Source organism: Bufo bufo, chromosome 2 (assembly GCF_905171765.1).
Source record: "Bufo bufo chromosome 2, aBufBuf1.1, whole genome shotgun sequence".
Classification (NCBI taxonomy): domain Eukaryota; kingdom Metazoa; phylum Chordata; class Amphibia; order Anura; family Bufonidae; genus Bufo; species Bufo bufo.
The window spans coordinates 61,056,173-61,128,261 of NC_053390.1; the positions used below are offsets into that span (position 1 = coordinate 61,056,173).

The 72,089-nt window shown below is 42.6% G+C and overlaps 1 protein-coding gene across 1 annotated transcript; it reads left to right on the top strand.

Annotated features, from left to right (window-relative positions):
• Positions 1-9,326: 9,326 nt before the first annotated feature.
• SYT4 (synaptotagmin 4) lies at positions 9,327-46,003 on the top strand. The gene is given in 5 exon segments (XM_040419608.1): positions 9,327-9,363; positions 12,925-13,736; positions 18,206-18,326; positions 45,695-45,909; positions 45,911-46,003. Coding segments are annotated over 5 exon segments (1,278 nt in total).
• The last annotated feature ends 26,086 nt before the right edge of the window (positions 46,004-72,089 follow it).

Sequence of the window (72,089 nt, forward strand, 5' to 3'; positions counted from 1 at the left end):
GTAAATTTTTTTTTTGCTTTGTGACGAACTACTTCTTCATGAAGCACATTTCTTTGTAAGTAGTGGGTGCAATGACAGCGGCAATTGTGCCTCTCCATGTCATTGTACCCCTCAGAGGCGACATTTATACATGATCATGACATCTGATATAAATAAGAGTGTAAAATTTTTTAAAAAAATCATATTTATCGCGACGGGCCTTTCGCTGCCTTCTTTCGCTGGCTTAATATCTCACACGGCCTTGATGACCTTATCACGACGACCGGTGTGGTGACCTCATACAACACAGTGCATGGGATTTCGTGTGAGATATTCAAACAAGATGGCAGCGAAAGGCCTGTTTCGAGCAAATGGAGCATGTAAGTATGATTTTTTTTTCTTTTATTTATTACACTATTTCAGGTTAAATCGATTCGCTATTATCAATGTTATCAATGTCATGCTGAGTCTACCAGAGAAGGATCTGTACATTGCAGTGCATGAGATTCATCTGCTCAGTGTTACATTGGGGTATCTAGGGCCCACCAGTAAAATTTATTCTGTGGGCCCATTGTAAAACTAAATTCAAATACTACCTTCTCACACAGTGGCAGACATCAGCAAGTCACTACAAGATGATTGATTAAGAGGGTGCCTTCAGAGACTTGGAGAAGGTAAGTCCCTGGGGAAAAAGGATACTGAGTGGCCTGCCTCTGTGTCTAGAAGTCATCTCAGATGCATATATAATGATAAACTGGGTAGTTTGCTAAATAATCTCCCCAGTTTTTATATGCACATAGGCCGGTTGAGGTGCTGTGTGTTGCCTACCTATCTGTAGTGCAGTCATTCTACTGTATCATGTGCCACTAGTGGAGCCGGTGGAGAACTGTGGGCCCACACTGCTCAAGTTAATATTCCATAATTTTCATTACATTTTTACACTCAATCCACACCGAAAGATAAAAGTCTCTAACAAAGGCCGACATTCAATCATACCGTACGTGCCTACCGTGCCGAACTACAGCTCATAATGATCTGTTACCCGGCCTGTTCCTGCTGCCTCGAGATATTGATAGACCAAGTTCTTTGTTATTCCACTATGTAGCATGACAATGGTGTCCTACGCTCCTTCCCTCCACCCTCTGGTGTTTCAAACAACCCAATCTGCTCACTGAATCAGGTCAGATAACTGGAAGAAAAATCTGTCTACTAAGATTACTTTGAATTCTTCTGTAGACAACGGACAATTCTCAGGACTAATACTAGATAAACAGTATAGAAGCTTGAAAGTAGTTGGATATTATGTTTCCTGTTATACATTGCATCCTCCTGTAATAAGCTTAGGGTGCATTCACACATCCGAAAATGTTTTACAGTCCGCAAATTGCAGATCGGCAAAACGCGGATAAAGGTCCCAGAGGTGGGTAACTTAAAGGGAACCTGTTGCCATGAAAGTCATTTGAAGGCAGCAAGTTACAGAGGAGGAGGAGCTGAGCAAATTGATGTATAGATTTTTGGGGAAAGATTTGGTAAAAGGTTTATGTCATTCACTAAAATTCCTTCTCATTCTTGGCTTGGAAGTCCAGGAGGCAGTCCTATCAGTGATTGACAGCTATCTCTGTATACACAGTCATAGAGGGAAGGATGTCAATCACTGATCAGACCGCCTCCTGGACTTCTAAGCCAAGTATGAGCATAGATATAAATGTATAAAGTACGGGTTTTACTGAATCTTTTCCCATAAAATGATATATCAGTCTGCTCAGCTCCTCCTGCTCTATAACATGCTGCCTGCAGCTCAGACACCATGTCCTCCCCCTCTGTACCAGTCTGTTCATAGCTTCTTGTTTATTGTACTGTATTTTTACAATATGTACTGTATGTGCAGAGGCGTACATAGAAATCACTGGGCCCCATAGCAAAAATCTGAATTGGGCCCCTTAACCCCGCCCACTACCCACCATGGCCCCTCCCACTTCCTGACCTGGCTCCTCCCATGAGACACCCCCATTAAATAAATTTATACATGACCTACAGTTTCCTGGGGGTGACCTGTCACATGGGATATCTGCTGCAGCCTGCAGGTCTCCTTATTTGGGGTGCCCTGTTAATAGGGACATCTGCTAGATTTTTGGGACCTGTCACATGGGACATCAGCCATGATGGTTGGGGGCCGGGGCACTATTTCTGGGGTTCCATGAGTCAGTAGTGGTAAATATCTCTGTGTACATTGTGCTATAATATATTTGGAATTCGGACTAGTCGGCTGGGCCAGGCACTGCTGCAGGGAGTGCAGCCGGCAGTGGCACGGCAGGGACGAACGAACGGTACTTCACTTGACTGAGTCTGAGACGAGTGACTTACTTCAAGACTCAAGTTCAGGCCAGCCAGCCAGGGACACAACCGGTGCACTGCTCAGTGCTCACTCACAGTACTACTCACTGCTTCAGAGTTCAGAATCTTCCTCCTAGACATTATTCTTTGGTAGGTATCATTATTTTGGCTCATAGGTGCCGACCTTCTACCTCTAGTACTTGTACATACATTGACCAGATAACCCACTTTAAGTGATTTAAGCTTTATTTACTACAATTAGATAGATAGATAGATGATAGATGCTGTATTGTTTGTTACATTGTATATACTATGGGGCACATTTATTAAGTCCGAAGTTTTAGATAGATGGACGGCCTCTCCATAACTTTGGCGCATCCAGCGCCAGTCTAAATATAAGACAGCTTCCTAGGCGTATTTCAGTATAGTAAATTACCCCCTATGTGTTGTATAAGTATACATTATATCTAGTCTTCCCCTATAATGCTCTTCAGTGTTTTATACGTATACACTATGTGTTGTATACGTATACATTATTACTAGTCTTCCCATGTAATGTACTTCGGTGTTTTATACGTATATACTATGTGTTGTATAAGTATACATTATATCTAGTCTTCCCCTATAATGCACTTCAGTGTTTTATACGTATACACTATGTGTTGTATAAGTATACATTATTTCTAGTCTTCCCATGTAATGTACTTGGGTGTTTTATACGTATACACTATGTGTTGTATCAGTATACATTATATCTAGTCTTTCCCATGTAATGCACTTCAGTATTTTATACGTATACACTATGTGTTGTATAAGTATACATTATTTCTAGTCTTCCCATGTAATGTACTTCAGTGTTTTATACGTATATACTATGTGTTGTATAAGTATACATTATTACTAGTCTTCCCATGTAATGTACTTGGGTGTTTTATACGTATACACTATGTGTTGTATAAGTATACATTATTTCTAGTCTTCCCATGTAATGTACTTCAGTGTTTTATACGTATATACTATGTGTTGTATAAGTATACATTATTACTAGTCTTCCCATGTAATGTACTTGGGTGTTTTATACGTATATACTATGTGTTGTATAAGTATACATTATTACTAGTCTTTCCCATGTAATGCACTTCAGTATTTTATACGTATACACTATGTGTTGTATAAGTATACATTATTTCTAGTCTTCCCATGTAATGTACTTGGGTGTTTTATACGTATACACTATGTGTTGTATCAGTATACATTATTTCTAGTCTTCCCCTATAATGTACTTCAGTATTTTATACGTATACACTATGTGTTGTATAAGTATACATTATTTCTAGTCTTCCCATGTAATGTACTTGGGTGTTTTATACGTATACACTATGTGTTGTATAAGTATACATTATTACTAGTCTTCCCATGTAATGTACTTCGGTGTTTTATACGTATACACTATGTGTTGTATAAGTATACATTATTTCTAGTCTTCCCATGTAATGTACTTGGGTGTTTTATACGTATACACTATGTGCTGTATAAGTATACATTATTTCTAGTCTTCCCATGAAATGTACTTGGGTGTTTTATACGTATACACTATGTGCTGTATAAGTATACATTATTTCTAGTCTTCCCCTATAATGTACTTGGGTGTTTTATACGTATATACTATGTGTTGTATAAGTATACATTATTACTAGTCTTCCCATGTAATGTACTTCGGTGTTTTATACGTATATACTATGTGTTGTATAAGTATACATTATTACTAGTCTTCCCCTATAATGCACTGCAGTGTTTTATACGTATACACTATGTGTTGTATAAGTATACATTATTTCTAGTCTTCCCATGTAATGTACTTGGGTGTTTTATACGTATATACTATGTGTTGTATAAGTATACATTATTACTAGTCTTCCCCTGTAATGTACTTGGGTGTTTTATACGTATATACTATGTGTTGTATAAGTATACATTATTACTAGTCTTCCCATGTAATGTACTTCAGTGTTTTATACGTATACACTATGTGTTGTATAAGTATACATTATTACTAGTCTTCCCATGTAATGTACTTGGGTGTTTTATACGTATATACTATGTGTTGTATAAGTATACATTATTACTAGTCTTTCCCATGTAATGCACTTCAGTATTTTATACGTATACACTATGTGTTGTATAAGTATACATTATTTCTAGTCTTCCCATGTAATGTACTTGGGTGTTTTATACGTATACACTATGTGTTGTATCAGTATACATTATTTCTAGTCTTCCCCTATAATGTACTTCAGTATTTTATACGTATACACTATGTGTTGTATAAGTATACATTATTTCTAGTCTTCCCATGTAATGTACTTGGGTGTTTTATACGTATACACTATGTGTTGTATAAGTATACATTATATCTAGTCTTCCCATGTAATGTACTTGGGTGTTTTATACGTATACACTATGTGCTGTATAAGTATACATTATATCTAGTCTTCCCATGTAATGTACTTGGGTGTTTTATACGTATATACTATGTGTTGTATAAGTATACATTATTACTAGTCTTCCCATGTAATGTACTTGGGTGTTTTATACGTATACACTATGTGTTGTATAAGTATACATTATATCTAGTCTTCCCATGTAATGTACTTGGGTGTTTTATACGTATATACTATGTGTTGTATAAGTATACATTATATCTAGTCTTCCCCTGTAATGTACTTGGGTGTTTTATACGTATATACTATGTGTTGTATAAGTATACATTATTTCTAGTCTTCCCATGTAATGTACTTGGGTGTTTTATACGTATACACTATGTGTTGTATAAGTATACATTATATCTAGTCTTCCCATGTAATGTACTTGGGTGTTTTATACGTATATACTATGTGTTGTATAAGTATACATTATATCTAGTCTTCCCCTGTAATGTACTTGGGTGTTTTATACGTATATACTATGTGTTGTATAAGTATACATTATTTCTAGTCTTCCCATGTAATGTACTTGGGTGTTTTATACGTATACACTATGTGTTGTATCAGTATACATTATTTCTAGTCTTCCCATGTAATGTACTTCAGTATTTTATACGTATACACTATGTGTTATATAAGTATACATTATTTCTAGTCTTCCCATGTAATGTACTTGGGTGTTTTATACGTATACACTATGTGTTGTATAAGTATACATTATTACTAGTCTTCCCATGTAATGTACTTCGGTGTTTTATACGTATATACTATGTGTTGTATAAGTATACATTATATCTAGTCTTCCCATGTAATGTACTTGGGTGTTTTATACGTATACACTATGTGCTGTATAAGTATACATTATTTCTAGTCTTCCCATGAAATGTACTTGGGTGTTTTATACGTATACACTATGTGCTGTATAAGTATACATTATTTCTAGTCTTCCCCTATAATGTACTTGGGTGTTTTATACGTATATACTATGTGTTGTATAAGTATACATTATTACTAGTCTTCCCATGTAATGTACTTCGGTGTTTTATACGTATATACTATGTGTTGTATAAGTATACATTATTACTAGTCTTCCCCTATAATGCACTGCAGTGTTTTATACGTATACACTATGTGTTGTATAAGTATACATTATTTCTAGTCTTCCCATGTAATGTACTTTGGTGTTTTATACGTATATACTATGTGTTGTATAAGTATACATTATTACTAGTCTTCCCCTGTAATGTACTTGGGTGTTTTATACGTATACACTATGTGTTGTATAAGTATACATTATTACTAGTCTTCCCATGTAATGTACTTCAGTGTTTTATACGTATACACTATGTGTTGTATAAGTATACATTATATCTAGTCTTCCCATGTAATGCACTTCAGTGTTTTATATGTATATACTATGTGTTGTATAAGTATACATTATTTCTAGTCTTCCCATGTAATGTACTTCAGTGTTTTATACGTATATACTATGTGTTGTATAAGTATACATTATTACTAGTCTTCCCATGTAATGTACTTGGGTGTTTTATACGTATATACTATGTGTTGTATAAGTATACATTATTACTAGTCTTTCCCATGTAATGCACTTCAGTATTTTATACGTATACACTATGTGTTGTATAAGTATACATTATTTCTAGTCTTCCCATGTAATGTACTTGGGTGTTTTATACGTATACACTATGTGTTGTATCAGTATACATTATTTCTAGTCTTCCCCTATAATGTACTTCAGTATTTTATACGTATACACTATGTGTTGTATAAGTATACATTATTACTAGTCTTCCCATGTAATGTACTTCGGTGTTTTATACGTATATACTATGTGTTGTATAAGTATACATTATTTCTAGTCTTCCCATGTAATGTACTTGGGTGTTTTATACGTATACACTATGTGTTGTATCAGTATACATTATTTCTAGTCTTCCCCTATAATGTACTTCAGTATTTTATACGTATATACTATGTGTTGTATAAGTATACATTATTACTAGTCTTCCCATGTAATGTACTTCGGTGTTTTATACGTATATACTATGTGTTGTATAAGTATACATTATTTCTAGTCTTCCCATGTAATGTACTTGGGTGTTTTATACGTATATACTATGTGTTGTATAAGTATACATTATTACTAGTCTTCCCATGTAATGTACTTCGGTGTTTTATACGTATACACTATGTGTTGTATAAGTATACATTATTACTAGTCTTCCCATGTAATGCACTTCGGTGTTTTATACGTATATACTATGTGTTGTATCAGTATACATTATATCTAGTCTTCCCCTATAATGCACTTCGGTGTTTTATACGTATACACTATGTTTTATATAAGTATACATTATTTCTAGTCTTCCCATGTAATGTACTTGGGTGTTTTATAGGTATATACTATGTGTTGTATAAGTATACATTATTACTAGTCTTCCCATGTAATGTACTTCGGTGTTTTATACGTATATACTATGTGTTGTATAAGTATACATTATATCTAGTCTTCCCATGTAATGTACTTGGGTGTTTTATACGTATACACTATGTGCTGTATAAGTATACATTATTTCTAGTCTTCCCATGAAATGTACTTGGGTGTTTTATACGTATACACTATGTGCTGTATAAGTATACATTATTTCTAGTCTTCCCATGAAATGTACTTGGGTGTTTTATACGTATACACTATGTGCTGTATAAGTATACATTATTTCTAGTCTTCCCATGTAATGTACTTGGGTGTTTTATACGTATACACTATGTGTTGTATCAGTATACATTATTTCTAGTCTTCCCCTATAATGTACTTCAGTATTTTATACGTATATACTATGTGTTGTATAAGTATACATTATTACTAGTCTTCCCATGTAATGTACTTCGGTGTTTTATACGTATATACTATGTGTTGTATAAGTATACATTATTTCTAGTCTTCCCATGTAATGTACTTGGGTGTTTTATACGTATATACTATGTGTTGTATAAGTATACATTATTACTAGTCTTCCCATGTAATGTACTTCGGTGTTTTATACGTATACACTATGTGTTGTATAAGTATACATTATTACTAGTCTTCCCATGTAATGCACTTCGGTGTTTTATACGTATATACTATGTGTTGTATCAGTATACATTATATCTAGTCTTCCCCTATAATGCACTTCGGTGTTTTATACGTATACACTATGTTTTATATAAGTATACATTATTTCTAGTCTTCCCATGTAATGTACTTGGGTGTTTTATAGGTATATACTATGTGTTGTATAAGTATACATTATTACTAGTCTTCCCATGTAATGTACTTCGGTGTTTTATACGTATATACTATGTGTTGTATAAGTATACATTATATCTAGTCTTCCCATGTAATGTACTTGGGTGTTTTATACGTATACACTATGTGCTGTATAAGTATACATTATTTCTAGTCTTCCCATGAAATGTACTTGGGTGTTTTATACGTATACACTATGTGCTGTATAAGTATACATTATTTCTAGTCTTCCCATGAAATGTACTTGGGTGTTTTATACGTATACACTATGTGCTGTATAAGTATACATTATTTCTAGTCTTCCCCTATAATGTACTTGGGTGTTTTATACGTATATACTATGTGTTGTATAAGTATACATTATTACTAGTCTTCCCATGTAATGCACTTCGGTGTTTTATACGTATATACTATGTGTTGTATAAGTATACATTATTACTAGTCTTCCCATGTAATGCACTTCGGTGTTTTATACGTATATACTATGTGTTGTATAAGTATACATTATTACTAGTCTTCCCCTATAATGCACTGCAGTGTTTTATACGTATATACTATGTGTTGTATAAGTATACATTATTTCTAGTCTTCCCATGTAATGTACTTGGGTGTTTTATACGTATATACTATGTGTTGTATAAGTATACATTATTACTAGTCTTCCCCTGTAATGTACTTGGGTGTTTTATACGTATACACTATGTGTTGTATAAGTATACATTATATCTAGTCTTCCCATGTAATGCACTTCAGTATTTTATACGTATACACTATGTGTTGTATAAGTATACATTATTACTAGTCTTCCCATGTAATGTACTTGCCAATCCCTCTTTATGTCTGAACCAGACAAGCATGCCTTTTAACCATTCCTCTCCCTGGCCGCCTGTATCCAAGGAAGTGGAAGATAATCTCAGGCAGTTGAAATAATTGATAACAGCCTCCTCGATCTCCCCAGAGGGAGGGGGAGGAAGGCGCTGATCCCAGCCTTGTAGCGTCAGCATTGCGTCAATTTGGCCAGCAGCCTTGTCTGCAGCTGGAGCGGAGCAGGAGGTGAGCTGCAGTCAGCCCAGGAACGCCACTCAGCCCCTCCTCGCCTCCTCTGGATACAGACACATTCTCTCTCTCTCTCTCTGCCATTTTCTCAGGCTGCTGACTGTAAGAGGAGCAGAAAAGCCCACAGAAGAGATCTCAGCACCTCGGACAGCGGAGCCGCTAATATGGCTCCAGTCATTTCCAGCAGTGGGGAGGCTTATGGTAAGCAAGTTCTCTTTCTATAAAGTTGGGGGAAGGGGAGAGTCGCCTAATTAAAAACTATCATGTACTGTAAGTAGCAGTGTCATCATAAGTAACATATGGATTTGCCGGATTTACGTCCCTGTCGGGTGCAATGGTCGGAGATTTTTCCTTCATACATCCTTGCATATCTGTTCCTTTTCACTCCCTGGTACTTGCGGTGAAGTCTTACTATGGACCGGTCTTCATGTTAGGCTTTAATTGCTATATACGCCATCGCTTAAGCAGGGGTGTGGGCTAGCGGATGACAAGTTTGCAGAATGTGCTTCGAATATAGGTCGTTTTTGCAATGCATTGCTCCTCTAGAAGTTATGAGTGTTCAGTCATTGGCATTTTAAGCTATTTTTGTGGCTTTCATTCCATCCATCGGTAAGGGAAAGTCCGTCGTCTCCTTTGACTCCATTGCAGTAGGACAAGACTCATCCTGTCTCATATTCAGCCGTGACTCATGGCATGGAAACGCAAAGTGTTAACGACGTCACGCATTATCGACAACTAAAAATAGCTGTGCCGAACGTACTGTAAGTCTGTAGACGCCATGACAACTGCCGAAAGTTTCTTCCTTGCAGCGGAGGTCTCTGCGTGCACGGAGCTGCCGTGTATTGTGTAGGGCGATGGAGGCCGCCAGCTTAGGGTGTTGGAGATCTAGGTGGGGCAAGGAAGGGTAGGGTGCGACCATTGAGCGAGAGAGGAAAGGCTGATGATAAAAGTGGTCAAGTTTCTTGAGGGCGCTCAATAGCTAACAACTTCACCCTTATCAACATAAGCAAGGTGGAAGACGTCTTTGCTAGAGTATTTACTTAAGAGGGCAAGAATGGGGTCACCATAATGGTTAGATGCTCATGGAATCTTGCATTGACATCATTGAAAGAAGCATGTGCCCTAAATGCTGCTCCACCTGTAATGCCTCTCTATGTATCTCCCTTATGAGGACACTATTTGTAGTTTATACACTTTACACTATATTTTATGCAGCCGTGGTAATCAGAATGACATACTTTACTTCCAAAGATGACTTCCAGTCCACTATATATCTACATGCAGGTGAAGACGTCTTTGGTGCAACTTATACTTTGCTTTCTTCTTTCTCTTGACATATTATAGCAACCATGGCATCACTAAAGGCTACTCCACTTGTAATAAGTAAAGCCGTCGCTGTGCATTATTTATTGTCATCGCGGTAAAGAACATCGCCCACTTCCATGATGAACAAAGGAGGATATTGTCCCTCCTTGTAAAGAAGTGTGGGTGGCTTCTCTTCTGGTGAAGGGGCGCCCACACGTTAGAGTTGCCTTTGGCGCAGCGTTTACTTTTGCAGTTTCCCTCTAGTGACATTGATAGGTTAACAGTTTGACACTTTCCTCTATTAGAAGAAAGATGGCACTAAATGCCGCTCCACCTGCAGAGGCACAGTAAGCCGCCTGCCTATATAGACTTGTTTCCATAATAACCTGCCATGGAAAAGAAAAGTTTGTCCAATGGTGATTGTCTTGTCAGCGATGATTAACCGTTTATTAGGACTGTTACATTAATCAAATAAATTACGAAGAATCCCCAGAGCCATGGACAGAGCCCGCAAAGGGGTTAAAGGTTGATCCAGCACATAGGTTTTAATTGCACAGGCTATGGTTACATAAATGAAAGGGTTAAAGTTGGAGGCGGCACATGCAGTGTCTTATACATGCCCCCCCCCCCCCTCCCCCTTGACATGTTGCAGAGCTCAGTGCTGGGCTCCTGCTGTGTGATGATGGCTCAGCAGTCACTGTGCACCGTACCACAAGGTGCCATCCTTCATGGACCATGCAGAGCGGAGAACCCCCCCCCCCCCCCCACTGTGCCAGTTCTGTTCTGCTCTGCACGAGATAAGGATTACTGAGCTCTGTCCAAGGAGTGGGCACCAGGCTGGGGGATAGATGGACAGACAGACATATATAATGAGTGATAGATAGGTATGAGAGAGAGAGATAGATAGATAGATAGATAGATAATAGATGATAGATAGATAGATAGATAGATAGATAGATAGATAGATAGATATGAGATAGAGAGATAGATAGATAGATAGATAGATAGATAGATAGATAGATATGAGATAGATAGATAGATATGAGATAGAGAGATAGATAGATAGATAGATAGATAGATAGATAGATAGATAGATATGAGATAGATAGATAGATATGAGATAGATAGATAGATAGATAGATAGATAGATATGAGATAGATAGATAGATATGAGATAGATAGATAGATAGATAGATAGATAGATATGAGATAGATAGATAGATAGATAGATAGATAGATAGATAGATAATAGATAGATAGAGATAGATAGATAGATAGATAGATAGATAGATAGATAGATAGATAGATAGATAGATAGATAGATATTAGATAGATAGATATGAGATAGATAGATGATAGATAGATAGATAGATAGATAGATAGATAGATATTAGATAGATAGATAGATAGATAGATAGATAGATATGAGATAGATAGACAGATAGATAGATATGAGATAGATAGATAGATAGATAGATAGATAGATAGATAGATAGATAGATAGCTTGACAAAGGCTCCATAGAGAGAGCTGAAACGTTGCTGTCTCACATGGGGAAATAAACACCCTGTTTTTTTCACGGATTACTGTGTGCTGCCTTGGACTTTCTTTATACATAGATAGATAGATAATTAGATAGACAGATAGATATCCAGCAGTTTCAGCCTATTTTAATGAACTCATAAAACATCACATTTCTTAATATACATTAAAATAAATGCCCAAGACAACTCTATTATATTGACATTCTCAGCTCTGCTACATCTGTACGGATATTTTTCAATCAGTCGCAGTAAAGCTGGATTTTCCAATTCCTATTTATTTTGGGTCCTTTGAGAACCGTTGACCTGTGAAAAGCATACATCATTGTGCCACGTGACAAACACCGCCCTACTGCATTGTCGAATTTACTTCTGCTACATCCATACTGTACCTGTTTTTTTTTTTCTTTTTCTATCTACTTGTATGACTGCATACAACACGACCTGGTTAGCAGGCTTTTTTCCGTGCGTATAATACTTGTAATCTTCTACATGAGCAGGATGTGATAATTTACGCCTTTAGATCTCAAAGAAGGTGAAACATATTGTGTTAGGCTTTGATATTTTATTGCTGGCAATGTCTTGTTTTGATGTTAAATTTAATGCTTGGCTGCTTTATTTACCTTTATGTTATAACTAACTTACATTTTACAGATGTCAAAAATTCTTAAATGTATTAAAAAAAAAAAAGTCCCATAATCAATTCAGCTCTGCTACAACTGCCTATACATGCTGTGCAGCAAATTATTATTTGTTGTAGTACCACAAGTTACCAGCAGGTGGCGCATATTATCTTTTTTACTTCTATAGAAATTAAGTATATGTATCCTTCTATGGGGAAGATAAACGAACACTAGTTTGCACTTTTTTATTCCTTTCTATGTTAATTTGTGCTTTTCATATGTTTATTTTCACAGCCGAAATCCCCACGATGGTTGGACTCATAGGTGCGTTCGGTCTCGTGTTCACAGTTTCCCTTTTTTCCTGGATCTGTTGCCAACGCAAATCCACCAAATCCAACAAAACTCCTCCTTATAAGTTTGTCCACGTGTTGAAAGGTGTCAACATATACCCTGAAAATCTAAACAGCAAAAAGAAATTTGGTGCAGACGAAAAAACTGAATTATCACCAAAGTCGCACATATCAAAGACGTCCCTTCATCTTGACCTGGAGAAAAGAGACTTGAATGGCAATTTTCCAAAAGCAAACAAAGTGAGGAGCTCTCCAGATCTAGAGGATTTTTCACAGCCTCAAATAACAGAAAAAGACAAGAATTCAATCTCTCCTGAGAGCATCACCTCCACCTCATCTCTGTCATCTGCCGAGAAACAAGATAAGCTGGGAACGCTCTTCTTCTCCTTAGAGTACAACTTTGAGAAGAAGGCTTTTGTGGTGAACATCAAGGAAGCCAGATCTCTTCCAGCTATGGACGAACAGTCAATGACTTCTGATCCTTACATAAAAATGACCATCCTTCCAGAGAAAAAACACAAGGTAAAGACAAGAGTCCTCCGGAAGACGCTTGACCCAGCCTTTGATGAGACCTTCACCTTTTATGGAATCCCTTACAGCCAGGTTCAAGATCTTGTCCTCCACTTCATCATCTTAAGCTTTGACAGGTTCTCAAGAGATGACGTCATCGGAGAGGTCTACTTCCCTCTTTCTGGGATTGAGCTGTCTGATGGAAGAGTGTTGATGAACAGGGAGATCAATAAGAGGAACATCAGGGTAATATTCTGAATTATTGCGTTCATTAGTGTTGCCCAGTTTGTTTATTGATCTGTCATCTTGACATTTTGGTCTTCAGATGATCATAACTTGATTTTCGTTGATTCTAATTACATTGTTTGAGGCCCAAGCTGTAATGTAAAAAAAAAAAAACACCTCATGATGGCTGCTAATTAACCTACTGGTGGACCGTGTTTGAAGTTTAAGAAAGTTGAAAACAGTAGATATTGATTGTCATTGTCTATAAAGAGGACAACATGGCTACTCTCATTAATGAGGATCCTTTGAGGTTTACACAGCAGTTTGCTTGTCCCATCTATTACCTCAATGTATTATTGAACATTGCCTTACGTGACGGTACTCCATCTCTAGAGAAATCTGTTTCCCCAAGAGAGAGTAATATACAGTATAATATGTATATTAATCTCTCCTTGGCAGTATATACAATAAAAAACCTTCAGGGAGGTATCTGCCCACCCTCATTGTTTTCCAGAAACCTGCAAGGAAGCAGCTGCCTATCCTTAATTATTTCCAAAAACCTGCTGTAAAAGCTGCCCACCCTCAGTCATTTCAAGAAACCCGCAGCGAAGTGACTGCCAACCCTCAGTGATATCAAGAAGTCTGCAGGGAAGTGGCTTCCCATCCAAAATCATTTCTAGAAACATGCAGGGAAGTGGCTGCTCATCCTCAATTATTTAAAGATACCTGCAGGGAAGTGCATGGACGTGACTGTCCACCCTCAGTGCTTTCTAGAAATCTCCAGGAAAATGGCCTCCCACCCTCAATAATATTAAGAAACCTGCAGGGATGTGACTGCCCATCCTCACAGATTTTAAGTAGCCAGCAGGTTGCCCAAACTGAATCATTTCAAGATAGCAGCAGGGACATGTCTGCCCCCCATAAATTATTTTTAAAATCCTTCAAGGAAATAGCTGCTACCCCTCAATTATTTCCAAAAAACTGCAGCAAACTGACTGTCCACCCTCAGTGATTTCCAGAAACCTGCAGGGGAGTAGCTGCCTACCTTTACTCATTTCAATATATGGTCAGTGAAGTGGTTGCCCATCCTCAATGATTTCCAAAAACCTCCCAGGAGGCAGTCGGTCACCTTCCATTACTTACAGGTATTTCTTACCAGATCTTTGCAGGAGACATAGGTACCTGCAGAAGGCAAACCAGTAAGAGGGAACCTGTCATCAACTTTATGCTGACCTCACTGGGGATAGCATAAAATAGTGACAGAAATGCTGATCTCAGCGGTGTGTCACTGATGAGCTAAAAGTAAGTGGTTGCCGAGAACCAGCATCATAATCATTGCAGCTCAGGCCTTGAAAAGAGTCAAATCTACCTAAGAAGAGTCCTGGTTATTATAATCTCCTGAACTCTCACCCATCTGCTGATGATTGGCAGTTCTCTCCTAGAGAGAAAGGGAGAAAACTAGGTAGAAGACTGTCAGTCATCAGCAGGTGCAGTGGCGTAGCTATCAGGGATAAAACTTGTAAAAAAAAACGCAGCACTCGCTTGTCTTCAGTATCCAAAGGTTTATTCACCAATACAGTGAAAGACCACACAGGTCGAAACGTCGCACTGGATTGGTGAATAAACCTTTGGATACTGAAGACAAGAGAGTGCTGCGTTTTTTTTTACAAGTTTTATCTATGTCTGGGGGAGCTTCGGACTAGCTTCCAACACGGATGGCACCACCAGATAAAGGAACAGTATTTTTTTTGTCGTTGTGCTGCTACACTTTGTTTCTTTTTCTATGGTAGCTATCAGGTAAGCAAGGGAAGCAGCTGCTTCGGGGCCCGAGCTTGGCCTGGGAGCAATCACTGTACTTAGTCACCCCGGGCCCCTGTCAGAGCAGCGGACTTCTCCTGCACCGGGTCCAGAGTCCTGCATTTGCACCTCTGTCACTGACCTGACATCAGTGACATTGCTCCGCCCCTCCCCTCCTCAGTTCTCAGGATGGACAGTGACCAGCATCAGGACAGTCCAATGTGGGCGGAGATATCATATCCCCGCCCCCTTTCCTACATCTATTCCTCCAGCCTGAACCTTCCATGCCCAGCATGCTGAACATCATTTGGATTGCCACAACTGCTCCAGTGATGTGAGTGGCAGGGAAACTGCGGTTATATTCAGCTTTCCCAGACTGTGCACATGTGACCTGCAGTACAGTAGGAAAGCTGGGTGAATTATATCATGAGATGTCATCCAGCTTCCCTGCTATCCTGCATGGACAAGTGCAGAGGCATTAGAGTATGGGGGAGAGGCACAGCAGAAAAGCTGGGTGTCTATATATGTATATTGTATATGTGTGCGTCCATGTATGTGGTGACTGTGTACATGAATGCATCCATGTATGTGGAGAGTGTGCATGAATGCATCCATGTATGTGGAGAGTGCATCCATGTATGTGGAGTGTGCGTGTATGAGTGTGCCCATGTATGTGGAGAGTGCGTCCATGTATGTGGTGACTGTGTATATGAGTGCATCTATGTAGATGGTGAGCGCATGTATGAGTGTGTAAATGTATGTGGAGAGTGTGTGTATGAGTGCGTCCATGTATGTGGAGAGTGCGTGTATGAGTGCGTCCATGTATGTGGAGAGTGCGTGTATGACTGCGTCCATGTACAGTACAGACCAAAAGTTTGGACACACCTTCTCATTCAAAGAGTTTTCTTTATTTTTTTATGACTATGAAAATTGTAGATTCACACTGAAGGCATCAAAACTATGAATTAACACATGTGGAATTATATACATAACAAACAAATGTGAAACAACTGAAAATATGTCATATTCTAGGTTCTTCAAAGTAGCCACCTTTTGTTTTGATTACTGCTTTGCACACTCTTGGCATTCTCTTGATGAGCTTCAAGAGGTAGTCCCCTAAAATGGTTTTCACTTCACAGGTGTGCCCTGTCAGGTTTAATAAGTGTGATTTCTTGCCTTATAAATGGGGTTGGGACCATCAGTTGCGTTGAAGAGAAGTCAGGTGGATACACAGCTGATAGTCCTACTGAATAGACTGTTAGAATTTGTATTATGGCAAGAAAAAAGCAGCTAAGTAAAGAAAAACGAGTGGCCATCATTACTTTAAGAAACGAAGGTCAGTCATTCAGCCAAAAAATTGGGAAAACTTTGAAAGTAAGGGCTATTTGACCATGAAGGAGAGTGATGGGGTGCTGCGCCAGATGACCTGGCCTCCACAGTCACCGGACCTGAACCCAATCGAGATGGTTTCGGGTGAGCTGGACCGCAGAGTGAAGGCAAAAGGGCCAACAAGTGCTAAGCATCTCTGGGAACTCCTTCAAGACTGTTGGAAGACCATTTCAGGGGACTACCTCTTGAAGCTCATCAAGAGAATGCCAAGAGTGTGCAAAGCAGTAATCAAAGCAAAAGGTGGCTACTTTGAAGAACCTAGAATATGACATATTTTCAGTTGTTTCACACTTGTTTGTTATGTATATAATTCCACATGTGTTAATTCATAGTTTTGATGCCTTCATAGTCATGAAAATAAAGAAAACTCTTTGAATGAGAAGGTGTGTCCAAACTTTTGGTCTGTACTGTATGTGGAGAGTGCGTGTGTGAGTGCGTCCATGTTTGTGGAGAGTGCGTGTATGACTGCGTCCATGTATGTGGAGAGTGCGTGTATGACTGCGTCCATGGCTGGATATGTAGAGGTAAATCAGACATGTCTATTACAATTGCAGCACAGTTTTTAAAGGGGTTGAGTTGAATATAAACTCCGTCAACAACTGTAAATGTTAAAAACGATAAAGTTGTGCTAAAAATGACAGTAAATACAGTAAATAAAAAGTCACATAAAAGCCATATAAGAGGGGTTTGTGAAGAAGTGTGTAAGTGTGTGTGTGTGGGGGGGGGGGGGGGGGGCGTGCAAAAATTTGCTGTGGGGCCCAGTTAGTTCTAGCTACGCCTCGGAGCAGGTGGGCAGGGAGAGCAGGAATTCATGAATAACCAGGAATCTTCTCCAGGCCTGGTCTGCAATGATTGTGATGTTGGTTCTCGGCAACCATTTACTTTTAACTTATAACATGACAGAACCGCTGAAATCAACTCACCTGTCTGTACTTTATTCTGCCGTTAGTATGGGCAGCATAAGGTTGATGACAGGTTCCCTTTAATACAGTAGGTCCATTGTAGGAGAATTGGGAACCACAGGAATATTCTATAATCTCTTCTATAAAAAGTAAACCAAATAAACTCTAGGAATTTAGTAAGTTTGCCTGAAGAAGGTACGACTTTCCAGCATTATTTAATTTTTGTATCATTATTTCAATCTTTTTATGATAATTTAATGAAGATGAGTGACTTGGAGCTGGAGGTGTTAGTGGAGCACCTGTATGTTTGTTACTATGTCATTATGTTGTTCATTTGTGAAGCGTTTGCTCATTAATATGTGTCTCAGTCTGTATAAATGGATGTCTTGTATTGATTTGTAGAAGTCAGCAGGACGCGGGGAATTGCTGATCTCTCTGTGTTACCAGTCAACTACCAACACCTTAACAGTGGTGGTGCTGAAGGCGCGTCATCTGCCAAAGGCTGACACATCAGGACTATCAGGTACCATTATTATAACTATTATTATTGTTATTATTATATTATTAGTTTTCCTTTTCAATAGGATTTGAAATCATGATAGATAGATAGATAGATAGATAGATAGATAGATAGATAGATAGAGACCATACTATAAGGCGTATGGTGATAGGTGGTGATAGGAAACTGGCACTGAACCGCTTTGGCTTCCTCACCTCAGTCATAGCATTTTCCTACAGCTGCCACTAGGGGGAGCTCACTACATTATTTTTACATCTGCTACTGAGTTGACTACTAGCCTTATAAATACATATTTGAGCTCCCCCTAGTGGGGGGTTTAGGCAGTCAAAACATTTTCTTTGAACTCTCGGGGGGATATTTATCAACAGCTTTGTATCAATTATATTTGTTTGTTTAAAAGTATTAAAATTATGATTATAACTGATTTTTTTAAAAATAGTACATTAGGTGGCCATTCTTGGGGCCCATTCTGAGGTTTGCTATAAGATTTGGTGACTTCTGGTGGATATGTTTTCTCTGTAGACACTAAATGAACCAAAATTGTACCTTTTTAAAGGTTATGTACGCCTTTGCAGTCAATTTTGTGTTTATGATTGCATTTCAATAATTTTTGGCTAAAAATCATATTTTTAATTGGCATTTTAAAAAAATACTGAGCCGTTCTATCACAAAGAGTTAACTGCTCTTGTAACTGTGTGACTAGTACTTTTTGTTTAATTTTTTGCCGGTTATCTAATAAACCTTCTGTCTAAACTACAAAGAGGTCCTAAACACTTATTTCAGCCACATACCAGTAAGATAAGAACTGAGATATAATGAGTGTTTATAATGTCAGAGAGCAGTAATAAGGAGCCCGTCAGCTCCCCAACTGACAGAAAAGAGAGAGAATCCAGAGGCTGCTACTAGAGCATCTCCGCTATGGACAGAAAAAAGGGCTCCATATATTTTTTTTATAAAGACCAATTGAAAAAAATTTTTTTAGCTCAAAATGAGTACAATGCAATAATTTTAAAGAAAATGCCCCCAAATGTGTACATAGCCTTTAAAAGATAACTGCTTCTGTACAATTGCTTGGAAAAAGGCTGCAAGATTTAAGCGTGAAACCATTAAATTGTCAATTACATGGATAGAAAAGACAAGGCTTATCAAAGTCTGTTAGAGACAGTTGATGTATGTACCATATGATGCACCTAATTGTGTGTGGTTATTATTATCCATCTCTGATGTCACCACAGCTGACCACTATTGGCTGATACCTACCTATAGATACTGTGATTACTGCACAAAGGGGGCAATTTATTTACTTGTTTGTTTGTTTAAGAAAAAGAATGCGCTAACAGCAGCTGTACAGAGCGGTTGTGATAACGGTTTTCGGGCATTTACTATGTCATGGATTTGTTGTCACACTAACCAAGAGCAATTTAATCATGATCTAGACTCTCTGCATAAGGGAAAGTTCGCACTGAGTTTATAAAGGAGGATTTCAGCGAGATTCTCCTGCAGGTTCATCTGCCAAAGATAGAAGTGGATTAGAAAAAAATCTGAAATATAAAGGAGTAACTTATGGTGCGGCCAGGAGCATAGCTATAGGGGTTACAGAGGTAGCAGTCGCTACCGGGCCCAGGAGCTTGAGGGGTCCAAAGACCCTTGTGCCACATAAGATAACACCAATATTATGGAAAGTGCATGCTGGTCCAGTTACACCTCTGGCTGGAGGCCGGGGCGTAACTACCATAGCGGCAGACCATGTGACTCCTATGGGGCCCGGAGCAAGAGGGGGCCCAGTCTTAGTTGGGATTATCTCCTCTTCTACTGGAGGTAAAAACTTGGTCAGGACTCTACCTTCTAAAGGAACAACTTTTAGAAAACGAGGCTGTGGAAAAATGTCCCAAGGGTCATTGAAAAGGGTTTAGGCAGAAACCCTTCTGTCTTGTGTGGGGGGCCTGGTTTGATCCTTGCTATGGAGCCCTTACTTCTCTATGAAGGCCACTGGGTGGAGGGAAGGGGTTAGGTCAAGAATTTGGCATGGGTGGGTTGCCGTTTCAATTTTTGCCTCAGGCAGCAGGAAGGCTATGTGCTTCCCTGCCCCTGGCCACAAAGCACTGAGAGAAGGGGGCCCCAAATTTAACCCTTGCACCATGGCCCATGAGCCTTTAGCTACACCCCTGGGTACGGCCATACCGTCAGGTTTCTGCAAGCAGTTTTGGAAGTCAAAATCAGGAGTGGATCATAAAAGGAGAGACAGTAATATGCAGGGGCGTACTGGGGACTTAAAGCGGCCCTGGAAAAAAACAAAAAATGACCCTATTTTGTAGTGGGGCACAAACTGACAAAAAGCAGGGTCCACAGAACTAGGCAGGGCCAGCAATACCTTGCTGTGGTACATTATATCACCCCAGAAGAGCCAAATAACAGAGTGAATCACAAAATACGGCCCCAGCAGCACAAAGTACCTCCCCAACAAATGTCCGACTGTGGTGGCCCACTCCAGCTGCCACGTCCTGTCCTCCGACACCAGTGGCCTTAGGATAACAATACAGTTGAGCTCAAGAGTCAGGAGGGGAAGTTTCCCTGTGGGGTCTATGGCCAGACTGCTCCTGGTAATAACAACAGAAACGATTTCTTATTTTTGAATTTGCTCCTGGTTTTGGCTCCAAAAACTGCATAAGGAAACCTGAACATGTGGCCAGACCCTTATACTTCTTCCTGCTGGATCCAGTTCTGGTTTTGGCTGAAAAACCTGCAGGCAATTCTGCCTCAAATCTTCTTCCAAAACCCCCCCTGAAAGTTTACTCTAAGGCTCCCTGCACACGAACACGTGCTTCCTGTTGCCTTATTGCAGACCGCATTTGCGGATCCTCAATACATGGGTGCCTCCGCGGGGTTTCGTCCCATACTTCCGTTACGCAAAAAGATAGAACATGTGCTATCTTTTTGCAGAACGGCCAGATCGCGGACCCAATAAAGTGAATGACCACGGGGTGTTCGTGTGCAGGGGGCCTTAAGTGAAGGCAGATGAAGCAGTGTTTCTCACCCATCTAAGAAAAATTAGACGTAGCAGAGCTGAGTTGAGTTGTTGGTGATACTGCCATCTATAGTTAACCATAACATAGCAAGTAGATCCTATATAAATGGTTTGTCTGGGATTAGAAAAAAGCATTTCCATACCAGCACTGCATTTGGTAAATTCAGTGCATGTAAGCCCCACCCTTTGAATGCCCCAAATGCACCTAGGGATGCTTACTTATGGTTGCCAAAACTGTCTCTGAAAATTCGGGACTGCTGGCAACTGTCGGGGAGATTTCTCAAAAGTGGTGTAAAGTAGAACTGGCTTAGTTTCCCATAGCAACCAATCAGATTCCACCTTTCATTTATCAAAGGAGCTCCTAAAAATAAAAGGTGGAATTTGATTGGTTGCTATGGGCAACTAAGCCAGTTCTACATTACACCAGTTTATAAATCTCCCCCTATGTGTTTTTTTTCCCCATAAACTGCACCACTGTTCCCAGTATTTAAAGGGGTTGTCTCACTTCAGCAAATGTCAAAGAAAGTTAATACAAGGCACTTACTAATGTATTGTTATTATTAGAGATGAGCGAATCGAAGCTGATGAAGTGGAGTTCGATCCGAATTTCAGGAAAAATTAGATTTGCAACGAATGCGAATTTCCTTGCGCTTTGTGGTAACTAGTGTTAAACGAGCATGCTTTGCCGAACACCAGTCCGGCTCGAGCATCGCAGTGTTTGGCCGAATACCTTGTGTGCAATGCTCGAGTCAGTGTATATAAATACAAATTAGCCTCTATTTCTGAAACGTTTCTGCTGGGATTTGAACTCACAACCTTCTACATTAGAGGCAAGGACTTTAACCACTCAGCCATAAAACAGAATGATAAACTGTGTCAGGAAAACCTCATAGTAGTTTGTCATGTAGTAAGTATTCCTATACAGCAGAAGTATCATTTCATATTTCACTGCAGGTCAACATGTAGCTGCATAGCGTAGTAGTTAAGGTTCTTGGCTCTAATGTAGAAGGTTGTGAGTTCAAATCCTGACAGAAACTTTTCAGAAATAGAGGCTAAATTTATATATTTGGAATATATAATATATGTAAATATATTGTGATTAAAAACATCAGTAGTATATGCATTCATATATATCAGAAGTATGATTATATATATATATATATATATATATATATACAGTAAAGATCAAAAGTTTGGACACACCTTCTCATTCAAAGAGTTTTCTTTATTTTTATGACTATGAAAATTGTAGATTCACACTGAAGGCATCAAAACTATGAATTAACACATGTGGAATTATATACATAACAAACAAGTGTGAAACAACTGAAAATATGTCATATTCTAGGTTCTTCAAAGTAGCCACCTTTTGCTTTGATTACTGCTTTGCACACTCTTGGCATTCTCTTGATGAGCTTCAAGAGGTAGTCCCCTAAAATGTTTTTCACTTCACAGGTGTGCCCTGTCAGGTTTAATAAGTGGGATTTCTTGCCTTATAAATGGGGTTGGGACCATTAGTTGCGTTGAGGAGAAATCAGGTGGATACACAGCTGATAGTCCTACTGAATAGACTGTTAGAATTTGTATTATGGCAAGAAAAAAGCAGCTAAGTAAAGAAAAACGAGTGGCCATCATTACTTTAAGAAATGAAGGTCAGTCAGTCAGCCAAAAAATTGGGAAAACTTTGAAAGTAAGGGCTATTTGACCATGAAGGAGAGTGATGGGGTGCTGCGCCAGATGACTTGGCCTCCACAGTCACCGGACCTGAACCCAATCGAGATGGTTTGGGGTGAGCTGGACCGCAGAGTGAAGGCAAAAGGGCCAACAAGTGCTAAGCATCTCTGGGAACTCCTTCAAGACTGTTGGAAGACCATTTCAGAGGACTACCTCTTGAAGCTCATCAAGAGAATGCCAAGAGTGTGCAAAGCAGTAATCAAAGCAAAAGGTGGCTACTTTGAAGAACCTAGAATATGACATATTTTCAGTTGTTTCACACTTGTTTATTATGTATATAATTCCACATGTGTTAATTCATAGTTTTGATGCCTTCATAGTCATGAAAATAAAGAAAACTCTTTGAATGAGAAGGTGTGTCCAAACTTTTGGTCTGTACTGTATATATATATATATATATATATATATATATATATATATAAGAAAGAAGATCCGCAGCACTCCTTGAAAGATAAAATGTGCTCTTTATTCACACATATCAAATATTGACAACGTTTCGGTTCTCTCACAGAACCTTTCTCAAGTCCGCACCTGACTTGAGAAAGGTTCTGTGAGAGAACCGAAACGTTGTCAATATTTGATATGTGTGAATAAAGAGCACATTTTATCTTTCAAGGAGTGCTGCGGATCTTCTTTCTTATCTTCCGTCCTGAATCGAGGGACCACCGCTTGCACCCTGTGATACTGCTGAAGGGAGTGCTGCCAGATATATATTTATTTTTATTTTTGTAATTACACATTTATTTTGTGCCATATATTTTTTACAATTACTAAAAAAAATATTAAATATACTGTATACATTTTATTTAGACTCTATTTCTGAAACGTTTCTGCTGGCATATGAACTCCCAACCTACTACATTAGAGCCAAGAACTTTAACCACTCCACTATGCAGCTACATGTTAACCTGCACTGAAATATGAAATGATACTTCTTCTGTATAGGAATACTTACTACATGACAAACTACTATGATATTTTTATGTCATAGTTTATCATTAAGCTTTATAGCTGAGTGGTTAAAGTCCTTGCTAATGTAGAAGGTTGTGAGTTCAAATCCTGGCAGAATCTTTTCAAAAATAGAGGCTAAATTATATTTAAATAAACTGGATGTCTCCAAGTACTGACTCCATATATGGACATAGCTATATATAGAGTCAGAGCACCTGAGCACCTGTAGAGCACCCGAGCATCGCAAAGTGTTATACCACACCCCCCAAGCACTTTGGTGCTTGATCAACACTAGTGGTAAAGAATCAAAATTTTCCCAAAATGGCGGCTACACGTGTGAGGACTGAGGACATGGGGCAAGGAACTCTGGGAAGGCGGGATCCCCCAGATTGACATGCCTGCTTGCAGCAAATCAGCAGCCAGCCAGCCCTGTGATGTCACAACCCTATAAATACGGCAGCCATTTTAGATTCTGCCATTTTCCAGCGTTCAAAGTGCAGGGACAGACGTGTGAAGGAGCTAGGGACAACAATTGGAAAAACCTCATTGTGGGGAAAAAAAAGACAGAAAAAACGATTTATAAGTGCAGGGAAAGGATAAGGAGGAATCATTTCACAGCATCTTAGTGCAGGGAGAGACGTCAGAAGGCGCTAGGGACAGTGATAGAAAAGCGATTTACAAGTGCAGGGAAAGATTATTTGGGAATCCAAATAGCCATTAGACAGCTCTGTCATTTCAGCTATTTGTTATTGGGCTGCAAGTGCTATGTTGAAAAGCTTTTAGTGGCTTGAATCTCAGTATCTTTAGTATCTTATATCAGTACTACAAGAAAAATATATACACATTTCCCTTCTGCAGTTATTTCTGGTGAAAACGTATAGGGGCGTATTTCAGTAAAAATACTAAAAAATATACACACTGCACTGTTGCAGTTATTTCTGGTGAAAGCGTATAGTTGCCTATTTCAGTCCAACAAGAAAAATATAAGCTCAGTTCACTTCTGCAGTTATTTCTGTTGAAAACATTTAGTGGCGTATTTCAGTATAGAAAGAAAAATAGATACGCACTTCACTGGTGCATTTATTTCTGCTGAAAGCATTTACTGGCCTATTCCAGTACAAAAAGAAAAATATATTCTCAGTTCACGTTGGCGGTTATATGATTTGAAAGCATGGCTGGGAGTCAGCAGGGTGGCAGCAGTGGGAGGTCGGGAGCCAAACGTGCCCGGGGTAGACCATCTGCTTCGCAGCAGCCTACCTACCCGGGAAGTAGCAGGGGTTCACCGAAGTAGCGGCGGTAGCAGTCAGTCAGTGCGGCGGTTATATGTGGTAAAATCTCCATGATGTATCCATGATAAATTTGCAGCGTGGGGGCCCCGTGTGGCTTCTACACACTTTCAAAATAATCCTTCAGCGGATAGAATAGATGCCGGATGACCGAGACGCTCCATGACCTTCCCAGGATCTGCTGTCGGGAGCAGCGGTTCATTTCTGAGAAGTCCGTACAGTGCGTGGGAAAATCGAAGATCCTTTCCATCTCCGTGGTCCGTTATATTTGGTAAAATCTTTATTGAAGTATTTTGGTGGAAAAAGAAATTGTATTCAGCGTTCATTGCTGCACTTATATGCGGTAAAATCTTTTGTGAATTATTTCTGTGGAAAAAACAATTTCCACCTCCTCCATTAACTTCCTCCTCTCTTCATTGTCATCCTCAGCACATACACTGACTTGACCCCGCCCCCAGCTATATATATATAAGTGGTGCCAGCACCGCCTAGGGGCGAATAAAGGTAAATGACACTGCCTGTTAAAGGGAATTACAGCATGATACCACAATACATTTGATATGACATTTAGCAAGAGTTTAAAGTGCCCACATATAGCACATAGTGTGACACTGCTTCAAGAGGAATCATGGGCATGGATCAGCCAGGATTTCCACCCACCAATGCCTGATGCATCAGACTAGATCATCCATGGTGCCACACTAACAATTTGACAAAAGAGACCGGTTTCTTCTGGCTACCTGCCTCAGCTACTATTCTTATGCTGTTACCCGCCTGATGCCACACATCTGATGCCAAGTGCTCCTTCTTTCACCCACCATCTTCAGCGGGTACTGGTATTACCACCCACCTCTACAGTGTGTCACCTTGCCACTCTGTGGCCTCCTGATGCTGCCGCCACCTCTAGACTTTGTCATTGTGCCGCTAGTGTTGATCATGGGCGGTGTGAGGCTTTGCGCCAGGTCTTCAATCAAGATGGCAGCGGCTGCCCCGTCGCAAGGAAATGGATGAGTGGATGAGGTAAGTATGATGTTTTTTTTATTTTTTATATATTTTTTTATTTTACCCTGTAATATTGCTATCAGATGCCGCAATCAGCAATCGCCGCTCCCTGTCATTGCACCCGCTACTTACAAAGAAATGCACTTCGTGGCGAAGTAATTTGTCATGAAGCAAATTTTTTGTAAAATTGGGCGCAGCAGCCGAATTGAATTTTTACTTTGCTCAACACTAGCTATGACTAGAGATGAGCAAATTTCATATTTTGAAATTCCTTCACACTTCGTTTGGGGGTAAAATGTGAATTGCGTTATAGATTCCGTTACCACGGACCATAACGCAATTCTATGGCGGAATGCAGCCCATAGACTTCTATTATGACGGAAGGCCTCTAAAGGCATTCCGTTATGCATTCCATCATAGAATTGCGTTATGGTCCGTGGTAAGGGAATCCATAACGCAATTCACATTTTACCACCAAACGAAGTGTGAACGAATTTCATAAGCAGAAATTCGCTCATCTCTAGTTACGACCACCCTGTAATCCAGCAGCAATGGTCGTGCTTGCACACTATAGGAAAAGGCGCCGGCTTCTCACTGGTGGCTGGGACCGTGCGTGGTTTAACACTTTTTTCTACAGTGTGCAAGCACGACCACCGGTGTCGGGTTGCAGGGTGGTCGTAACTATGGAAACGAGCAGTGTATAATGTGATAAAAAAATGAATGAAGCCAGCAAAGGCAATATGGACAATCACAGTACATTAGTAAGTGTCTTGTATTAACTTTCTGTACATGATAAATGCCATCTGCTGTGAGACAACCCCTTTAATTGTGTTAAGCTGCAATACCGAGCACAACCTGAGCACAAGAGTGGCGCTGCTTCTGGCTAAAAGACTAAGCATTTTTTTCTTTTTTTCCTGTAAACTCTGACAACCCTTTTTTTGCTGCACCTACTACATCTGTGTATGATAGTTTGAAAGTCCCATTATTAACGGCAGAGCTTTGGAGCAGACAGGAGCAAGTTTGAATTAAATGATATCTCACTAAACTTCTCGGGAGCATCTTCCTATTGCAGATAATCCTGGGAGGAGAACACCTCCATGTTCAATTACTCACATTTTATGTGTCCCAAGTGCGGAGATGAAAAGCTATTGTTCCTGCATGAGTCAGCCTCTTCACATCAGCCGGTGACATCATCCGCTCAATACTGTGACCTTTGTGGCAGGCTAAGTGGGTAGGAGGAGAGAGGTTTTTGGAACAGAGCATCCATTTACTATGCTGAATCATATCCTCGTGCTGGAAGCACCCGCATAAGGTCTCTGCTCCGTGTATTAGCCGAGGGGCCATTCTGAGCTCCTGGGTCCTAGTGCAAAATCAGTAGTGCTGACCGAATCGAAGTTCACAAAGTGGACTTCCATCCGAATTTCCGAGGAAATTCGATTCACTGCAAAGCCGGATTTCCTCATGCTTCGTGGTAACGAATCAATTTTCCCCAAAAGGGTAGTAAAAAAAAAAATGTCATACCCGCCCCAAGCATTTGCGCGCGAAGAGTCGCGCATCTTGATTAAAGATCCCATACGAAATCTCGCTCAGTGCGTGATGTTTGACGTCATCACTCACAATGCGAGATTTTGCGCTGGGTGTACAGTCAAGTTAGCCGTGGCAGACTCTTTGCGCGCAAATGGTTGAGGTGAGTATATATATATATATATATATATATATTTTTTTTTTTAACAGATTAACCCCTGACAGTCCTTAATGGTCATCTCACCTGAGGGGATCAATGATGAGGGGGGAGGAACCATCGCTATTCCCCCCTCATTGTGCATGCTACTCACAAAGAAATGCGTTTTGTGACAAAGTAATTTCGGCAGCACCACCCCCGGTCAGCCTTTTGAAGAGAAGAGACTGTGGTGCTCCGGTGAGAGCTGCAGCCTCCTGACAGCTTACCAAGCACAGCGCCATACATTGTGTAGTGGCTGTGCTTGGTATTGCAGCCCTTGAATGGGACTGAGCTGCACATAAGCCATGTGACCGATGAAATGGATGTCATTGGCCTAGTAAGAGGCCCACCGAAGCAGCACAGCCTCTTCAAACAGCTGATTGGTGGGGGTACTGGGATTCGGACCCCAGCAATCACATATTGATGATCTATCTTGAGAAAACATCATCAATATTCTACTCCTGGAAAACCCCTTTATTATAATATAAAGGCAATCCGTGATCTTATTCTGTCTAAGCACAAAGGAACATTTCAAATTGATAGATTATCATATCCAACTATTCAATATGAGAAAACAATGTAGCAGAGCTGGATGCAGTGAGTGCAGTGCATGGTGAGATCTCAGTATGTTTACTACAGAATTGCAGCTAAATCACCTTTCCCCATTAAGGGAATGTGTCATAATATATTGGGGGTCCCATGATCAGGATTGCCAATTATTGGCCCGAATTGGGAACAGTAACAAAAGAGTGTCTCTTGCTTTGGAGGACCTGTCCTGCCCTGCATTACACAGACAGCTCATTGATTTCAGTGGGAACTGTGTAATGCTTTATTTCCCCTGTGGAGGCGCTGTGGGGAAACTGAACACTTACTGACAGGTTTCCTTACCTGGGGGATTCTTGTAGGTGGTTTATTGTTATAGGGCTCCTCTAACAAGTAGGGATTGTCCAAAGAGAAGATAGGGGATGAGTGCAATCTCTGCCTCCACCATCTTTGTGTCTCTGGCTATATATTATTTGGAAAGTATGGCTAATAGTACGGCGTGGCAGAATAAAATCTGGTTTAGTGAACATACACTCTGCTACATATAGAGGTAGGAGATCTGAGTTTGTAATTTTATTGCTTCATTTTTATTTCAAGATAACAACTGGGACACAACATAACCCCTTTAAGAAGCCCATAATAACCAGAGGGGTTGTAGGAGGATTGTACTGGGCAACCTCACATTCGTACTGTAATATTACATTAAGGCCTCATGCACACTGCCATTGCCGTTTCCTGGCTGTGCCCGTATTGCGGCCCGCAAATAGCAGGTCTGCAATACACCGGCACCAGCCTCGTGCACCCCGCATCATGGATGCGGACCCATTCACTTGAACGGGTCCACAATCCGGAAGGTTCAGTGCGGAACGGAGACACGGAATCCCACGGAAGCACCACGGAGTGCTTCTGTGGGGTTTCTGTCCGTGCCTCCGCAACGCAAAAAAGCAGTGCATGACGAATGGGTCTGAATCAGTCTGCGGAATCCGCATGGATGTTGCCCGTGAATTGGGGACTGCAGATTACGGTGCCCAATGCACGGAACGGCCAATCAACAGCCATGTGCATGAGGCCTAATATTGGGGTTGTCCGTCAATCTTTTTCCTTTCCTGAATGACTCAGAGTGGCATAAAATGAACAAAATAATGCCTCATGCACACAACTGTATTTCGTATACATGGCTGATCCACATTTTTTTGCAGATTGCACATGGAGCCATTCATTTCTATGGTTCCGGAAACAAAAGTGGACAGCATACGGATGTCATCTGTGTGTTGTCCGCATCCATATGTCCATTCTGCAAATTACAGAACATGTTCTATTCTTGTCTGTATTGGGGACAAGAATATTAATTTCTAGTAATAGGAGTGAGAAAAATGTGCATTCTACACGGAAGGTGTCCATATTTTGGAAATATGCGGTTTGCGGACCGCAATATGCAATTGGTCGTGTGCATGAGGCTTAATTCATAGACACTATGATTCCTGTTCTAAATATTTTTGGGACCTCATTTCCTAGTGCCTCTTGAAACAAAGGAAATGGTCTCTCAGCCCAACTAATCATTGGCTGAGACGGGCCGCCTTTGCAACCAGTGATCGGCTGAGCGTGCATTTCCTGTGTGTCAAATGGCACCATGAGGTAGAAACCTTCACCACAGCACTTTGTGTTTCCTTGGGGCAATCCTTGTAGCTGTGTGTTCCCTTCTTTATGGAAGTGCAATGGCCAGCATGTGTTGTTAAGAGAGTCAGAGACCAAGCCACATAAAACTCAATTAAAGAGTCTCTACTATATGCAGAATTGAAGTAGTAGCAGTCGTTTGTATACAATGCAAAGTCCTCCCAGATGTCCCAGCATGAGCTAAGCAGATGAATATGGCATCGGCCCTACTCTGGCTAAAATATCTGCTATAGGGATCTCTGGCAACTGTGGCTGTAGTGCCCACTATTCTGGCGTGTATAGGGTGTCTTAATGTGCTATTCCTCTGCAGCAGCAGGGTCTGTATCCCCCTTAAGCTGGGTTACCTTGCTCTCTCTCTCTGCAGCCATTCAAATTATTCTTCTTTAGTTCTCGCTTGCTTGCATCTCCTGAAGCTTGTGAAGGTGACCGAGGCTCCAGGGTTTGGAGCTGGAGTATATGGGAGAGGACCACATGGACACTGCTCCTTATTCCTCTCTCTCTACAGTGACTCTCCCTGGAATCTTCTGGAACTAGGTGGTGGAGACAGCCCACACTCTTAGCTCCATAGAGGGCTGAACCAGAACAGTTAACTCTTACCTTGCCTGGCTCATGCTGGAACAACTGAGTGTGCAGTACATACAGTAATATTAACATTACAAACTTTACATAACATTGCATTACAAACCAAACATTGTAGATACCCCCCAGGTCTGGCGTACTGCAAACCCCCTTTCTGGAGATAGGTGTGACTCTTTGAGTTGGGAGCCACATCTATCAGACATGGATGTGTAAGATCAGAGTTTCTCAACTCCAGTCCTCGGGACCCACCTACCGCTCAGAATTTGAGAATATCCCACAGAATGAATACCTGTGGTAAGTCCTGATGCATGGACACTAATTATATCACAAGCTGAATAGTAAGGAAATCCTGAAAACATGACTGGTAGGTGGGTCCTGGGGACCGGAGATGAGAAACCCCTGTGTAAGATGGAAATACCCCTTTAACATCTATGGTCGTTCATGTTCCAACACAAAAAATCTTATCAGAGATGGAAGGCAAAGTGGCAAAACGTTTCGTAGAGCCACCACTACTGTGTTCTAGTGATCAGTTGGGAGCATCAGCAGTCAGGATCCCAACCGGTTGGACACTGATGGCATATTTTAGTCCTTTTTTTGTATTTAATGAGACAACTCCTTTAACTCATATGAATATCATGGTGCACAAAAGGTTACACATTCAGTCCTGCTACATCTCCTGTGTGCAATTGACAATAAAGCTTCTGACCCCTTTATATATTATATTTATTCCAAATAACTGATCCAGTAATCCTAGTTTAGAGAGAAAGCGCAATTAATAACATTCACTGCATGACCCACTTAAGTCGTTCCAGACGAGGCCTGAGACCTGAGCCAGTAATGTGCACGATGGAGATTCATTAAAACACGGCTCGCTGAGTGCCGCTAATTATAGATACTTTTTATATTCAAAGACTTTCTCTCATAATCAGCATGTCCTCAATGCCAGTGTGTTTTCCTTAAAGGGATCAACCACAAAGTGCAGGCCCGGCCCCTGGGGATTTCATCTGCTGCCCATTAATGCACAACCATCCTGCATCTTTCTACTCACTTAAAGCGCAATAAATTATGCTGAAACATTGTGATGAGATGAAGGTGTCACTTGATATTTCAGGACGGCACCGCTCTTAACTCTGAGTGATTGCGTATGGTAGCATTACCTTCAGTGATTAAATTAAATAGATTTTCCAAACCTACTTTGGTGATAAAATGCATTGTTCCACTACATTCACTGCAAGTCATGTGACCACAGCACTTGATTCCGTCACTTTCACTGCTGGTCATGTGACCACAGCACACCATTCCATCACTTTCACTGCTGGTCATGTGACCACAGCACACCATTCCATAGCTTTCACTGTTGGTCATGTAACCATAGCACACCATTCCAAAGCTTTCACTGTTGGTCATGTAACCACAGCACATCATTCCAAAGCTTTCACTGTTGGTCATGTAACCATAGCACACCATTCCATAGCTTTCACTGTTGGTCATGTGACCATAGCACTCTATTCCACCGCTTTCACTGCTGGTCATGTGACCACAGCACACCATTCCATAGCTTTCACTGTTGGTCATGTAACCATAGCACACCATTCCAAAGCTTTCACTGTTGGTCATGTGACCATAGCACTCTATTCCACCGCTTTCACTGCTGGTCATGGGACCACAGCACTTCTTTCCACAGTGTAAAACCAGTGTTCTAAATTCACCTTTGTTAGGTAGATAGCTTCTTTAGATAATAGACTGAGGATCTCAGTGACTGAGAAGAATGGATGCATGAGCTCTACCTGACTAAACCTAAATAAGCATGCGCCAAAAACACATGATGTGAAGTGCCGGCCAAAGATCTAGAGGACACGTGGTCATTTCCACTGGCAACCAATGATCTGTGCTATTGGCATGCTCACATGTCCAGTGGTAAAAGTAGTGGAATGGCAATTAATGAGGAGAGGCTACACCTGGTTAAGTTCTTCTGCCCCCTTTAAGTTCTTCTGCCCCCTTGGTGGGGTTCTTAGCACCCGAACCCTCACTGATTAAAACTCTTTTTGTGACTCCGACCTGTCAAAGGCCACCATCCTAGTCACATTGCCACATAAGAATGGCTGACATGCAAGGACAGACTCAACACCTTTTGCAATCCATGGAACTTTTTAATGAAGCATTCCACCATTAAATTAATCATAGGTGTGATGCAGGGAACATCTGTTAATTCCCAAAATTCATAAATGTAGTGCAGCCATGATATTCTTGCCATTGTGGCTGACCACCTTGGAGTTAGCCGGGAGATAGCCAGTGATATGTTTGCTTCTTGATGCACTTTAGCAACTGATCAGATATAATGATTCAATTTATACATGATAGGAAGAAGGTTAGTGGGAGCAATGCTCTGCCCTACTTCTGATGGGGAGGGGAGAATAGCCATTGAGGAGGACTAAGAGGAAGCAGATGAACACCTGGTGTAGGAACCAGACCGACACAAATGTGGAGGTGTCAATAGGACCTGGCCTCATTGCTGTTTTGCTGCGTCACCACTGCCGAGAAAATCATTGACCTAGTGGGCCATGAAAGACATGTAGCCCTGCCCATAACAGGTGCTCCAGGTGTCCACAAAGACGTGCACCTTGTTGCAAAATGACAGTTGCAATAAGCAGGCCACATTCTCCACCACATGACAATACAAGAAGAGAAATAATGCAGACTAGGTATCTTCCAGCTGAACACATACCATCAGTTCCCTAAAGGCAGCAGAATTCAAGTGATATGGCTTCATCGCCAGAAACTTGGCCAGATGGGAGTTAAGCTTGCTTACTAGTATATTGTTGGGCATGTATACTGTAGTTGTCTTCTGGTCATACATTCCGTTATTGATGGCGGACGATGGAGTGAGTAGCAGGAAGAGGAGTAGTCTGTGCAGGAGAAGAAGTAACATGCTGATGATAACAAGGAGACTGTACAGCAGCTTGTTCCACTGGGTAACAGAAAGTTGTATTTTCCCACTTTATACAGTGATGCAGTTTTTTTTGTGCTGCAATAGATCTGTGGTGCTTATGTATGTGTATGAACGCCCTCTGCTTATTTTAATCTTGCTGATCTTGCACACGGCAATGCTTTTGTCTTATGGCACTGTGGAGAAAAACTGCCAGACGGAAGATACTCAGAGTTAGCAGCATCCTAGCTTGACTTACGTTTTGGGCCTACATCTACGGTATCAACAGAATCACCAGTTCCCAAGCTGACCAGACTAGAAACATTTCTGGCAGGTTTTTTGGAGGTTTGGATTGTTCAGCACTTGAGGCAGAATGTATACTATCAATTCTAAAGGTGCTAGCAATAATACTATGAACTGTCAAAACTTAAAGGGGTTGTCCCATGAAAAATATTCTATAGTTTTCAAACCAGCACCTGCATCTGAATACTTTTGTAATTACATGTACCGTAATAAAAAATTTAGTATAGCCAGTGAGCTATTCAATAAAATGTATTAGTATAGCGCCACCTGCAGTTAGTTTTTTTCTTCTTTGACCTGCTCACTGATAGACCACACATAGGCCGCACAGCACCTCCTGAGCTGTGATAGGGAGAGCTGAGACACGCCCCCTTAGATGCAGCAGAAAAGACACTCCCTTTGGACTGCCAGCATGATATAAATCTAGCAGATCAATGAATGTGGGATCTTTGTATTCATTGGAGGTACTGGGCTGGTTCTGGCTTTGTGGGTTTGTTCTGACCATGTTGTCACGGTCCCTCCCATGACAGAGGTGAGAAGATCTGAGAGACTGGCGGCACGTGAGGGTATCTGAAAGTCTCTCTGTTTTCTCCTTGCAGCGTTGTTGTTTGGTAATGACCACTAGTGATGGACGAACATCTGCCAGGACGGTTTGTGAACACGATCAAATGTTCGCGAACCACAAGTTCGCGGCGGTTCCCATACATTTTAATGGCAGGCAAACCTGAAAAACCTTCAGCTCATATTGCAGCCAAGAAATAATTACTAGAAGTGCACAAATAGTCCCACAACATGGACAGTGACATACCATATGTATTATTTTAATTTTCGATCTCCATTCATAATTTTTTTCAATGCGAAATATCGGCAATATAATTTTCGCGTACGCGCATGCGCAAATGCACTATACAGTACCCAAATGCACTATAAAAAAAAGTATATTGGTATATAAAACCCCGCTTCAATCAGTTTTTTGGGGGATGACTGGTATATCACACCAGTAGAAATGATTTGTTCCAATAACGCTTGTCCCTCTAAATACCTGCAGTATCGCAGCAGAACCGCACACAACTGCCGCACAATACAAATGCACTATAATATACTTTCTAACATAGAAAGTATATTATAACATTGTACAAGGAAGGCAATCTATTAGAATATACAGTACAGACCAAAAGTTTGGACACACCTTCTCATTCAAAGAGTTTTCTTTATTTTCATGACTATGAAATTGTAGATTCACACACTGAAGGCATCAAAACTATGAATTAACAGGTGGATACACAGCTGATAGTCCTACTGAATAGACTGTTAGAATTTGTATTATGGCAAAAAAAAAGCAGCTAAGTAAAGAAAAACGAGTGGCCATCATTACTTTAAGAAATGAAGGTCTGTCAGTCAGCCGAAAAATTGGGAAAACTTTGAAAGTAAGGGCTATTTGACCATGAAGGAGAGTGATGGGGTGCTGCGCCAGATGACCTGGCCTCCACAGTCACCTGACCTGAACCCAATCGAGATGGTTTGGGGTGAGCTGGACCGCAGAGTGAAGGCAAAAGGGCCAACAAGTGCTAAGCATCTCTGGGAACTCCTTCAAGACTGTTGGAAGAACATTTCAGGGGACTACCTCTTGAAGCTCATCAAGAGAATTCCAAGATTGTGCAAAGCAGTAATCAAAGCAAAAGGTGGCTACTTTGAAGAACCTAGAATATGACATATTTTCAGTTGTTTCACACTTGTTTGTTATGTATATAATTCCACATGTATTAATTCATAGTTTTGATGCCTTCATAGTCATGAAAATAAAGAAAACTCTTTGAATGAGAAGGTGTGTCCAAACTTTTGGTCTGTACTGTACATAAAAATAAAACGTAACCTTTAATAATGTTACCAGTGGCGTAACTATAGGGGCCTCTAAGCAAGTGCTAATGATCATGGTCGCCGCAGCCCCGCCGCAAGTGATTTAAATTTTTTAAATCTTACTTTAATAATGGCCAGTCAGGTCGTGCCTGACCGGCGGCACAGCACTGCGCTCTCACAGTTAATTACATCCCGCCCCACCACCGGCCCTGCCTCCACCAATCCGGCGCTGATTTCTTGCTGTGATCTCGCCGGATTACTCGGGCCCGCGGCGCACGCCGGATGACAGGAGTGGAGCAGTCTCCTCAGAGAAAGTGTCTGAATGTGCACACACAACGCTGGCTTCATAACTCACAGAGGGGCACCCGGCACAGTGGTAATACACAGGGGACTGGCATGGCAGCAAATCCTTCATAGGGGCCCAGCCTGGCGGACAAAATCATAACATACAGTTGCAAGAAAAAGTATGTGAACCCTTTGGAATGATATGGATTTCTGTACAAATTGGTCATAAAATATGATCTAATCTACATCTTAGGCTCCATTCACACATCCGCAAATGGGTCCGCATCCGTTCCGCAATTTTGCGGAATGGGTGCGGACCTATTCATTTTCTATGGGGACGGAATGGATGCATTTGCGAAGCGCGGGCCCGATCTTTGGGTCCGCAGCTCCGCAAAAGATAGAACATGTCCTATTCTTGTCCGCAGCTTGCGGACAAGAATAGGTATTTCTATAGGGGTGCCGGGCGGGTGTGTTGCGGATCTGTGAATGGAGCCTAAGTCACAACAATAGACAATCACAGTCTGCTTAAACTAATAACACACAAATGTTACCATGTTTTTATTGAACACACCATGTAAACATTCACAGTGCAGGTGGAAAAAGTATGTGAACCCTTGGATTTAATAACTGGTTGAACCTTCTTTGGCAGCAATAACTTGAACCAAACGTTTCCTGTAGTTGCAGATCAGACGTGCACAACGGTCAGGAGTAATTCTTGACTATTCCTTTTTACAGAACTATTTCAGTTCAGCAATAATCTTGGGATGTCTGGTGTGAATTGCTTTCTTGAGGTCATGCCACAGCATCTCAATCGGGTTGAGGTGAGGACTCTGACTGGGCCACTCCAGAAGGCGTATTTTCTTCTGTTTAAGCCATTCTGTTGTTGATTTACTTCTATGCTTTGGGTCGTTGTCCTGTTGCAACACCCATCTTCTGTTGAGCTTTAGCTGGTGGACATATGGCCTTAAGTTCTCCTGCAAAATGTCTTGATAAACTTGGGATTTCATGTTTCCTTTGATGATAGCAATACGTCCAGGCCCTGGCGCAGCAAAGCAGCCCCAAACCATGATGCCCCCACCACCATACTTCACAGTTGGGATGAGGTCTTGATGTTGGTGTGCTGTGCCTCTTTTTCTCCACACATAGTGTTGTGTGTTTCTTCCAAACAACACAACTTTGGTTTCATATGTCCACAGAATATTTTGCCAGTACTGCTGTGGAACATCCAGGTGCTCTTGTGCAAACTGTAAACGTGCAGCAATGGTTTTTTTTGGACAGCAGTGGCTTCCTCTGTGGTATTCTCCCATGAAATCCATTCTTGTTTAGTGTTTTACGTATCGTAGATTCGATAACAGGGATGTTAGCATATGCCAGAGACTTTTGTAAGTCTTTAGCTGACTCTAGGATTCTTCTTCACCTCATTGAGCAGTCTGCGCTGTGCTCTTGCAATCATCTTTACAGGACGGCGACTCCTAGGGAGAGTAGCAGCAGTGCTGAACTTTCTCCATTTATAGACAATTTGTCTTACCGTGGACTGATGAACAGCAAGGCTTTTGGAGATACTTTTATAACCCTTTCCGGCTTTATGCAAGTCAACAATTCTTAATTGTAGGTCTTCTGAGAGCTCTTTTGTGCGAGGCATCATTCACATCAGGCAATGCTTCTTGTGAAAGCAAACCCAGAACTGGTGTGTGTTTTTTATAGAGCAGGGCAGCTGTAACCAACACCTCCAATCTCATCTGATTGATTGGACTCCAGTTGGCTGAGACCTCACTCCAATTAGCTCTTGGAGATGTCATTAGTCTTGTGGTTCACATAATTTTTCCACCTGCACTGTGAATGTTTACATGGTGTGTTCAATAAAAACATGGTAACATTTAATTCTTTGTGTGTTATTAGTTTAAGCAGACTGTGATTGTCTGTTGTTGTGAGCTTACATGAAGATAGGATCACAATTTATGACCAATTTGTGCAGAAATCCATATCATTCCAAAGGGTTCACATACTTTTTCTTGCAACTGTATATAGGGGCAAAGTGAAAAAAAATATGAAATATATACAGAGCGGGCAAAATTTTTATATATACACAGGGGACAAATGTAATATATACAGAGCGGGCAAAATGGATTATATAAAGGCAGGGGCATAACGATCACAGTCGCAGACGGTATATATATACATTTTGCCCCCTCTGTATATATTACATTTGTCTCCTGTGTATATACAGATGTAGCAGGGTTAGCACTCCCAGCTCTTAACTCAAATTTCTTAACTCGAGACAAAAGCCTTGAAAAGCAATTGAAGGTGTTTGCTTAGATTAGATAACACAATTTAGAAATCTCAGAAAACAGGAGTGTTAACTCTACTCCATCCGTATACATTTTTTTGCCCGCTCTGTATATATTTCATGATTTTGCCCCGAGGGGCCGGGCCCCTATGAACGATTTGCTGCCATGCCAGTACCCTATGTATGACTGGGGGGGGGTCGGGCCCGGTGGGGGGGGCCCAATTCAAGTTTGCCCCGGGGCCCATAGAACTCTAGTTACGCCTCTGAATGTTACTATGAGGGTCCATTCACACGTCCGTAAGTGTTTTGCGGATCGGCAAAACACAGACATCGGCAATGTGCATTCCACAATTTGCGGACCGCACATCGCCGTCACTATAATAGAAAATGGCCTAATCTTGTCTGCAATTGTGGCCAAGTATAGGACATGTTCTATAATTTTTTTTGCGGAAAACGGAAGCACGGATGCGGAAGTGCGGATGCGGATCCGCAAATGCTGATGCGGACAGCACATTCCGGCCCCATTGAAAATGAATGGGTCTGCATCTGTTCCGCAAAATTCCGGAACGGATGAGGACCCATTTTGCGGACGTGTGAATGGGAAAATATATCCTCAAAATGAAAATAAATTAAATGATTAAAGCTAAGCAAAAAGCATAGATGTGGTAGGCAATAACAAGTGCTCGACCTATCGATAACACACCTATACGAGTCCTTAAAAAGACTTTTGTGGCCCTATTAGCTAGCGTTTGGTGTCCCTAACAGGCTGTCCCTGCTCCACACAGCAACCTCTCCCTACACTGGCAAAACACTGAATGTAAAATGGCGGCCAGATCAGGTTTATTTATAGGGTAGGGGGTATGTCCATGTGCTGAAATGTCTCAATTGGCTGTCCTGTACCACCTGATGGATGTGTCATGGGTCAAAGTTCTTCACAATGTAAAGAATATGGCGGGCGCGAATATCTCCATATGTTCGCATGTTCGGCGAATCGTGAACACACAAAGTTCACCGCAAAATGACCGCCGGGCGAACCGCAAGCAGCTTGTGGTCATTACTGAGGCTCTATTTAGTTCTGACTCACACTGCTTACCATGCGGTTGATATTTCCTGCTGGAGTTGGTTGGGCTGGTGTGTTGTTCCTTGGGATCTCCTGCTCCTCCATTCTTCTTTAAGCTAAGTGCATTTTGTTTTGAATTTTGTTGTTTGCTTGTGTTTGTTGTTGTCTAGGTCTCAGGGAGACCGCTGGAACCAGTAGTTCTCATTCCCTGCCACCTCTCCTAGGGATTTCCAGGGTCTCCAGGACTAAGGTTCTGGTGTATGAGTATTTACACCTTCAGGGTCTACTCATATTGGCAGGAGTCAGGGAGAGGTGTAGGGATTCCTAGGAGGTCACCATCAGAGACCACAGGCGGTGGCTTCCAGCAGCGGGAACCAGGTCTGCCCGGGTACCAAAGGACGCTCTCCCGGATAGGTTTTCCAGGGGAAGTGACAAGTCGTGCAAACTATATTATAGACTACGTCCTAACTCTTCTGGGGACGAGAGTCAAAGAGTGGCGATTATGATTTTGTTACTTAAAGGTGACGCTCAGTCTTGGACTTTTTTTTGCCGACCGGATCACAATCCCTCCGGTCGATAGATGAATTTTTCAGAGCTCTGGGACTTATCTACGATGACCCAGATTGGGTCTCCCTGGCCGAGACTAAGTGCATGGTTTTACAGCAGGGAGAGTGTTCTGCTGAGTCCTATTGCTCTGAATTTAGGAGATGGGCAACTGATACTGAGTGGAATGACCCATCCCTCTGTAGTCAATATGTCAAGGGTTATCCGAGAGCCTGAAGGACTCCTTGGCATTTCACGAATATCTAGAGTCATTGGAGCCTGAGGGAGAGATCTAAGGGGAGGCAGCTTCTTCTGACATTTTGGGTAGGGAGGCACTTTAGCTCATGTCTGATGATGAGCCAATGCAGTTGGGGGAAGTCACTCCTGGACCTGGCAATAAAAACGTTAGGGTTAAGAAAAGACTCAGCTTTTTCTGTGGTAAAGGGGAACATTTTGTTTAACATATGTCCTTATCTTAAACGTCAAGGTGGAAAAAAAAACAAAAAACTAATGTGATTAGTTCTTTTCTCACTCTTGGTGGTGTGGGTGGAGAATCTGGGAATGTACTTTTGTCATTTACCGGTAGGTACCCCGATTTCTCCTGCAAGGCAAAGTGGCGCTAGACTCCAAAAACTGTGGGAACTGAAGTATTTATTGACAGTGGGGCAGGGGTTAACCTAGTGGATGGACAATTCGTCCGTATGCATGGTTTGACAACAAGAACATTAGACAAAAATATTTTGGTGTTTGCGATGGATTCCACTCCACTCTCACAAAAGTATTTGTCACAATGGTGCAGGACATTCGCCTAAAGGTGGGAGATTCTCATCAAGAATCCATTTCATGTTTTGTGCTGGAGGGTCTGCCTCCTCCTCTGCTGCTAGGTTTACCGTGGTTATCCAAACATAACCCTACCATCGATTGGCAAGCGAGACAGATTCTTGATTGGAGTGATTTTTGCATAGGCAACTGTCTAGCACGTTGCTTTCTGTTGTAACCACTAAAATAGTAACTTCTTTTGTTTCGGATTTTTCTGATGTAAACTCTGAAAGTGGAGACCAGGAGTTACCTCCTCATCGGGAGTACAATTGCCCCGTCAACCTTATTCCCTGAGCTAGATTTCCCAAGTCTCGGTTGTATAATCTTTCTGAACCCGAAAGAGTAGCCATGCGAGAATATAACACCGAGAGCTTGGCTAAAGGTCATATTAGACCATCCAAATCACCAGTGGCTGCAGGGTTCTTCTTTTTTTTAAAAAGGACTGAACCTTTAGGTCATTGTTTGGACTTCCGTGAGCTTAATTGCATTACTGTCCGTGATCCCTATCCCCTTCCTTTGATCCCAGATTTATTCTATCAGATTGTCGGTGCCAAGGTGTTCTCTAAGTTTCATTTGAGGGGGGCACATAATCTAGTAAGGGTCAAAGAGGAGGATGAATGGAAGACGGCCTTTAATACCCCTGAAGGTCATTTTGAGAATTTGGTCATGCAATGCTCCTACTGTTTTTCAACATTTCATCAATGACATATTTCATCATCTAGTGGGCAGGTTTGTGGTGGTGTATCTGGATGATATTTAAATTTATTCCCCCGACATGGAGAAGCATCAGGATCACGTGAGACAGGTATTACAGATCCTAAGGGGGAATAAAATTGTATGCTAAGATGGAAAAATGTGTATTTGCAGTTTCGGAAGTGCAATTCCTGGGTTACCTACTCAACTTTGGGTTTTCGTATGGATCCGGAAAAAAGTCTGTGCTATGTTGGACTGGTATTGACACGAAAATCTGAAAGCGCTCATACGATTTTTGGGGTTCACCAACTAATACCGCAAATTTATCTTGAATTACTCGACTGTTGTTAAACCATTAACAGATATGACTAAGAAAGGTGCGGCTTTCTCAGTCTGGTCTGATGAGGCATTACAAGCCTTTTCAGGGGTGAAGGAGTGTTTTGCTTCTGCTCCTATACTGGGCAACCTGATGTGTCACAGCTATTCATTGTGAAGTTGACGCATCCGAGGTAGGGTTTGTAGCAGTCTTGTCGCAGGGTCCTTCTCATAGAAAAATGGCGCCCATGTGCTTTTTTCCTCTAAAAAACTCTACTGCTGAAAGAAATTATGATGTAGGTAATAGAGAGTTGCTGGCCATTAAGTTGGCTTTTGATGAAAGGCATCATTGGTTGGCAGGAGCGATTCATCCCATTACAGTAATTACTGATAGTGCTGAGCGCGAATATTCGAATAGCGAATTTTAATCGCGGAATATCGGCACTTCGAGAATTTGCGAATATTTCGAATATATCGCTATATATTCGTAAAATCGAATATTCAGTTTTTTTTTGTTTTTTTTTTAACACAGTACACATCAGGTGATCATCCCTCCCTTCTTCTAGCTTGTGGGCCAATGAGAAGGCTTTGTCACAGCTTAGCAACATCCCTAGCAACCAATAGAAAAGTGCCTACCCCTTACTATATAATAACTCCCCAGCAGCTATTTTCTAAAGTTATATGCAGTTATGAAAGAGACAGCAGTGTCATTGCTGTGCTCTGTGCTTTGTTGTATTACATTAGACAGTTAACTTTTATATATAATACAGATAGTTAGTGGGAGATAGTCAGTGTAGGTTAGATTGATCTATAGTGTAGCCGATAGGTTCCAGTGCAGGGTGTTAAGCAGTGTGTTAGGTTCTGCTGTCCATACATACATGCTACAGACATAGAGCTGTGATGTCACAAGTTGCACATATTGCGAAAAAAATATGCACATCATTAATTGCTGAAAATTCGCAAGTGCAAATATATTGGAGCACTGTATCTGCATATAAAGCTATTGTAATGTTCTCTGCCCGTGCCAACCATTTTCTCCAGTCTCAGGAAACTTATACCAGCTGAAAATGTAGCCAAAGTGACCCGAAATTCGCGAATATATGATGAATATTCTACTAAATATTCGTGAAATATCGCAAATTCGAATATAGCCCCTGCCACTCATCACTAGTGATAAGGTCATTCTAATACCTGCTCTTAGGAATTTCTTTTACTTCTGAACCATTCTCACCATGCTGTGACATGAAAGGGGCTTTAGAAAAACTGCTAACCATTGGTCTCTAGTAGCACTGTATACTTACAAAATAAGGTTAAAAACCCCCCAGCATTGTATGCTAATTAACCCTGAAGTGTCCGGTGGGCTTAACCAGACCTTCTAGGTGTCAGAAACGCTCCCGTGACAGGTGGCAGGAGATCAGAAAGACTGGCAACACGTGGGTTAATCTGACTGGTTCCTTGTGGATGATTTGTGTCTGTGTTGTTGCCTCAGGGGTTGATGGTCATTTAACCTCCCCTATTTATTACTGCTTTCCCCTTCTGGGGGTGCGGTTTATAGCTTCAGTTTCTGGACTCTGGGCCAGCTGGTTGTTGGATCTCAGTTTAGCTCCTGGGCGCTGCTCCAAGTAAAGTTAAGTGTCGTCTTCCCTATTTGTATTTTGTTTGTTGTGTTTCCTGTCTTTTGTATCTAGACCTGAGGAGACTCCTGTTCATCCTTCTAGTAGAGGAATAGGTTGTTTCAAGTCCTGTCACTATACCAGGGACCTACATGGTGTGGCTCTAGGTGTATGAACTTCCCTACCATCGAGGTCAGTTCATACTGTTAGTAAGGTACTGGATTAGGGTTTGTAGGGATTTCCTCTGGTAGGCAGGGTAAGCGGACGCAATACAGAGGCAAAACCACGGTTGATAAACAAAAGTCAGTGTTTATTTCACACAAAAAAAAAAGGCAGGAAAAAACACAATACTAGGCAGGGCCCTGGTGTTAATTCACACTGCAGGAATCCTTGTGTTAATTCACACAGCAAAAGTCCACAGAAGTCAAAGAAACACGTCACCTGGCAGTCCACAGGAGGCTTTAGGGCGCCTGGCTTCCAGCTGGCAGCTCTCCATGCAGCTCTCAGCCTTGCAGTATGGTAGAACTCCTCAGCTCCCAAAACACAGAGCTCCACTATCACCTGGAGGTCCATTCCACACCCAGCTGAGGCTGCTGGCTGGGGGTTTTAAACCCCAGCCCAAAACCTGGACTGGATGTGGGGAACAGCCACTTGCTCTTTGGCTGCTCCCAATAAGAACCTGGCCCGGATCAGCTTTTCAGCCACACTAAGAAAAAACTATGTCAGCAAGCACTAGCTGCGGCTGACACACAAAATAACTGGTTCCTATCTCACCGAGGCCAGGAACCTCGGTGACAAGTACCTTCCGTCAATGACGGACCCTTGCGCCTTCCTACAGGTTGTAGTGATGAGCGGCATAGGCAATATTCAAATTCGCAATATTTCACCTAATTTTTGGCTGAATATTCGCCATAAATTTGCAAATTCGAGAGTTCGTGACTCAATCATTGTTTATTTGATTGTGAAAATCGGCAATGATAAATTTGCGATAAATTCACGATTAGAATATTAAACACTATTCGAATATACGAATACGAATATATAGTACTATATTCAAAATATTCACAAATTCTCGAAGTGGCGATAATTCGCTATTAAAATTTGTGATGTTGAATATTCGCACTCAACACTATAGGGTTGCTCTAGGAAGTGACCTTCTCCTTTAACCTAGTTTAAAGGCCTAGTTCCTGTCCCCTTTCCTCTTGTTCTCAGTGTGGTGTTTCCCACCCACACCTCATCATCAACCGTGACATTATAAACCACACCCCCAGAAGGGGGTAAGCAGTAATAAATAGGTGGAGGTTTAATGACCATCAACACCTGAGGCAAGGGAGGGAGTGTCATTAAAACAACATAAACACAAATGATCCACAAGGAACTAGTCATATTAACCCACGTGTTGCCAGTCTCTCTGATCTCCTGGCACTGTCACAGGAGCGTTCGTGACACCAAGTGCCCTAATGAAGTCAATAAGTAATCCCCTATTAATTTAATTCACATTACTTAACTCCTCTCGTCATCCACGTTCTAGTTCAAGGCAGAGATCCGGCGCTTGCACAGTTTTACTCTGCTCTTCCCTAAGTAGGAAGTGTCTTAGGCTCCAATGCACAGTGTGCATTAAGTAGGCTGGGAAGTGGTGCAACCATCTTGGATGTGGCCACCTTGGCCATAGCTGAACATGGGCCCTGGAATTGAAGGATCTGCAATTAAAAAGATAAAAACAAAGTGCACCATGTAAGTGTTCTGTTCATTCTTCAGCTAATGTGATTTTTTTTCTTTGAACCAGAGAGTTGCTTAACATTTAAAGCAGACCTACATAAGGGCTGAAAATTACCCAAAATTTTGTTTGGTTTATAAACTATTGACATGGCAACCCATTGCAACCTAAGTGGCCCGTGAAGGTACTAAGTTTTTAGTGGGTGCTATCTTCATTAGTTTTGAGTGGATATAATTGCCTTAATCTGTTGAAACAATTCGTGATTATAAGTTCTTTTTTATTTGTTCAGTAGCACAATAGTTCTTCTAATAATAATATGGCTTTTCTACAATGTGTTATTACAATCATTTTAGAACAATAAATAATAATTGTGATAATACCAACAGATACGAAATCTATTTTTCAGATGACATTGAATACATTTTATTATATATTTTTCCAGATCCATATGTGAAAGTAAATCTGTACCATGCAAAGAAGAGAATTTCCAAAAAGAAGACTCACGTGAAAAAGTGCACCCCGAATGCAGTGTTCAATGAACTGTTTGTGTTTGACATTCCTTGTGAAGGTTTGGAAGACATAAGTGTGGAGTTCCTGGTGATGGATTCAGACAGGGGCTCCAGGAATGAGATTATTGGTCGATTATCCTTGGAGAGCCTCAGCAGATGGAACAGGTGGAGAACATTGGAAGGAAATCTGTGAACAACCCTCGGAGACAGATTGCCAAGTGCACATGTTGTGTGATGGTTAGCAGCCTTGAGTTGAACGGACTTCAGCAACTTCATTTTTTTATTTATTTCTTTGCCATGTACAATAAGAAGCTTGCAGTGACATTTCGTTTTTTTTTTTTTATGTTAAAACATGATCAACTGAGCAAATGAAAAAAATAAAAAATAGACAAAAATAACAGACAAAATTAATTTATGCCTGAGATCAAAAGAAGATTACTACCTTCACTTTGAAAAATTGGATTTTTGCAATTTACAATCTTTTAAATCTGTTCAAAATCTCTGATTGATGACTTGTCCATCTTCAATAGATTTCCTATAGACACTCCATGAGTAGCCATCTTTGTGATAAGGAATAAGGAGCACATTTGAATACTACAGATACCATTGCTTGAAGCTGAATTCTAATGCATTGCATCCCAAATTGTGAGGCATGTCTCACCGATGAGGCATTTCCCATTTGTTGATGAGGGACAACAGAGAACATATTTCTGATAGAAGTGATCACATGCTTCTGTGGTTGCACCAATCTCTGGTTTCGGAACATAACTAACTCTTCTTGTGCTTGTTTTAATGTTATATTTGGTTCAGGAAGACAAAGTTTAAAGATGAATTGAGGTCATTTTTCCAAAAATTTGGCATGACTAACACCAATGGCAAGGCTCGTGCATCATCATATTCTGACTGGTATGGCCCAAAGCAGAAAATATTGAAAGAACCACATTCTAAATTTGGGTCTCATTAAGTTGCATGTATCTCATGGCATTCATGACTTATAAGCCACAGAACACCACACCTGGTGTCACATAACAAAAATTCTACTATATTGTATAAAAACGTAAATCAAACACCAGAATTCATAACCAAGTTGAAAAATCGATGAAACGCTTGAAATATCTGAGTATGTTCTAGACAAAACCTATTTTCTAAAGTCTGTTTATCAACCCAGAATGATAGAGGGCCTAAAATAAAAATATCCATGTTTAAATTTGGAAAGTCCCAATGATTTAATATACTTCAAAGATTACCAGTATCTTTTAAAGCCCTAATCACTCATAGTTACAAATTTACTTTACATAGTTAGTAAGGTTGGAAAAAGATGTATGTCCTATCCAATCCAATTTATAATCCCACAGTGTCAATCCAGAAGCAAAGCAAAAAAAAAAACACAAGAGACAGTTGCTCCCAAATTTAGGGAGAAAAATTCCTGCTCGACTCCAAATCTGGCATCAGATCCCTGGATTAATGTCTCATCTGCAAATATCAAGTACAGATAGCCTGCAGTATTTTTACTTTCAAACCAAATATCCAGAGACCCTTCTTAAACTTGTTAAATTAATCAGCTATCACAATATCCTCTGCCATAGTCTAACTGTTCTTACAGTAATGAACCTCCTATGTTGATGATGAAACCTTCTTTCCTCTAGATGTTGAGGACACCCTCTTGTATGGCTGTGGGCTCATATTTGCAAGAAAAAAAAATAGTTAATGTTGAATTTTTGGTTGTTATGGACCATAAAAGCTTTTTTACCCAGATGCATAGTTTTTATGAAACTTTTTTTTTTAAAGAGTTAGGTGCCCCCACACATACTTGTGACCACCTTCTGTTAGCATAGAGCAGAGGTAGGACAATGAGTTATCAATGTAGCTGGCCTTCTAGAATGTCATTGAGCCAGGATGCAATTTATGGATAAACTGTGACCAAGCAGCTGATAATGCTGTAGGTCAGTAGGTGATGCGATCTGTTGAGCACTTTTCGTATTAGGGAGCAATTTAATAAATGATTGCCCATTTAACAGTTATTATACGGAAATTCATGGACCATAAGTGGCACATTATGAAAACCTTGTCTTACATGGCAAGGTTTGCCCTGTCTCAAAGTGAAAGCCTCGGAAAGAAAAACTTCTGCTCTAGGGAACATGATAGGATAATGACTTTAAAGTCTTTGAAGGTTTAATGGATAATACCTGGTCCTGGATTGCCTTGGCTCATTTGTCAAAAACCTGTTCCAACCTCTTTTTGCACAGTAATATTTAGAATAAAAAAACTTACCTCCAAAAATAATAAAATAAATCATACTAACCATACTAATTCCCTGGCACTTCAGTGCTCCCCAGTCGCACAATGGTCCTACTTTCTGGTCTCTCTAGATGCAGTGATAAGCAGTGGTGATTTCCTGTGTGCCAAGAGGGATCAGATTATAGAGACTGTGGACTAGGAAGCATGGGAAACTAAAGTGCTGGAGGATCGGTAAGATGAGTATGGCTTATTTTACACTATTCTGAGCCTTTTATCAATTTAATTGGCCAAACACTTCCTTTAATAATTTATATAATATGGATGATGCAAATACAAATCAACAATAATAATAACCCTTATTTATATAGCGCCAACATATTCTACAGCACTTTACAATCAGGGCATTCATTTACAGAGTCATAAATAACATAGCAACAAACCAGTCAACAATTAAAACAAGAGGAGTGAGGGCCCTGCTCGCAAGAGCTTACAATCTATGAGCCTTTACTTTAAAAGTTGTAAAAAGTTTACATTAGTGCCAAGGTGTTTTTTATGATTTTTTTATGTCTTACGATGACATTTTTTTTTTAAAACATAGAAAAAATAATATTGCGATGACATGTAGATAGCGTTAAGTCCTGATCAGACATTTAAAAAAATCACTAAAAATACTAAGAAATGGCAAAGAAATGTGGCATGTCTCCTGCAGTTATAAAAATATAAAACGGCCTGTAAATTGCAAACATCCATTTGTAAAGTAGAATGTATGAGATATCTTTAAGTGATAGCCATAAGAAGCACCTCCAGTCAGTTTCTATTTGGTCAGAATCATAGATTAAATATATTATTAAGCTTACCAGGAAAAATGGAAAAAGTGACAACTTTTATCATTTTTATGAGCCACCAAAGTGTTCAGAGCAGTTGTCACAATGTCCCACCCATCATCGAAATCATGTAACATGTATTACTCAGCTGGGGGCAAAATGAGGACTAGAGAGGACTCCTTCCACACTTGAGACTATGAAATCTGTGCTGCAGCCTTCAAAGTGGAAATGCAATGCTATATATTTAGTGAAAATCTTTTATGTGTGACATGAAAGAGACTCTCTGAGAGGCTTAGAAAATCCATTTTCAAATACCTTATGAGGGAATTTTGAGTCAAAAAGGTAAGTGCCACCTTCAATGCCCTTACCTATTGACCAGAGCAGGCATCGACTAGAAACAGCTCTTCTCACTCTAGAATTTTACTTAGAACTGTGTAATTCTTAATTCCTCCAGTGGTGGCACTGCAGGGAAATGAAACACTTTGCGTCAGGTTCCCTAAAGATCAAAACTGATCGCTGGAGGTTCTCCTGTGATCAATTTATTGTCTAAGGACCCTTCTATAAAAAAACTAACAACATGTATTTAGTCTCAATTTCATTTTTAATGGTCAAAGTTTTTGGAAGCAAATACATTTTTTAATCTCTAGGTCTTAAACTTTCCCCCCAGCACCATATTCACTCTATATCTGCCGTGACAAAGTCAGAAGAACATTGACAACAAGCGACCAAAAGACTTGATTGAACAACCTGCTTTACATGACGCCTCTCACGCATCGTTGTTCTGTTTGTGAAATTGTTGTATGAAATTGTGATTTTAATACAGTGTGTGATAAATTAAGAAAACATAGGAGGAAGACTGTAAGGGAACCCAAAGGGCTTGGACTCTGAATCTGTGGGTCTTGTGAATGATGTGACTCTGTGCACTATAAGAGTACAGTATGTAGCATAAAGTACTTTGTTATATTGAACTATTAACCAGTATGTCCCAGTAACAGACAATGGGGTAGTAACTGTTTTGTGTCATTGGAATAAACACAAGAAAAACATTTAATTTCCAAACGTGTAGCAGATTTGCCTTTTAATGTCTTTTTCAAATGTCCGACTGCACTATTGTTCTTTAAGTGTTGCAATTTTTTAACTTTTTTTTTTTAAATGAAGACAATGAAAGAGAAATGGTTTAGGGAGGAGCAAACTGAATAAATCTAATGAATCGATTTGTTTCATTAGCAAGAGTTCTTCACCCACATGTTCTTCACCAACATGTGCTTGTTGACTGAGATCTAGCCCAGAATGGACAATCTAAGCCTTGCATCACTGATCCAAGGCGCTGACGCTCAGATTCCGCTTTGGGAATAGCGTCTATGCTTGTGCTGCTATTTAGAAGTGTAGCGGCGCATGTGCAGTCACAACTCCTGAAGCCGAATTTGAGCTTTATAGCTACTTGGAGCAGTGGTGCAGGTCCTAGGTTTCCGGGGCCGGACTAGATGTATGACCCTATCAATTAATAGGCAGGTGGACACTTCGTCACCCTTGGGGAGAACCCCTCACAGGTGAAGAGCTCTTACTAATGAGAACAATTTATTCGCTCATCCCTAGAATGGCTGACAAAAAAATAGACCCTATCATGTCATCTATAGCCAGGGGTTTATCCCATATGAGCAATGTATTATTCCTGCTGAATGAGGGTGACTTTATAATATGACCTCCCTATATTAGTGTGTACAGAAGCCGTTAATTCATGTGCAATTAATGGGACATGGTTTTCAATTTTCCTGTACAGCATATTTGGGTTGTATTAAAGATAAAGGCTATGCATTTTAACATGTTATTATATGTCTTTCATTGAAACAAATGGGAAGAATGACAATTATTTGCTGATGTTGCTTAGTATACTTATGATTTTGTCTAAATTTTTCATAAATACTATACGGATTAAGGGGCAGGGCGTTGGATCCACCGGAGTTATGAAGAGACGCAGACCTCTTCACAACTTTGGCGGATCCACCGCCGATTCTAAATGTAAGAGAGCTTCCTAGCTGTCTTACATTTAGACCATTTTCTACGCCTAAATCAGACTCGCTGCGGACTCGCTGCGGGAGGAACGCTCGTCTGCAAGGGGCCTTAGGAGGTTAAATTGGTCTTTATTAAACATTTTCACCAGTTTCTGTTCTACATGGTTAAGTTTCAGTCTTATCTGCTGCATATATTACTTTCAGTTTCATATGGAACCCCCAGGTTACTGCTCTAACAGATTAATATATAGCCCTTATCTATGAACTCCTGGAAACACCTAAACACTCATTTAAGCCATATTCTTATCACATTCTTATACAAGAATGTAGCTACCCACGTGGACAAAATTGTTGGTACCTATCCGTTAAAGTAAGAAAAATTACAATGGTCATTGAATTAACTTGAAACTCACAAAAGTAATAATAAAAACACATTTACTGAAAATCATACATTGCTTTCGAATTGTGGTTCAGCAGAATCATTTTAAAAAACAAACTCCTGAAACTGGCCTGGACAAAAATTATGGTACCCCTAGAAAAGATTGAAAATAATTTGACCTTACGAACATGCTAAACTAAGGTGTGTCCTGTAATTGGCATTACGGGTGTCTTCAAACTTGTTATCAGTCTGCCTATTTAAAGGGTAAAAAGTGGTCACTGTGCTGTTTCGTATGATGGTGTGTACCACACTGAACATGGACCAAAGAAAGCTAAGGAGATAGTTTTCTCATGAGATTAGAAAGAAAATTATACACAAACATGTTAAAGGTAAAGGCTATAAGACCATCTCCAAGCAGCTTGATGTCCCTGTTACTACAGATCAATACATTATTCAGAAGTTTAAAGAGATAGATAATACGAATGGTAAACAAAGAGCCCAGACCAACTTCAAAAGAGATTAGAGGTGAACTCCAAGGTCAAGGATACATCAGTATCAGATCGCACCATCTTTTGCTGTCTTAATGGAAAATGACTGAGGAGTAGTGTTGAGCGAGCATGCTCAGCCGAACTGCTGTTCGGCTCAAGCATCGCTATGCTCGGTACATGGCGGTACTCGGCCGAGTACCGTATGTGCTTGAGCGCCATGCTCGAGTCTCCTTCCCGCACGTTTTACAGCTGCTATGCAGCCAATAAATGTGAAGGTAAGTACAGCCCTCACTGCAATGCCAGTAGCCATGTTAGCGTTACTGGCATTACAGTGATTTGCTGGCAGGAACACATCATCGGGTGCTATATAACACCCGATGACGCATGTTCGGCTCATTTGTAGTCAGGGAGAGCTGCGCTTCGAAAGGGACAGAGAGTGTAGGGAGTGTGATCGCAATCTATTTAGTAGAAAACGTTTCAAAGACCCAAAAGTTCTTTTAAGGACTATTGTGTGTGGTGGCAGGCTGGCAGCAATATAATATAACCATCAAATTTTATTTTTTTAAAGCATTTTCAATACTTTTTCTATAGAGGGTGTCTGCAGTGACTTGTGACATCTGTGTAATACCTTCTGTGTGAAAGGGCCAGAGATAGGAAAAATATTGGTGAAAATGACTATATTTTTTCCATCATTTTCAATCCTTTTTCTATAGAGGGTGTCGGCAGTGACTTGTGACATGTGTCCATAAATTTCTGTGTGTCAGGGCGAGAGATAGGAAAATATAAGTGAAAATTACTATATTTTTTCCATCATTTTTAATACTTTTTCTATAGAGGGTGTCTGCAGTGACTTGTGACATCTGTCCAATACTTTCTGTGTGTCAGGGCCAGAGATAGGAAAAATATAAGTGAATATTACTATATTTTTTTCCATCATTTTCAATACTTTTTCTATAGAGGGTATCTGCAGTGACTTGTGACATCTGTCCAATACCTTTTGTGTGTCAGGGCCAGAGATAGGAAAAATATAAGTAAAAAATTACTATATTTTTTCCTATTCTCAATACTTTTTTTTATAGAGGGTGTCTGCAGTGACTTGTGACATCTGTCCAATACCTTCTGTGTGTCAGGGTCAGAGATAGGAAAAATATAAGTGAAAACTAGTATATTATTTCCATCATTTTCAATACTTTTTCTATAGAGGGTTTCTGCAGTGACTTGTGATATCTGTCCAATACCTTCTGTGTGTCAGGGCCAGAGATAGGAAAAATATAAGTGAAATCTATTTTCCTTTTTTCATACTTTTACGTACTTTTTTCCATATACTGTGCTTGCTGTGAACTGTGACATCCGTGCCACATCTTGTGTGTCAAGCGTGCATATAACATTTAATATGAAAAAGGCGAGCAGTAAGGGACGGGGAAGTTGCCGTGATGCTGATGGTTCACGCAGAGGCCGTGGCCCTGGGCGCAATAAAACTGTGCCTGCTGCCAGAGCACAAGAAAAAGAATCACCCACAATACCTAGCTTCATCTCCCAGTTTGCAGGGTCTCGCAGGACAAAACTCTTGAAGTCAGACCAGTGCGACCAGGTGGTTGGTTGGATTGCAGCAGATAATTCTTCCACTCGGTTAAGCACCACCCTGTCTTCCACCAAGTCCAGTCTCAGTAACCAAGAGTCTGGTCAACGGTATCCTCTCCCTGATCCTCCTTCCTCCCACCATGGAGAGTCTGGCCAAACAAGTGATTCCACAATCGTAAATTCCAAAGAGCTCTTTTTATCGCCATTACTTGATTTGGCCCTCTCGCCAAGCACGCTTGAAGAGGGACATGAGATCTTGTGCCCTGATTCCCAACATCTTGAGCATCCACAGTCCCAAGAACATGACGGTGGGGAACGGCATATAGTGTTTAATGCGGTGGATGATGATTAGACACAGTCGCCAATGAGTAAACCGTAATTACTGTCTCAAGAGGTTGATGAAGAGGATGAGACACAGTTATCAATCACTAAGGTTGTGGTTAGGTCAACAAATCAAGAGGATGATCATAGTGAGGAAGTGGAAGAGGATGTGGTGGACAATCAGGTCACTGACACAACCTGGGAAGGTGGAAAGCCGAGCGAGGACAGCAGTACAGAGAGGGAAGGATCTGCAGCACCTCAAAAGGCTGAAATAGGCAGTGGGGTGGCAAAAGGGAGAAGGCGGGCCACACCAAAAAGGCCCGCAACTGTTCCACAGAGCACCCCCTTGCGTAAATCTGCCTTGCCAAGGGGTAGCTGTTCCGCAGTATGGTGCTTTTTTGAGGAAAGTGCGGACGACAAAAGAATAGTAGTTTGCAACCTGTGCCACACCACAATGAGCCGGGGCGTGAACACTAGCAACCTCAACACCACCAGCATGATCCGCCACATGGCATCCAAGCACCGTAATAAGTGGGACGAACGCCTGGGTCCACAATCTGTGTCTGCGAGTCACACCACTGTCTCCTCTTCCCCTATGTTACATGCTCATCAATCGCCTGTTGAAGGCGCAGGTGAGGATGCCTCCTGCTCTGCACCTGGACCTTTGCAAGCACCATCAACGACCACATCCACTTCCCTGTCCCAGCGCAGCGTCCAAATGTCATTACTAGGGATGAGCGAACCCGAACTGTATAGTTCAGGTTCGTACCGAATTTTGGGGTGTCCGTGACACGTAACCGAACCCGAACATTTTCGTAAAAGTCCGGGTTCGGGTTCGGGTTCGGTGTTCGGTGCTTTCTTGGCGCTTTTTGAAAGGCTGCAAAGCAGCCAATCAACAAGCGTCATACTACTTGCCCCAAGAGGCCATCACAGCCTTGCCTACTATTGGCATGGCTATGATTGGCCAGTGCAGCATGTGACCCAGCCTCTATATAAGCTTGGGTCACGTAGCGCTGCACGTCACTCTGCTGATTCAAGCATAGGGAGAGGTTGCTGCTGCGACGTTAGGGCGAGATTAGGCAGATTAACTCCTCAAAAAGACTTCATTCTGTGATCGATCTCCAGCTGTGGATCATTGAAGTGCTAATATCGAATTGCTCACTTTTTTGATGCTGCCCAGAGCGTTTTTAGATCACTTTTTTCTGTGGTGATCGGCGGCCATTTTGTGGCTTGTGGTTCGCCAGCACAAGCTATCACCAAGTGTATTTAACCATCAATAGTGTGGTTATTTTTTGCTATATCCTACATCAGCTGCAGGCTGAGCCTGTGTCACCGAAGTGCATTTAACCATCAACAGTCTTGTTATTTTTTGGCCATATACTACATCAGCTGCAGGCGGAGCCTGTGTCACCGAAGTGCATTTAACCATCAACAGTCTGGTTATTTTTTGGCCATATACTACATCTGGTGCAGGCTGAGCCTGTGTCACCCAAGTGCATTTAACCATCAATAGTGTGGTTATTTTTTGGCCATATACTACATCAGGGGCAAGTTGAGCCTGTCACCCAGCGCCTAAAAAATAGACTTGACATTTCTATTCAACCAAATCTGTACTGTTTTAGCTGGTCAAGTTATTTGTAGTGACCGTAAAAGCACATTTTTTGTTCTGGGTTGAAAAACTATTCCCAAATTTGCCATTCTCAAAATACCTAGTTTCTGCTAAATGAGGCCTACTTGAAATCTATCCCAAAAAGGATATCTTACATTGAAGGTGCTGATAGTGTCATTCAGAAAAATTTAACACACACGCTACCGTGCAGATACAAGTCTAATTCTGTGATTAAACCTATACCTGTCACACAGCGCAAAAAAAAACAGGCCTCACATTTCTATTCAACCAAATCTGTACTGTTTTAGCTGGTCAAGTTATTTGTAGTGACCGTAAAAGCACACTTTTTGTTCTGGGTTGAAAAACTATTCCCAAATTTGCCATTCTCAAAATAACTAGTTTCTGCTATATGAGGCCTACTTGAAATCTATCCCAAAAAGGATATCTTAGATTGAAGGTGCTGATAGTGTCATTCAGAAAAATTTAACACACACGCTACTGTGCAGATACAAGTCTAATTCTGTGATTAAACCTATACCTGTCACACAGCGCAAAAAAAAACAGGCCTCACATTTCTATTCAACCAAATCTGTACTGTTTTAGCTGGTCAAGTTATTTGTAGTGACCGTAAAAGCACACTTTTTGTTCTGGGTTGAAAAACTATTCCCAAATTTGCCATTCTCAAAAATTTGGTGAACAGGAACAATGAGGAAAACATCTAATAAGGGATGCGGACGCGGACGTGGACATGGTCGTGGTGGTGTTAGTGGACCCTCTGGTGCTGGGAGAGGACGTGGCCGTTCTGCCACAGCCACACGTCCTAGTGAACCAACTACCTCAGGTCCCAGTAGCCAGCAGAATTTACAGCAATATTTGGTGGGGCCCAATGCCGTTCTGGTAAGGCCTGAGCAGGTACAGGCATTAGTCAATTGGGTGGCCGTCAGTGGATCCAGCACGTTCACATTATCTCCCACCCAGTCTTCTGGCGCATGAAAACCAAGCCCATCGGTCTGTCACATCACCCCCATGCATATCAGGGAAACTGTCTGAGCCTCAAGTTATGCAGCAGTCTCTTATGCTGTTTGAAGACTCTGCTGCCAGGGTTTCCCAAGGGCATCCACCTAGCCCTTCCCCAGGGGTGGAAGAGATAGAATGCACTAACGCACAACCACTTATTTTTCCTGATGATGAGGACATGGGAATACCACCTCAGCACGTCTCTGATGATGACGAAACACAGGTGCCAACTGCTGCGTCTTTCTGCAGTGTGCAGACTGAACAGGAGGTCAGGGATCAAGACTGGGTGGAAGACGATGCAGGGGACGATGAGGTCCTAGACCCCACATGGAATGAAGGTCGTGCCACTGACTTTCAGAGTTCGGAGGAAGAGGCAGTGGTGAGACCGAGCCAACAGCGTAGCAAAAGAGGGAGCAGTGGGCAAAATCAGAACACCCGCCGCCAAGAGACTCCGCCTGCTACTGACCGCCGCCATCTGGGATCGAGCACCCCAAAGGCAGCTTCAAGGAGTTCCCTGGCATGGCACTTCTTCAAACAATGTGCTGACGACAAGACCCAAGTGGTTTGCACGCTGTGCCATCAGAGCCTGAAGCGAGGCATTAACGTTCTGAACCTTAGCACAACCTGCATGACCAGGCACCTGCATGCAAAGGATGAACTGCAGTGGAGTAAACACCTTAAAAACAAGGAACTCACTCAGGCTCCCCCCGCCTCGGCCTCCTGCTGCTGCCGCCGCCTCGGCCTCCTGCTGCTGCCGCCGCCTCGGCCTCTTCCTCCGCCTCTGGATTAACGTTGGCACCTGCCGCCCAGCAAACATGGGATGTACCACCAACACCACCACCTGCGTCACCAAAGCATCTCAACCATGTCACACGGCAGCGTTCAGCTCTCCATCTCACAAACATTTGAGAGAAAGCGTAAATTCCCACCTAGCCACCCTCGATCCCTGGCCCTGAATGCCAGCATTTCTAAACTACTGGCCTATGAAATGCTGTCATTTAGGCTGGTGGACACACACAGCTTCAAACAGCTCATGTCGCTTGCTGTCCCACAGTATGTTGTTCCCAGTCGGCACTACTTCTCCAAGAGAGCCGTGCCTTCCCTGCACAACCAAGTGTCCGATAAAATCAAGTGTGCACTGCGCAACGCCATCTGTGGCAAGGTCCACCTAACCACAGATACGTGGACCAATAAGCACGGCCAGGGACGCTATATCTCCCTAACTGCACACTGGGTAAATGTAGTGGCGGCTGGGCCCCAGGCGGAGAGCTGTTTGGCGCACGTCCTTCCGCCGCCAAGGATCGCAGGGCAACATTCTTTGCCTCCTGTCTCCTCCTCCTCCTACTCAGCTTCCTCCTCCTCTTCTTCCACCTGCTCATCCAGTCAGCCACACACCTTCACCACCAACTTCAGCACAGCCCGGGATAAACGTCAGCAGGCCGTTCTGAAACTCATATGTTTGGGGGACAGGCCCCACACCGCACAGGAGTTGTGGCGGGGTATAGAACAACAGACCGACGAGTGGTTGCTGCCGGTGAGCCTCAAGCCCGGCCTGGTGGTGTGCGATAATGGGCGAAATCTCGTTGCAGCTCTGGGTCTAGCCGGTTTGACGCACATCCCTTGCCTGGCGCATGTGCTGAATTTGGTGGTGCAGAAGTTCATTCGCAACTACCCCGACATGTCAGAGCTGCTGCATAAAGTGCGGGCCGTCTGTACGCGCTTCCGGCATTCACACCTTGCCGCTGCTCGACTGTCTGCGCTACAGCGTAACTTCGGCCTTCCCGCTCACCACCTCATATGCAACGTGCCCACCAGGTGGAACTCCACTTTGCATATGCTGGACAGACTGTGCGAGCAGCAGCAGGCCATAGTGGAGTTTCAGCCGCAGCACGCACGGGTCAGTCGCACTGCGGATCAGACCCACTTCACCACCAATGACTGGGCCTCCATGCGAGACCTGTGTGCCCTGTTGCGCTGTTTCGAGTACTCCACCAACATGGCCAGTGGCGATGACGCCGTTATCAGCGTTACAATACCACTTCTATGTCTCCTTGAGAAAACACTTAGGGCGATGATGGAAGAGGAGGTGGCCCAGGAGGAATAGGAGGAAGAGGGGTCATTTTTAGCACTTTCAGGCCAGTCTCTTCGAAGTGACTCAGAGGGAGGTTTTTTGCAACACCAGAGGCCAGGTACAAATGTGGCCAGACAGGGCCCACTACTGGAGGACGAGGATGAGGAGGAGGTGGAGGAGGATGAGGATGAAGCATGTTTACAGCGGGGTGGCACCCAAAGCAGCTCGGGCCCATCACTGGTGCGTGGCTGGGGGGAAACACAGGACGATGACGATACGCCTCCCACAGAGGTAAAGACAGCTTGTCCTTACCTCTGGGCAGCCTGGCACACATGAGCGACTACATGCTGCAGTGCCTGCGCAACGACAGCAGAGTTGCCCACATTTTAACGTGTGCAGACTACTGGGTTGCCACCCTGCTGGATCCCCGGTACAAAGACAATGTGCCCACCTTACTTCCTACACTGGAGCGTGATAGGAAGATGCGCGAGTACAAGCGCACGTTGGTAGACGCGCTACTGAGAGCATTCCCAAATGTCACAGGGGAACCAGTGGAAGCCCAAGGCGAAGGCAGAGGAGGAGCAAGAGGTCGCCAACGCAGCTGTGTCACGGCCAGCTCCTCTGAGGGCAGGGTTAGCATGGCAGAGATGTGGAAAAGTTTTGTCACCACGCCACAGCTAACTGCACCACCACCTGATACGGAACGTGTTAGCAGGAGGCAACAATTCACTAACATGGTGGAACAGTACCTGTGCACACCCCTCCACGTACTGACTGATGGTTCGGCCCCATTCAACTTCTGGGTCTCCAAATTGTCCACGTGGCCAGAGCTAGCCTTTTATGCCTTGGAGGTGCTGGCCTGCCCGGCGGCCAGCGTTTTGTCTGAACGTGTATTCAGCACGGCAGGGGGCGTCATTACAGACAAACGCAGCCGCCTGTCTACAGCCAATGTGGACAAGCTGACGTTCATAAAAATGAACCAGGCATGGATCCCACAGGACCTGTCCATCCCTTGTGCAGATTAGATATTAACTACCTCCCCTTAACAATATATTATTGTACTCCAGGGCACTTCCTCATTCAATACTATTTTTAATTTCATTTTACCATTATATTGCGGGGCAACCCAAAGTTGAATGAACCTCTCCTCTGCCTGGGTGCCGGGGCCTAAATGTGTGACAGTGGCCTGTTCCAGTGGTGGGTGACGTGAAGCCTGATTCTCTGCTATGAAATGAAGACAGATTCTGTGCTGACATAAGGCCAGATTCTCTGTTACGGGACCTCTCTCCTCTGCCTGGGTGCCGGGGCCTAAATGTGTGACAGTGGCCTGTTCCAGTGGTGGGTGACGTGAAGCCTGATTCTCTGCTATGACAGAGAATCAGTGGGGTTCCACAGGGATCTGTACTGGGACCGATTTTGTTTAATATCTTCATAAGTGATATTGCAAAAGGCCTCGCTGGTAAGGTTTGTCTTTTTGCTGATGACACAAAGATATGTAACAGGGTTGATGTTCCTGGAGGGAAACGACAAATGGAAAAGGATTTAGGAAAACTAGAAGAATGGTCAGAACTCTGGAAACTGAAATTTAATGTGGATAAGTGCAAGATAATGCACCTGGGGCGTAAAAAAACCCAAGGGCAGAATATAGAATATTTGACACAGTCCTGACCTCAGTAACTGAGGAAAGGGATTTAGGAGTAATTATTTCAGAAGACTTAAAGGTGGGAAGACAATGTAATAGAGCAGCACGAAATGCCAGCAGAATGCTTGGATGTATAGGGAGAGGTATAAGCAGTAGAAAGAGTGAAGTGCTTATGCCGCTGTACAGAACACTGGTGAGACCTCACTTGGAGTATTGTGCGCAGTACTGGAGGCCATATCTCCAGAAGGATATAGATACTCTAGAGAGAGTTCAGAGAAGAGCTACTAAACTAGTACATGGATTGCAGGATAAAACTTACCAGGAAAGGTTAAAGGACCTTAATATGTATAGCTTGGAAGAAAGAAGAGACAGAGGGGATATGATAGAAACTTTTAAATACATAAAGGGAATCAACTCGGTAAAGGAAGAGAGCATATTTAAAAGAAGAAAAACTACCACAAGAGGACACAGTTTTAAATTAGAGGGGCAAAGGTTTAAAAGTAATATAAGGAAGTATTACTTTACTGAGAGAGTAGTGGATGCATGGAATAGCCTTCCTGCAGAAGTGGTAGCTGCAAATACAGTGAAGGGGTTTAAGCATGCATGGGATAGGCATAAGGCCATCCTTCATATAAGATAGGGCCGGGGGCTATCCATTGTATTTAGTATATTGGGCAGACTAGATGGGCCAAATGGTTCTTATCTGCCGACACATTCTATGTTTCTATGTTTCTAAGACAGATTCTGTGCTGACATAAGGCCAGATTCTCTGTTACGGGACCTCTCTCCTCTGCCTGGGTGCCGGGGTCTAAATATGTGACAGTGGCCTGTTCCAGTGGTGGGTGACGTGAAGCCTGATTTTCTGCTATGACATGAAGACAGATTCTGTGCTGACATAAGGCCAGATTCTCTGTTACGGGACCTCTCTCCTCTGCCTGGGTGCCGGGGCCTAAATATGTGACAGTGGCCTGTTCCAGTGGTGGGTGACGTGAAGCCTGATTCTCTGCTATGACATGAAGACTGATTCTGCGCTGACATAAGGCCAGATTCTCTGTTACGGGACCTCTCTCCTCTGTCTGGGTGCCGGGGCCTAAATATGTGACAGTGGCCTGTTCCAGTGGTGGGTGACGCGAAGCCTGATTCTCTGCTATGATGCTATGACATGAAGACAGATTCTGTGCTGACATAAGGCCAGATTCTCTGTTACGGGACCTCTCTCCTCTGCCTGGGTGCCTGGGCCTAAATATGTGACAGTGGCCTGTTCCAGTGGTGGGTGACGTGAAGCCTGATTCTCTGCTATGACATGAAGACTGATTCTGCACTGACATAAGGCCAGAATCTCTGTTATGGGACCTCTCTCCTCTGTCTGGGTGCCGGGGCCTAAATATGTGACAGTGGCCTGTTTCAGTGGTGGGTGACGTGAAGCCTGATTCTCTGCTATGACATGAAGACAGATTCTGTGCTGACATAAGGCCAGATTCTCTGTTACGGGACCTCTCTCCTCTGCCTGGGTGCCTGGGCCTAAATATGTGACAGTGGCCTGTTCCAGTGGTGGGTGACGTGAAGCCTGATTCTCTGCTATGACATGAAGACTGATTCTGCGCTGACATAAGGCCAGATTCTCTGTTACGGGACCTCTCTCCTCTGTCTGGGTGCCGGGGCCTAAATATGTGACAGTGGCCTGTTCCAGTGGTGGGTGACGTGAAGCCTGATTCTCTGCTATGACATGAAGACTGATTCTTCGCTGACATAAGGCCAGATTCTCTGTTACGGGACCTCTCTCCTCTGTCTGGGAGCCGGGGCCTAAATATGTGACAGTGGCCTGTTCCAGTGGTGGGTGACGTGAAGCCTGATTCTCTGCTATGACATGAAGTCTGATTCTTCACTGACATAAGGCCAGATTCTCTGTTACGGGACCTCTCTCCTCTGTCTGGGTGCCGGGGCCTAAATATGTGACAGTGGTCTGTTCCAGTGGTGGGTGACGTGAAGCCTGATTCTCTGCTATGACATGAAGACAGATTCTGTGCTGACATAAGGCCAGATTCTCTGTTACGGGACCTCTCTCCTCTGTCTGGGTGTTGGGGCCTAAATATGTGACAGTGGCCTGTTCCAGTGTTGGGTGACGTGAAGCCTGATTCTCTGCTATGACATGAAGACAGATTCTGTGCTGACATAAGACCAGATTCTCTGTTACGGGACCTCTCTCCTCTGCCTGGGTGCCTGGGCCTAAATATGTGACAGTGGCCTGTTCCAGTGGTGGGTGACGTGAAGCCTGATTCTCTGCTATGACATGAAGACTGATTCTGCGCTGACATAAGGCCAGATTCTCTGTTATGGGACCTCTCTCCTCTGTCTGGGTGCCTGGGCCTAAATATGTGACAGTGGCCTGTTCCAGTGGTGGGTGACGTGAAGCCTGATTCTCTGCTATGACATGAAGACTGATTCTGTGCTGACATAAGGCCAGATTCTCTGTTACGGGACCTCTCTCCTCTGCCTGGGTGCCTGGGCCTAAATATGTGACAGTGGCCTGTTCCAGTGGTGGGTGACGTGAAGCCTGATTCTCTGCTATGACATGAAGACTGATTCTGCGCTGACATGAAGCCAGATTCTCTGCTATGGCATGAAGAGACTGATTCTCTGCTGACATGAAGCCAGATTCTTTGCTATGGCATGAAGAGACTGATTCTCTGCTGACGTGAAGCCAGATTCTCTGCTATGGGACCTCTGTCCAATTGATATTGGTTAATTTTTATTATTTTTATTTTTATTTTATTTCATTACCCCTATCCACATTTGTTTTGCAGGGGATTTTCCTACATGTTGCTGCCTTTTGCAGCCCATCATGCTCTTACCTGGGCTTGATTACAGCCCTATTAAGTGCCGAATAGTCGGGTCCCATTTGACTTCTATGGGGTTCGGGACGAAGTTCGGGACGGGATCGGATCCGAACCCGAATCATTGTCCAGGCAGTTCGGCCGAACTTCTCGATCCCGAACATCCAGGTGTTCGCTCAACTCTAGTCAATACTCCAGGCATTGAACGCATGCGCAAATACCCAGCCACCCACCCAAAGTCCATAGCAACTAAATGCGCACCTTTCCAAATTGTTGTCCCCTGTAAAATGTTGCCATTTAGGTTTGTGGACACTGAGGCTTTCCGCAGCCCTGATGCGGCGGCCGACCCGCGGTACTCTGTCCCCAGCACCCCCGGTGTGCCGTGCCTACCTTACACCAACATGTGTCCCGAAACGTCACACGTGTCCTGTCCAACGCAGTTACTGGGAAGGTCCACTTAACGACTGACACATGACAAATGCATTGGCCAGGGACGCTACATTTCCCTGACGGCACACTGGGTGAACATAGTGGAGGCCGAGATCTAGTTGTACCCTGGGATGGCACAGGTGCTACCGATGCCGAGGATTGCGGGCCTAATTCCATCAGGGTTTCCACCAGCACCTACGTTAGTAGCTTCAACCCCCACTTCTCCTCCTCACGCTTCCTCCTCCACTTCCACCCCAGTAATTATCCGTGTGCGGCACCAGTCAGCATCAGTCAGTAGCTGGAAGCAGTGTAGCACTGCAGTGGGGAAGCGTCAACAGGCCGTGCTGAAGCTGATATGCTTAGGGGACAAACAGCACACGCCACAGAGCTGTCGAAGGGGATAAGAGACAAGACTAAGCTGTGGCTCTCGCCACTCAACCTAAAACCAGGCATGGTTGTGTCTGATAATGTCCATAACTTGGTGGCGGCTTTGGAGCGCGGCAAGCTCACACACATCCCATGCCTAGCCCTCATCTTAAACTTAAAGGTTTCAGTGGTTTCTGAAAACCTACCCCAATTTGCAAGAGCTAATGGTAAAGGCGCGCGCGTGTGCGCACATATCCGCAAGTCACTGAAGCTTCAGCCGGTCTGTCAACACTGCAGCAGTGCTTTAAATTGCCAGCTCACCGGCTGTTGAGCGACGAGATCGACACGCTGGAACTCCACGTTCCACATGTTGGCAGGCTTTGTGTGCAGCAGAGGTCAGTAGTGGAATACCAGCTGCAACAGGTCGGCACCTTTCCAGTCAGCTACCGCTAATCAGAAGCGAGGAGTGGGCATGGATGTCCTGACCTCTGTGAGGTTTTAAGAAACTTTGGGAATCAACACAGATAGTGAGCGGTGATTAGGCTATTATTAGCATAACCATCCCACTTCTGTGTTTACTTAAACGCTCGCTGCTCACAATTAAGGATGACGCTTTGCATGTGGAAGAAGTGGAAATGTGGGGAGAAGACATTTAACAGGGGGAAAGCCAGACTACCCTCCGTCTGTCTTCTCAGCGTGATTTGGACGATGAGAGGAGCAGAGACGGTTGCCTCTGCTACAGAGGGTAGTACCCATGGAAGTTTAATTCCATCTGTTCAGCGTGGTTGGCCGAAGAGGAGGATAGGATGAGGAGATTGAGAGTGATCCTCCTGATGACGACAGCAAAGCCTTGCCTGTTGGTACTCTGGCACACATGGGCTGACTTCATGTTAGGCTGCCTTTCTTGCGCGTTATGCGCATTTAGACAACACGGATTACCGGGTGTTCACCCTTCTTGACCCCCGCTACAAAATGAACTCCTCATCTCTCATTCCTCAGCTGAAGAGGACGAGCAAAACGGTGCAATACCAGAAGGTCCTTGTTAAAAAATTTCTAACAGTGCTGGCGGCAGAATCCGTATTTCTTGGGCAACCGAGGAGGGGAGACAAGGGGAACACACAGCAGTTCCAACAGAGGCAGGGCAACACTCTCCAAGGCCTGAGACAGTTTCATTACACCCCATCACGCACCCTCACCCTGATGCGCTGCCTAGTGTCACAAAGAGAGAAAAAGTTTTGGAAGATGGTGAAGGAGTACGTAGTAGACCATGTCCAGTGTCCTCAGTGATCTTTCAGTGCCTTACAAACTACTGGGTGTCCAAGCTGGACATTTGCCTGAACTGGCGCTCTATGCCTTGGAGGTGCTGGCCTGCCCTGCCGCCAGCGTTTTGTATGAGCGGGTATTTAGTGCTGCTGATGGCATTATAAAAGATAAGCGTATCCACCTGTCAACTGAAAATGCTGACAGGTTGACTCTTATAAAAATGAACAAGGCCTGGATTTCCCCAGACTTCTCTACTCCACCAGAGGAAAGCAGATGAACAAAGGCACTTTAAAATGTGTTGTTTAATGTACTCAATACACTGTATTCCATGCACCCCTTCAACCACAAAAAAAGAGTATATGGTTGAATCTTCCTTTTCTCATCCTCCTCCTCCTCTTCCATCATATCAACATGCTTATTCGTCGCATATAATTCCCTCGCATATTGCCCTCACATATATTTTTTTAACAGGGTCAGCTCACCGGCAGGCCCTCGCATATAATGTTTTACAGGGTCAGCTCAACTGCAGGCCCTCGCATATAATGTTTTACAGGGTAAGCTCAACTGCAGACCCTCGCATATAATGTTTACATGGTCATCTCACCTGCTGGCCCTCACCTACAATCTTTTACAGGGTCAGATCACCTTCTGATGATGACAGCGAAGTCTTGCCTGTTTGTACTCTGGCACACATGGCTGCATCATGTTAGGCTGCCTTTCCCACAACCCGCGCGTTATACGCATATTAGACAACACGGATTACTGGTTGTCACCCTTCTCGACCCCTGCTACAAAGAGAACTTCTCATCTCTCATACCTCTGGTAGAGAGGACAAGCAAAAACGGTGCTATACCAGAAGGTCCTTGTTGAAAAATTGCTCCAAGTTGATAGGGCAGACATCCAATGGATCGTCGCCGTCACGGGGACGTGCGATCTCCTAGAAGTTATATAGAGTCAACAAAGCTGCAGCAGGTGTCACGGATGGTGATGCAGAAAGCTGGAACTTATAAATAAACATCCGACTGGCTAGATCACAAACTAAGGAGCATATGGGAGAGCCCTATAAAACCCTAGAGCTCTCCCTGACTGCTATGCCCATGCAAAGGTCTTTATGGTAGACGATTGCATGCCCAACCGTACCTTATACTGTGTGACACCTGAAAACCCTATAATAGTGAGGGGACACGACCACCGGCTCCCTGCACATAATACGGACGGAGTCAGGGTCACCTAGACATCAAGCCAGTAAGGAAACCAAATAAAGGAAAAGGACTTATCTGAGGAATCAGCAGTAGGAGCCTCCAGCAGTGAACAACTCATCCAGGAAGAAGTATAAACCGCAAAGTGAAGCAGTATGGGAGGGAATATAAAGGGAGACAATTAGTGTAAATAGGTGACAGCTGGGAGAAGGAAAGGAGATGACAAAGTGAAACCAAAACAAAGAACCTCATGCAAGAGGTAGAGAAGAACGTCTAACAGACCTTCTCACAGAACTGGCGGTGACAGCAGGCCCTTACCTACAAGTCTAGTCTTAGTAGCCAAGAGTCTGGTCAACACAATCCTCACCATGATGGCGCACTGGGTGAATCGTTGTGGAGCCGGGTCGCAAGTTGGCTGCTGGCACCAGACTTGCCCTCCAATAGATCCTCGTTAATGGAAAATGTACTCATTCCAATAACAGGGCCTCTTAAGAGTGCTGCATTGTTATTTATCGTCACTATCTCCCCGAGTCAGGAGTGGGTAATTGCCGCGCGCCTGCTGCCTTCCTTGGATGCTTGTGCTTTAATAACCTGTCCCACCATCTCTGGGTGGTTCACAATTAGGAAAAAAAAAGGGGCAAGGCATCAACAGCCAATCAGATTTCAGTCATTGACCTCCCTTGGATGTGGTTGCCCTTTCTCAGGCTCCCTCTCCGGCATCGAACCTGATTCCCCGTTACGCATGATCACCATGGTAGGTGCAGAAAAGACATCAAAAGTTAATAGGGCAGACATCAAAATGATCGTCGCCGTGACAGGGATGTGCAATCGCCCAAAGGTTATCTAAAATCACCAATGTGGCAGCAGGCCCTCGCTATTAAGGTTTTAGATGGTCAGATCAGCAGGCCCTTGCTCCAAATGTTTTTCAGGGTCACCATCAGGCCATCAATCATAATTTTTCAAGGGTGTGTATGATGCCCTCCTTTATGTTTAACAAAGGTGTGTTTTGGAGTGCCAGTTCCTTGTATTTCTTGTAATTTTTGGCAGCCCTTTTACTTAGTGCATAGGCTTTATGAGTGTAGGTGTCCCACTACCTGAACTATTGTACCACAATGTGAATGAGGCCCTCCTTTATGTGATATACATGTTGTATCGAAGTACCTCTTACTTGTAATTATTGGCAGCACTTGCACTTTATATACAAGTAAATATTCAGGAAAGAATGATGACATAGTGGTTAAGAACTTTTAGCTGCTACTGTGATGTGTGTGGTGCTCCTAGTGGCTGTTGTCCCCATGACCTTGCTACTACCACTCTAAGACTTTATGCTGTAATAGAGGTCAGCATAGTCTTTACATAGCAAGCAGGTAGAACTGTTCATTCACCAGCCACTGCCCAAAAAATCCACTCTAAAGGCAGGAGAAGAGCCTTGTAGAAAAGGTGAAATGATGGTAACATAGGGAGAGGACTCTTTCGTGTGAAGGATTGCATTGTAATTTTGATACAACATATAGGCAATTTCACCTATTTGGATTGTGCAGAAAGTCACACAGTAAGTAACAAAGGATCAGAATCTGGTAATATTCGGTGCTGTCCTCAAGGAGTAAATCTTTACTGTTTTCATATCAAACAGATGACGTTGAATTCACTTGAAGAAAGGGCCGGCACAGCCTCTATTTACTATGCAGTAATAATAAGAACAAAAATAGTTTAAAACAGCTCCTACTCTGAAGGACATTTCTGGACACCATGAGATACCACATTCTCCTGCCGTGGCCACGGCAGGAGAAATTTGCAGCTACAGTATATGCAGATTTGCCCAGTGGTGACAAATGATGGTCAGCTGATCTCTTTGGGTCTTCATTTTAAATGGTGTAGCTGAATACGTACCACATACGGGTGCTATAGATTTGATGATCCATTAGCTCATTAAGTTATCTGTTGGTCATCTTGACTGAAAGGAAGAAAAAACTGCCAAGTTGTGTAATATTTTTAACAGTGTAATTCTGTATCCCTAATTATACTAGAGGTAAGTATTTTTGGAACCAGAAGACAGAACCAATGTATTACGTTAATGGAGGCTCATGTCGGCTGCCTGACCTTTTCTTATCATTGGTGTAATGGATTAGATATCTGATCATTGAACCTGCTTAAATACAGACTCAGTCCTTCATGTGATGTGATCTGGCTGCAAAATACCAAAATCATTAACAGTTTTCTCTCATGTTTCAAACAGGAGAATACAAAACAGGTCTATACAGTGCCTACATTTCTCGGTATATACTCCATATAATATATACAGTTCCTATCTATCTTATCTTAGAAATGGGGAAAATAACTGTGTTGATGAGAATAAGGATGTTGCTGACCATTTAAATAGTTACTTATGTTCAGTATCATGTATTGTATGCGCATGGCAGTCTAAGTAGTTGTAAGAGAGGAGATACAGTGTTTTTAGAGGCTGATGTTATAGGTGAATTGGCACGCTTAAAGGGCTTCTGTCACCCCACTAAACTCTTTTTTTTTTTTTGTGTACTTTTAATCCCTATCCTGCCATATTGCCATACATTATGTTATTAATAATTTTCGTTCAGTAGATTTACCGAAACCGTCACCGAAAGAGAAGACGTCATCGGCGCAGGAGCACTGAGGGAGTGCTGAGGAGGCGAGCCTCCTTATCTTAGAGCGCCTGCGCCGAATCAACACTGGCGCGCGATTTTTGAAATGCTGACAGGGCTGGCCGGAGGAGGAGATCGCGGCTGGCTCTGTCAATCAACAAGAGGAGGGAGCGGTTTTCTGCGGCTGCTACCAGCAAGTAGACGCCCTACTTGCTGGTAGAAAGGTAATTAACATATCATAAAAGTAAGTTATTTGCTAAATCTACTGAACGAAAATTATTAATACCATAATGTATGGCAATATGGCAGGATAGGGATTGTAAGTACACAAAAAAAAAATATGAGTTTAGTGGGGTGACAGAACCCTTTAAAGTCAAACAAAGCCATGGGTCCAGATGGCATCCACCAAGAATCCTTAAAGAACTCTAGTCTACGATTGCTGCTCCTCAAACGGATTTGTTTTACTAACTTAACAGGTTATGTTCCTCAAGATTGGAGAATGGCCAATGTTGCAACCATCCACAAGAAGGGTAGCAGAGATGAAGCTGGAAACTACAGACCAGTGAGCTTAAGATCTTTAGTAGTAAAAACAATGGAAAACCTCCTATAAAAGAAGATAATTGACCACCTAAAAAACAACAACTTATTGGATCCAAAACAGCATGCCTTTACTAAGGGCTGATCATTTTAAACTAATCTCACTGATTTATTTGACTATGTCAAAAAAGTGTTGGATGAAGGAGGTGCCATTTATATTGTCTACCTGGATTTTAGCAAAGCCTTTGATACAGTACTACATTATACTGTATGTAGCTGATAGATAAATTGCTGAAGATTGGACGTAATCCCTGGATAGTTCATTGGATCCTCAGTTGGCTGTTGGATAGATATCAGAGTGTGGATGTTAATGGGGTACATTCTGAGAAGAGACAAGTCACAATGGGTGTACTTCAAGGATCCGTCCTGGGTCCTATTCTTTTTAAAATCGATGTAGGTGACATAGAAGAAGATTTGGAAGGTAAGGTTTCTCTGTTTGCCAATGCACAAAAGGGTATAATAGGGTTGATATTGGATGGGTTTTTAACATGGAAAAAGATTTAGCTTCACTAATAAATGGTCCAAACAATGGAAACTGCAGTTCAATGTTTCCAAATGCACTTGGGGAGAAGGAACCTTCAGTCTGAATATCATGTTGGCAGCTCTGCCTTAGCAATGACTTGAGAAGAGAAGGATTTAGGAGTCCTGATATCAGAGAGCTTCAGATTGAATGCACAGTGTGGGCAGACAGCAAGGAAAGCAAGTAGGATGCTTGGCTGTATCGCTAGATGTATAACCAGTAGGAAAAGACAGATTGTGATCCCACTGTATAGAGCAGGCATTCTCAAACTGCGGCCCTCCAGCTGTTGCAAAACTACAACTCCCAGCATGCCCGAACAGTCTACAGGTATCAGCCTACAGCAGGGCCTGGGTCTGATCTGAAAGGTAAGGGGGTATTTTTTTGGACTGGCACACTATCTGTTTGGTACCAGTATTTTCAGGGGGAATGTTTCTACAGTATAGTATTGGGAGGTGGGGGGGGGGGGGGGGGCAGAATGGGGTGTTGAAAATGTAAGGAGGATGATGGAAAAGCAGGAAAGTAAGATGTTTGTTAGTTAAACTCTGCAGAGACAAAACACAGTCTGAAAGAAGTCACCATGGTAGTCTGGTCTGAGGAAAAGATGAGGAAAGAGAATATCTACATCAGAGGAGACATCACTGGATGGAATAGGTACATATGTAGGGCTGTATTACCCTGTATGTTTTGTAGCGCTGTATGTAATGTTTTCCAAGTATGTCTCTAAAGGGGTTGTCCACTTTATTTTTCGTACGAGCGCTGCCTTCTCTGTTCTGTTTGCCTGCTCACCACTGCAATTGCTGCGGTGATCAGGTGAACAGAGCAGAGAACGCAGCTCTCATATCAGCACTGCCCTCTCTTCAAACAGCTGATCTCCAGGCACCCCTGCCAGTCTGATATTAATGACCTATCTTTAGGATAGGTTGTCAGTAGTAAAAATAGGACAACCCCTTTAACAGTAGGACTGGAGGGAATGGGTTAGGTTGAGAATTTGGCATGGGGGGGATGTTAAAATTTTTGCCTCAGGCACCAGAAAGGCTAGGTGCACCCCTAGCTGAACTCCTGCACCAGGGCCCATGAGCCTTTAGCTACACCCCTGGCCCCCGCCGCACTAAACACCTCCTCTGATGACGCAGTACTGGCCGGGCAGGACAGCTTTTCCAGGGCAAACTCGGCCAGTTGCGGCCACAAATCCAGTTTGGCTGCCAGTAGTCCAGCGGCTCTTCAATGTGGGATGGCAGGGTGTTGTTCAAGTATGCCACCACCTGCTGGTTCAGGTTATGCTCCAGGTTTAGCTGCTGCTGCTGGTGAGTAGTTTCTTCAATAGGCGGGTTAAGAAAGCTGCTCATCATCGACTCTAGACTCAAGCTGCTGCTCATGGAACTGGTACTGTTCCTAACCCCCCCCCCACCCCACCACAGCAGCCATGGCAGTGGAATGAGAGCACAGAGGACCCCCCTGGTCAGACCTGTGAGAGGATGGACAATGGTGCAGATAGGCAGCGGCCAACTGACTAAATAGGATGTCTCTATAGTAGTTTAGTTTGTCCTCCCTCTCAGCCAGGGCCGGCGCTACCATAGAGGCAAGGGGGGCAATTGCCCCCGGGCCCCCGACTCCTTAGGGGCCCCCAGCGCCGGCCCGGCCGCAACTACTAATTGAATAATTCTATAGTGAATTTGTGTGCCTGTGTCTGGAGAGACACCGCGCCGCCGCAGTAATGTAATTAATAAATTAAAACTAACTGGGCTGGTCCGGAGTCTGGACTGGAGTCAAGTGGAGGGGCCCCCCCGCCGGGCGCCGGCGGCCGCTGACTCACCTGACTGTGCCTGCGCTGCGCTGCCGCTGCTTGTCTCTTTAAGAGATTCGAGACTGGAGCAGCGGCATGCACGACACAGGCAGGCACGTCTCGCGTCTGGCTGACGTACGTTGTCACAGGCTCCGCCCCCCCCCCCCGCCCTGGATTGAACTTAAGGAGGCAAATTTGAGGCAAGGAGCAAGCAGCAATTAAGCAAGCAAGCGCCATTGGCATTTGGCACAGCCAGACAGCCACAGCCCAGAGCCCAGTCTGACTCTGCCAGCAGCGCCAGGGAAGGCCCGCCGCCCACAGACAGAAGGCAGCCAGCCCACAGCCAAGTTCCAAACTTCCACTGACTGTCTGGTAGGGTCATAATTCATTGGTTATATTGTTTTGTTGTTAATTAAACTGGATCGGATCCATGATCCATCCATACCATTCCCAGTGTTTCCCACTCAATGACTTACTTAGTCCGGCACCATCTCACCCGTCCGGGGCCGTCCCAGTGTACTACTAGCCCACCCTGCG